Raw genomic sequence first — 72089 nt, 5'->3', positions numbered from 1 at the left:
ACATACTGGACTGGGCAAGTGCACTAAAGGCCTGGTGCGTGGGGCTGGCTTTGGAGGCACCAGACTGGTGACACGTACCTCAAGGCTAGTGCGAGGAGCAGGAACAGGGAAAACTGGACCCTGGAGATGCACTGGAGGTCTGGAGCATACGGCCTGCACAACCCTTCCTGGCTGAGTGCTCACCATAGCCTGGCCATACTGATGAGCTTTCACCGTTTGCACTGGCCTTTGAATGCTTCTGGGCAATACAGTGCGCATTTCCGCATAGCTCTGTGCTTTCTCGATCCGTCGCTCCCCGTAATAAGCACGGGGAGTTGGCTCAGGTCTACGACCTGACTTAGCCATACTACCCGTGTGCCCCCCCCCCCAAAAAAAAATGTTTTGGGGCTGCCTCTCACACTTGCCAATCCTTGCGTATAACGCCTCGTAATGGCACCGCTCCGCCTTAGCTGCCTCCAGCTCCTCCTTAGGGCGCCGGTACTCCCCCTCCTGGTGCCATGGTCCTGCCCCATCCAGGATCTCCTCCCAAGTCCATGACTCTTCATAGCTCCTCTGCTGCTCCTTCTTCCGCTGCTTGGTCCTGGTTTGGTGGGTAGTTCTGTCATAAGCTTCGTCTTCTGATGAATCATCGGACCAATACGCAGCCTGGTAAGTTTCCATACTTATACTTTGATAAACGTGAACACTAAACAAAACAAGAAAACGAACGACAGTCCTGTAAGGCTACACAGCTATACAAAGAAACAACTACCCACAAAACCCATGGAAAAACACCCCTACTAAATAGGACCCTCAATTAGAGGCAACGAGGAACAGCTGCCTCCAATTGAAGGTCAACCCAATAAACTAAACATAGAAATGGAAGAACTACAACAAACATGGAAATATATTAACATAGAACATAACCCAAAAAAACCAGAAACACACAAAACAAACACGCCCCTGCCACGTCCTGACCAACTACAATAACAAAATGACCCCTTTACTGGTCAGGACGTGACACATCGGGCCTGTTTAAATAAATGCATTACATAAACTCGTTCTGTATTTGATTGTAAACACCGGTTGATAATGTGCTGAGTAAATGAACTCTCTGAACACCTGGCCATAAAGAAGTCTGCAGGAGTTCAGTAAGTGTGTCAGTGTTCCAGTGACATCAAATTTTGGGCCAATGACTGTCATACATAATAGTGGTTCCATCATCCGTCTGTCTGTCTGTTTTACCTCGGGAGACATGGATTAATGGCCTATTGTATGTATGGCTGTGTAGAATATGATGCATAGGGTGACAGACGGGCCAGATCGTGTCTCCTCACCAGTAAAGCCTTTGGGTTGCCAGAAGGGACCTGAGCATCAGACAGACAGGGAGCTACATAAAGGCCCAGTGCCGACGAAGGCCTGGTTCAAGCCTTAGCTATAGAACCCCTGACATCTGGTTGTCTTCTAGCCAGCCGCCAACCTGCTATCCCTGTCTGGCAGCTATATGTAGCGTGTTATTGTGTCTGAATTCTACTATGCTGAAAATACATCATCACCTTATCAATAAGACTTCAGCTTCAGTCATTGATCAGTTTGGGGAGAGTTAATGTATCCAAAATCATATAAGAGTAGTACATCTGCACACTGGGCTAGTTAAAGCTTCACTCTACATCAGTTGTCTGTTTCAGACAATGAGGCTGTGATGTGGTTGAAGGACTGGAAAGACAAAGAAGTGATGAGACAAAAAAAGGATGGCTCTCTTTTTGATGTGCGTATGTACACAGCAGGTGGTGAAGAAATCTCTGACAGAACCCCTGATCTGTGCAGAATTGGGTTGCTTATTAAAGGATATTACCACCAGATGCCCACTTGGAAAAGCATTTAACTTTCCAATCATCTCCTTTCTTTTAAATTCAAACACCATCAGCCAAAAAACAAGGCAACATCTTGGCTATCAGAAAGATAATGAAGACAACAAACTCCACCAGAATATGTACTAAGAATACTCCAAACTGATGACGTTAAGATGCTAATAACTTAACCATACACGTTTCATCTTTGTTTGGGAAGAAGTGTCTGCATTCAGCATAGCTTGAAACACAGCCATAGATGGCAGCATTTTGCTTCATTTTCAGGAGCTAATGCAGTCCAAGTGGTACTGTATAATTCAGTTAAGGAAAAAAAACACCCAGATATAGGCACAATTTCAGCTAAATTGCTTCGAAGTCAACTGATTATAATTTCAAAAGACGAAGGCATTTGTATTATCCAAATGCACTTAAAAAAATGATTTACATTATTCTATTGATAATGTATTGCATTCAGACTTAGAAAATGCATATCTGGTTGGTTACTGGTCCTCGTCAGGTGCATCATCATCATACAGTGTGTGTTCTGTTTGTGATATGCTGCTGCAATGTGTTTCGTTCAGCTGGACTACGAGGATATAGAGAGCATGCTGTTTGTTCAGACTCAACGCAAGAAAAAGAGGGAGAAAGAGAGGAATGCCTTTGTTACAGCTGAGGAGAGTGGTAGCTTTGTCGTGACTTACTGTAATTATAGGGAGGGACATCCATAGACATAAATGTCTGCCTTGGTCAGTGTGGATATATACAGGGAGATCCATCTGTATGAACATGGCATTGTAATTGGGCATTACTGTAGATTGTTTGAAAATTACTAGTTGAAAAATAGTCGTTGGTGAGTTATCTGTTAAGTCTTATAGAATAGATCTTGATTATTTACCCTCAAGTGGGTAATGTATAAAAATGGTATGTTCAGGACCTACACTGGATACAATTGTAATTATTTGAATATTATCGACTTAGTGTCCACCAAAAAAGGTAATCCCCCCCCAAAAAAATTATGTAAGACGTATAAGACAGAAATGTACAAATCGTACAAATGTATTAATTTCTAAAGCATGAACTGTGGTGGTAATTTTATTTCAATGCACTTAATTAGTCCAGTTTTGAAAATGCAAATTCATAAAAGGAAAATTGATTTGGCAGCATTGGGGTTCAGTGGTGGATTTCCGGAAACCCTGATATCCGTATCCTATTTGCTGAGTTAAAGGGGATTTGTTGACAAGTTCTACTTGAACAAATTGTGTTTAGACAACAGTACATTTCCTTGGTCTTTTGCACTGACGGGGCCAAGGTCGGTTTTATATTCTACTGAAATCATAAAACGACACTCGAGATAAACAGAATGTTTACATTCCCCATGTGAGCTTGGGCTGATATGTAAATGCAGACTTATTCTTTCATTAAATTTGCATTTACCCTCTTAACCAAACACTACAGGGCTCCAATTCAAACAGCACTAATGATGGCTGGCCCTTTATGACCGATTGCCGTATCGGCAAAAAGGGGAAGACCAATTTAGCAGGGAATGAAAGGAGTAAAGCATTGTAGCTATCTGTGAGCGGCTGACAATAATTGGATCAACTTTGCTGAGAAATTGGTGTGTTTTGATGCTCTAGTGCCTGACTGGCAATCACCCGTCTTTTTGCCTATTTATCATTCCCCTTTTATCTGCCTCTGCCCAGACCTTTCCACGGCTGCCATTCCAGGCCCCGATAATCAAACAACTTTTTAATAAGACTAAATAGCATCTCCACAGCCCGTGAGCGGGCCTGGGGGGCTCACAGATCAGTGAGGGGAATGATGGGAGGAATATCAATTAACACCGTGACACACTGTTTTAAGACACTTTGTCGCCTGACACACCACATCCCTGGACAGGCTTTAACTGACATTGTCTGGTGGTTTCAGATCTGTCTATCCATCAGTGTCAGACATGCTCTTGTTCTGAGTCATTAGGCAATATGACAGTGGGTTGTAACCACTGTCAATTTCTTCTCGTTTCATGGTTGTACACAGGTTCTCTTTTTTGGACCGTGTACATTTTCGTTGTTGACTTCTAGTGCAAGTTTTCCTCTCAGTGTCCCCGTGTTCCTTTATTCTCAAGGAGGCTATTTCAACCAACACAAACTCAGTAAAAATAAGCTGATGCCTTTTCCATATCAACGTAGTTTAGACATGCAGCAGCAATTGAATTATTTATCATTTCTACAATACCATCCACAACGACATCCGACACAGAGGGCCCTATGGATGAAATCCACAAGTGGTCCCAAAAATAATAGAAGTTGTAGTGTTTTCTTATTCTGTTTTCTCTCCTTCAGCATATGAGTTTGAGACCTCATTGAGGTCTGAACACCACACAGCCGTAAGGCCACTGTCTAGTCTGGGGATTGACTGGACTCATATTGTTGGCCTGCTGCTTGGCCACACTGAGTGACAGCGATACAGTGGGGAGGTTCAAGGTCCTGTCAACTGCAAGCGGCGCCTGTTTTCACGCCTTGTCCTCAGGGTAAAATTGATGCCTTGCGGCCCTTCGCAAGCTCGGCAGCTGCTGGTGTCTGCGCGGCTATTGAGAAGTTAACAAGCTCAAAACAAGTGACAAAACGCAACAAAGGGAAGGAGGGAGGAACAGGCCGTAAGTTGCTGTGTTTAAGGAGGATCCCCCTGTTCGTCCGATACCACCAAAGGAGGGGAGAGAAAGGGGACCTTGGTTCGAGCCCTTGCTAGGTAACTGAGGGTCGGTTGTTTGGAATGCGTCTCCCACCATGTCTCTGATATCCCACCCTGCAAGTCCCCTGCCTGGAGGTCACAGCATCTTGGTTCTATGTATTTCCTTTCCTCTGAAAAAGAAAAACTCATGCCCTTGCTAGAAAACAACATCCTGACATTTTGAGTGTGCCTGTCAAATTGCTATCTAATTGTAGCAGGTCTGCAGGGGGAGCTGATATCTGCTGTTCTCCCGCTGCCTGCCACTGGCTCTGCCATTCACAAAGCCAGGGGATGCCACACACATTCTGTTTGTTCTACATGAGCAAACAGATTGTAAACTGGCTGATCATTTTTGTACTGACAATGTCATTTACGTCTGTCAGCCTTTTGTCTGCTCTGTTTGCTTTATTCAAATATGAACCGAGTGGACCTCCCCTCCACCGCTCACTTCTGCATTAAAATCACATCAATTCACTTCCATTTCGTCTTATCTGAAATTCATTGGAGGCAATCACTTGGTTGAATGCTCCGGCGTTGCCATGGAGACCAAAGGTCCCATGTGGACTTCAGAAGGATTAGGAACTTGTAAGATTTAAGTCTTGAAGTAAACAGTTTCTTTGTTATACTTCCCTTTGATTTGGAGGGGAAGAATTTGCCTTTTTTAACTTTGGTTAGGCAAAATAAATCAGTATCTGCATTTACGTTCTTCAGCGAGATCGGTAAATATTCATTCGTCCCCATGCATTGATCTAGCTATACATTCACTAATCTATTTAACAGACGCTCCTATAGTTATCTGTCTGACCCTGATCTGCATTCATATGGCACGGTGATCCCAGTTCACTGCTCTAAAATATATGTTTTATTCCAGCACGGCTCTGCTTCATTTGTCAAGCAGCAATCTTTGTGCTGAAACTATGACAGTCCAAGTGGCATGCAGTGCCTGGTGCCCTGGTGGCACCTCTTCGCCTGGGCTGGGGACAATAAATCCAGCTTCCCGAAATGAGTAGGGCCCTCCTCGGTCTCTCGCCTTGCCTCCCGGATTGTCCCGCTCCGCTCCTGAGGCATCTCTCCTTTGTTCGTTGAGGTCAGGGCACGCAGTGCTGAGTTATTCACATCAAACTGTCTGGCTGGAAGCGACTGCAGATGTTACTGTTTTTGTGTTTGGTTTTGTCTCCCCGCTCCCTCTTTTCTCTTCCCCCGCTTATTGTCGGCGCTGGCTGCCAGGGCGTTTGGCGTGTGAGTTTTTAAAAACATGGCAAGTGAAAGGGAAGCTGAGGCCTTGGCTTCTGCTCATGAATTGAAGGTTTTTCTTTCCTTTACAGCCAAAAGTACAAAGTAAACAATTTGAAGTAAATGGATTCATTTTTAGTGGTGCCAGACAGTTTGTGCGCAACGGAGAGCTGTTTCTTTTTGTCCTCTTTACCATCAATGCTAACATCTATTACCCTTCATTGTCAGCCATGACAGACATTTTTCAGAACTTAATGCATTCCAAATATAAGAACAAAATAAATCTCTTGAATAGTTTGGACATTTTAACGAACAAAAGGATTGTCTACATCAAACCCCTGAATAAAGTTCCTCAAATATCTTGTAAATATATTGACTAATTTGCATGTAATCAACACGCTTTGTACTGTGTTCTGCTATATAGGAGAGCCATCTAATTGAATTCCATCTGTTAAATGTGACAACCAACAAAACACAAATCAAGGGATATATTTAAAACCGTCTTCCCCCTCAATTCTACAAGTTATATCCAGCTGTAGGCAGAGATCAGTTAGAGAGGTGATATTGGTCACTTATCTATATCGTTTTACAGTAATAATTGTAAAGAATATACAGTATATGATGTATTTTGAAAAACAATCACCATTAAGTTTCAGCTTTTTATTATTTTAATGTTAATTAAATGCTCATCTTCAAAAAATGTCATCCTTTTTTATAGCCAAAACAGTTTTGTAATGCATCAATAGTATTTAATGCACCCACAACATTCTCTGAAATTTGAGGTGTAAACAGAAGTTCCTTCCACTGACAAGCTGTCACCTGGAGTATCTAAACAATCAATGGCTATTTGCAACTTGCTATTTACCCCTCTGTTGACACCCATGCCAGCTCGGCAAATTAAGGTCATATTGGCACATATTATGCATGACATTATACATGGCATTTTTGGAAGGACAACTAGAAACTTTCAATATACAGTAAAGGAAACTATTCACAGATTGGGCAGCTGGTAGCCAAGCGGTTAGAGTTTTGGGCCAGTAACCGAAAGGTCGCTGGTTTGAATACCCGAGACAAAAAGGTGAGCAAGCTAATTTGCTCCAGGGGCGCCATACTACTATGGCTGACCCTGTAAAACAACACATTTCCCTGCACCTATCCAGTGTGTGTGACAATAAAGCATCTTATCAGGATTCAATTTAAAACATCTGAAAATCAGAGCAGATCATTACATAGTGGATTAGTCCAAAATGTCAGGCTAAATTCATATCGTTAAAGTTTAACAAAAATATTTTTGGTGATTGATTAATCATTGATGCTACTATAGTTTTATTGTAAGGATAATTGAGTTAGGCTTTGGAAGTAAGCTTCCAATTTGGATAAAATACATGAAAGAGATCCTACAACGGAGGTCCCATTCTCCATCTTGTCTGTTTCCCAGAACTCTGAATGCATATAGTGGATTTGCATGTGCTAAAACAACTAGCTTGAGTCGCCAAATCTCATATTGGCCATGAAGAAGAAATTATTCAACCTTGAACATGACATGTTCAGGATCGTCTCTGGGAAGGTTTTGACAGAGTCCTGTCGCTGCCTGTTGAGACAATATTCTATCTATGGAAGAGGATTATTCCCAAATACCAGTCCCAGGTCTGACAAAGGAACCTGATGATAGCAAATTAGGTCTGGGCTTTTCTCTTAAAAGGAGCAAGAGCAACTTCTGAAGACTAGCAAACTTGGTGGTCTCAGGTTTTTAATAATGATATATTCACCTGTGGTTACCATACATTAGATAACAATGTAACATCAAAGTGAAAGTGATGAAGAAGGAAATGAGCATTTTACTCAATACTGTACGTATATGGCTATAGAGGTATATAACCTTCCGTTTACAACAACATACTACTAGGCCTTTTGTGTTATCTGTGAGCAGTGGTGTAAAGTTCTTAAGTAAAACTACTTTAAAGTACTACTTAAGTCGTTTTTTGGGGTATCTGTACTTCACTATTTATATTTTTGACAACTTTTACTTTTACTTCACTGCATTCCTACAGAAAATACTGTACTTTTTACTCCATACATTTTCCCTGACACCCAATAGTACTCGTTACATTTTTAATGCTTAGCAGGACTGGAAAATGGACCAATGCACGCACTTATCAAGAGAACATCCCTGGTCATCCCTACTGCCTCTGATCTGGTGGACTCACTAAGCGCAAATGCTTCATTTGTAAATTATGTGCTGGAGTGTGCTCCTGGCTATCCATAAATTTAAATAAAATAAAAAACAAGAAAATGGTGCCGGTTTGCTTAATATAAGAAATTTGAAATTATTTATACTTTTACAATTGATACTTAAGTAATATTTTACTGGGTGACTTTCACTTTTACTTGAGTCATTTTCTATTAAAGTACCTTTACTTTTACTCAACTACGACAATTGGGTACTTTTCCCACCGCGGTCTGTGAGTGACAGTGTTATTTCATATTGACCAAAATAGAATAGAGGGTGGAAAAAAAGTGTAGGTTATTCTGTGGTCAAGGACTCAGTTTTGAGTTGACAGTCTCCACCGAGCCAAGAATGAATAGGAAATCAATAGAGCTGACCTGTCCAGCACCGTGTACCTAGAAGACTGAGGTCACAGCCAGGAGAGGTCGGGATCAGCAGAGTACACAGGAAACTGAGACATTCTTACAAATCCTATAACATGATACTGTACATCAATATCCAATATTAAGAAAATGAAATATACTCAACTGATTATGGACAATTAACCAATGAATTTGCTGTACGTAAATATTAGCAGTTTTTGAGTGAAGATAGGGGTTGGAAAAGACTATTACAAGGTATACCGAGTTACTAATGTACTGTATATTCAGTGGGGACATTTATGGAACCAGAGAAAAATAAATCGCCTATGTTTTGTTTTTGCACCATTTTAATATATACTGTATATTGTATATATATTGTTATATATATTTAACTTTTTATATCTATTTTTGTATATATATTACTATAGATTAATTATAGAGATCTCACAACATGATGAGTCTCACCAGCTCTATCTCAGTCCCGTCTGCATTGCCCTGCGTGTCCCTGTGTGTCAGTGTCTCCTACACAATCAACCCCGCTATTGATCTCATTGATGCTGAAGCCACTCCATGTAGTCTGAAAGACTTGCTCACAAAGCGGTGACATTGATACGACCACACTGATGTGGGTCTTTTTTTTTGTCTGCCTGTGTGTGAGACTGGGGGTGGGGGTCATGCACTGAGCTGACCTTAACAGAACCATCACAAACTACAAGGAAGTTAGGGAGGGGGGTGCACTAGCTAGTGCTTAGGGGTCATACTGCTATTTTGGAGGTAAAAAGTGCGTCTCCTATTGGACCCAAAATGTCTGTAGTCTGTCTGACGCCTGTGATGGCTCCTTTGCATGTTTAACCCCAGGTTTGTCTTGTAATGCAAGCTGCCAGATGTAAAGCTGGGCTGATAAAATGTCTTGGGTCTGCTCTTCTACATACTGAGATGACCTAATAACATTGAACGAGAAAGAAGCGTTAATGTTGCCACGTTTTCTCGTGGGGTGATAACGAATAGAGTGATGTGCTTGTACATGCTGTCAAAACTAAAGGGTTAACGCATCTTTGTGTGCCCTGTCTGAAAGGGAAAGTCTTCTATCAGAGCGGCGTCTGTCGAGTCTTTCGTCGTGGACATGTTGCCACACGACGATCCGCCTGCGCATCTGGCCTTTATTTTGGTAGCTAAGGAGTATCTAAACATTGGTGAATCTAAAAAACGCGTTGTTGTTTTAGGCCCAGGTGGAAGGATGTCTGGTTCCACGCTTAGCATTTCCATCATACACTGATTCCTGCCTTCCCTACATTCCACGCGTAACATATCACTGTCATTAGCCAGCACTTGCTTTTATTGTTTTTGTAAAGGAGTCAATTTTGATAGGATTAGCTGTAGCTGGAAGCCTTGTTATAGTAGACTTAGTATACTAAATGCAGAGCTGTATTGTGCAGCCGGAGAGAGAGTTTGAAAGAGCTGCGGCCACCCAGGTTCTGGAGATCTAGAGGGATAACTCTACAGGCACGACGTGACCCCCCCCCCCCCCCCCCCCCCAGTGGGTAATTGATCTGGTGCTTTCTTAATGAGAGGTAGCAATATCTCAATGAATTATCTCTTTTCTCATTTCAAATGTGTTGGAGATTTGTTTTTGTATTTCTAAGGTAGTTGGTGATAGAGAGCCAGTCAGAGACAGCAAAGAACAAGAGGTGGGATGCTATTCTACCATGTTTGACCTGTGGCTTGTTCATCAGGCATCCCTTAACCAACAATGCAGTTCAAGAAATGGAGTTACTAAAGTTAAAAAATTGAATCAATCAAGCAAAAAGTACCACACAGAACGTACATAACAATAACGAGGCTATATACTGGGGGCACCGGTACCGAGTCAATGTGCAGGGGTAAAGGTTAGTTGAGATCATTTGTAAAGTGACTAAGCATAGATAATAAACAGCAAGTAGCAGCAATGTAAAAAAAAAGTCAATGACTTAGGTGACTGGACATCAACGATTTTTTTGGTTCTTCCTCTGACACTGCCTAGTCCTAGGAAGCTTGGCCCCAGTGATGTACTGGGCACGAATAGAGCATACAGAAGCTCAACCTCAGAACAGGTCCATGAAGTTAAGCCAGGTTCTTCAACAGCACAAACTCTCCAGAGAGGTTGATCAGGAAGTTAAAACATGTGGATCAGGAGGTTGAAACATGCAGACGTGTTTATTCTGGACTGTAGAAACCACAGACCATTATATCAGCTTCAAAATGCTGAAGCAGCCTTATTGCTAATTCACAGTCATCCATTGTTTACTGTAGAATTAATGCTTTTTTACTCCATTGACAATGCTTTGGTATTTCACTAGAATAGGACATAGGCTGTCTCTAATTAGACCATAATGCTGATCTGTTGTCCTGATTAGCATTGAATAGACTTTGATCACCATGTATTGTCAGATTACTGTGATACCTTTGGATTAAGACAAGGTCCCTGCTCATTGTGTTTTCATGCTGTGAGGAAAGGGGGCAGTGGGTTGGGCCGGGAGTTAAGCCTGATGGCTCCTTTGTATGCTGAAAATACCACTTTATCAGGCCAGGCTGTGAGGAGCCGTGAGGTCCAGCACTGAGCAAGGGGAGAAGGCCCCTCTTTCAGGGGAAGCAGCCTGCCGTGCTTGGGTCTCTTCTCCAAGTCCCGGCCTCTTTGTGTAGCCAGCAGCGGGGCGCGCCAGGGATGACACCTCAGTCCAGCGTGTTTGCGCAAGGAAATAATCGGTAATTTCTGAATAATAATGCCAGCCCCTGACCAAGACTAATTGAATGGCGGCATGCCACGGAGACGATGGGGAAGCTTTGCAGAGCGTCGGCCCATCAATGGCGTGTTTGGCCAGGCAGCTCTGGGCGATTGATCCACAGGCAAGGCCTGGCCTACACACTCTGGACCAAGGGGAGCTGGGAGGAGTAGCCTGATATAAAAACATAATTAGTCATGAATATGCAGCGATGATTAAATAAGGCTTTTCAATTGAGGAATGTTGGATTATCCTGCCCATGCTATTTTGACAAGATGTCTGAAATGTTGCATACACTCGTATGGTCCAACAATATATGTGACCCCCTATTGTGGTCTAAAGAATTCCACATATCAGATGGAGAGATGGGCTATTCATAACTCATCTGTGCATTTATTTTATGATGACGTGATGCTTCAATATTACTGCCAGCTTTGCAAAGAAATTACCTTCCCTGGCCAGTAAAAGGGTCAGAAATCTTTAAAAAATTTCACAGCATGATATTAGTTGTCACACTCAAAAGACTTTGAATACGTGAAACTATCTAGACCCCTCTATAAGAGGACTTAAGGACTGGAATCTCTGTCCTGGCAAAAGACAAGCCATAATTCCATATCCACATTATTCCATCTCTCTTCACCAAGGTATTTCACAACTAAGTGAATTTAGTCCGACTCTGAAAGGGGATCGGAGCTTTGAATGAAGTCATGGAAAAATTCAATCCATTTTTCCTCTCTGAATGACATCTTGCATTTAAGCACAGCTTAACCTGACAAAGGAAGTTGATGCATGTGTTTCGCCGTTGTGTTATATAATGGAAAGAAACATCTGGCTATAGAATGGGATTACGGAAGGAAGAGCAAAAGTTCAGTTAGAGAAATTAAAACTGTTCTTGTGTTCTTGGAAAATAATGATTTTGTAGCCTGCATAAGTGCATCAATGTGTGCCTTGTAAGCATTTTTAAAAGGTGCGTTCATTTTGCAGTAGCTTCAATCATTTGTTCATTCCTACAAACATATAGGCCCTAATAATAATAATCAAATATACCAACAACAAAAAAAAGTATGTTGAATTCAATACTGAAAGGAAATTCCACACCGCTCAGCACTGCATTGCTAGATTTGAGATCATTCAGACATCTTCACTTACCATTTCTATTTTGGAAGAAAAACATCTTGCTAAATGAGTTTCCAAACACAAATGTCAATAAAATAAAGATGCAGTCCGGGATCTTAAGCACTTACAAATCCGTAACATAGTGTACGAATTGGAATTCGTAACATAGTGTACGAATTGGAATTCGTAACATAGTGTACGAATTGGAATTCGTAACATAGTGTACAAATTGCAAAAAAAGCAGTTTTAACTCGTGAGCACTACTTTCATATGTACTGGCTGAAATTATACAAAACCTTTGGAGCATCACTAACAACACAACATAACACGATGTAATAATACTACAACACATGCGGACAACAAGACCACACAGACATAGAAAAACTGAATGGCTGATATCAAGGCTCCCATCTGCTGTTGGATCAATATTTTGTGCAAGCCTCACAGGCCTGTCTGTTTACCCTAGGCATCTGTGCCTGGCATACCAACCCTGCACAATGTTTGAGCATGTGACTGTGTAATAATGGCAGATAGAGGAACTAATAGCCACTGCAATATCTGTAGCTTGACCCAATGTGCCTCTCCCTAAATGATCTATAGATTAACATCAGACACATCAGTCAGAGGTTAACCTTTTCTGTTAGCACCACAGACTTTGCTGTGGATTATCAGGCAATTTCAAGGGTGATGGGAGCGTATGCCGGAAAGAGCTATCAGCTATCTTGGTTAAGATTTTAATGCAATTTGTGGTAGCCTGAGAGAAGAAAACATTACATTGGTGGCCACATAGAGGCATTTTATTTGTCTGTATCATTCCTTTATCATACACATATTATTATATATTCTCTGTCAGTGGTAAAATGTGAAAATGGGGGAAACGCCTGGGCTATCCCTGCTGTTTCCAGTGCTTGCATTTCCCAACCAGCCCAGCTCCAGCCACTGCCCTCCTCTGATCTCTCCCCTCCATGGCTGTATCTCACATGGTCTGTCAGTCTCTCCCCAGCCTGGACCCACCCAGGTCCAGCCACTGCAGCCAGGTCCCCTGACTCCCTGGTCTGGCCTATATGTACACTTGGTCGGGCTATGTAAACTTTGACATGTGGATGTCAATCTCTCCCATATTTACCATGGGCTTTATCAGGCCATGATTAGTTTTCAGAGCAAATTTGGAGCAAAAAGACCACACAGCCTGCAGTATGTAAGCCAACAGAGTGTGCCACTGTTGGGCCCTGGATATTTACATGGATCCTGGTTGTTTTATTAAGGCTCTCTCTCTTTGTAGGTGATGTCAGAGGAGGGCTGCTTGGCTGGTGTCAGCCAGGGGTTTATCAACAACCAACCAGGGAGCAGTGTGCCGTTCACACACAGTATCTGGACCCAGCCAATATTTGTTAGCTAGTTGTACCGCTCCTATAATTGTACTGTAGATACTTAAAGCGTGGTGGATGTCAACATTGTAACTTTACTGTTTGTGAAACCCTGCCATGATATCATCAGTAAGTTTGTCCAGACCCACTCACACAAAGTCAAGGGGAGAGACGTGAGTTACTTCATACGAATGTCAGAAAAAAATCTGCTTATTTTCATTCACTGCATAGAGGACACAGTGAATCATCTGAAATGCTCCCAGTGAACTTGATGGGATTATATCTGTGGATATTGGTCAATGACAAACCAAACCAGCGCCCTAAGTGTTTGCCTTAAACACATGGCCCCAGTAAACGTGTACTCAAGCCAGAGTAAATTTGATTGTGGTGAATGGAGGGGGTACTCAGTTGCTCCTGTCAACACTGGGTAAAGAAGAGAAACATTTGCTATGACACGGAGAAACCAAAGACGGAGATGGCATGCAAATGCTGCCAGACGCAACTGAGCGGTTGTCCTTTACAGAGCCATTCTGGACACTAGGGACCTGCAGTGTCTCAGGTATGACAGCTACATTGACCTCCGATAAAGGTGAGAACATTATTATCATATTATTATAAATGCATTTAGTTGTCAAGGGGTGTACTAGAGGCGAAGTCAGGTGCAGGAGAGCAGAGTAATGATAGCTGGCAGACTTTTATTTTCGTTCCAAAACGAAAGCACTACATAAATCAAATGCGCTCAAAACACGGAACATAACAAAAGTAAGGCGCATAACAAAACACCACAATAACATGAAACAATGACACACAGATACATGATGGGAAACAGAGGGTTAAATACAAGTAGATTGATTGGGGAAATTAAAACCAGGTGTGTATGAAACAAGACAAGACCAATGGACATATGAAAAATGGAGCGGCAATGGCTAGAAAGCCGGTGACGTCGATCGCCGAACATCGCCCGAACAAGGAGAGGAGCCGACTTCGGCGGAAGTCATGACATTAGTACTGTTTGGTGATACAGCGGTATAAGGCTCTGACTCACTGCAAGTTCATTCTGAAGGATATACGTTGAATTACAGGGACGGAAATTGTCGTGTTTTTGTAAAAGGTGTTCTGCATCCTCTTAGTTACCTGAGAGAGGTTGATCTTCACTTCCTGTATTTCGTTTATATTACCGACCATCCCTATGGACAAAAATAATCCACAGCAGACTGCCTAATCCATACACAACCTGTCTACAATGGTCAGAGATTTTATGAAAAGTTATTCATGTTGAATTTTTACTCCCTCACTCCCCATGTTATGATCCAGCCTGGTCCAATCCTTCTCTGTGCTGCCTGATGTCATGGTTACTGGGTAACGGAGAGAACACTGCAGGGGTCTCGGTTTAATAAACGTGGTCGGATCGGGGATCGTGGAGAGAATCCTGTATTGACCACTCAGGGAAAGATTAAATGCTGCTGACATTTCAGAGGAGGAATTTGCAATTTCCACAAATATGAGGCTGTCGGCAGCCCAGCATGACAGCACATAAAATCAATCCAAATAACCTGAATCCCTAATACCTTGATCCCTGTTAGTGGAGGGATGCATTACAACTAAGACACTGGGAGTGGGAGACACAACCCCCAGGCTGATCCCTGATTCTTATCGACTGTCTCCAGGCCAAACACAGACGCAATAACAATTAGGTGGGCCAGTGTGCCAATTCTCTCCTTCCACACACACACACACACAAACACACACACTCTCTCACATACACCATCTTATATTCTTCCGGCGGAGACTGATGTGAGACACCAATATCATGTTGCTGGGTTTTAGATGTTACAGAATGCTCATTTCTTTACTTCAACATGTAAGAGACCTTGATAGATGAATGTATACGTTATCTGATTGAAAACATTGTAAGTCTGGCGTACATTTGACACATCTCAGCAAACTCACAGTCATCAACTGCAACGGAAAAATACTTTGCAAGTTCTCACACGTATGCATTTCTATACTGCCCTACAAGCTATAAGACTTGCAAATACACATATTATTATTCATGAATCATCTCAAACTGGAGTGGATATTATTACGGACACATGGAGCACACCTGTTGTGAGTGACTCATCAGGCTTACTCCAGCCTTAGCCAAAAGGAGACGCTGAAAATAAAATTATACTTGTCTGTTACAAAAGCCCAATTTGAATTTACACATTGGCTAGTAAGAAGGGAGTTCGTGACGTTAAACTTTAGGGTGTTTTTATCCTCCATAACCAACCCACAGCAGTAGAGCAGGTGAAGCAGGACAGGTGGGTCCTTTTACTACTTATATAGAGCATGCTCTGAAACAAAGGGATACTTCTTCTATAAGGGAGAGCATCTGGAAAGGTGGTTTCCAAAACATATTCAACTGAAACCCTGTCCTACTCATGACATCACGCGCAAACAAAGTACAGCATACTGTATTGTACCTTTCCCTTTATCAAAACGTTTATAAATTAATATATTGTTTGCATATTTTTTCCATATGCACCTTGTCTCTCAGCAGACATTTTGGAGGTCTAGTCCAATAGGTAATTTGACAAAGTAATTTATGCTTGGGGCTACAGTAGTAGTAGTAGTATTACAAATATATGTATATATTATATAATTCATGGATTATGTTTTAAATGCTCATAAAAGTGTGGTAGCTGTGTACATTTTCTTGTTTGAAAAATATATTGTTCAAAACAAGCTGTTCAGTTCTTTACTGGACCCCAGGAAGAGTAGGTGATTAATGGAGATCCATAATAAATACAAATACTACTCTGTCCCTCCGCAGCGCATAGGCCATGCGAACATTGCTTGAAATAGCTGGGCTGGCTATTTGCTACGAGGGGGAACTGCCGCAATGAAATCCCAGGATTCCACAGCATAGATTATAACAGCACAAAGTAACTGCACTGTCCTGGGGTGCTCAAATGTGCACTAGATCAGAACTTTTGGGTCTGCTCTAGTCTCCCTCCCAATGAGTCTCTCGCGCCAGACGGCTTACTTCCGCATGTGAGACTAAATCTGCTCTATCAGGTACAGATGGCACTAAAGCAAAACACAAATGATAATTATCTTGTAAATAAATATTCATACAGTACATGTCTTTGGAGCCTGAGACCTGATAAACCGACATCTACATCCAACAACAGTCGAAGGACAGGGATATACTAGCTACAACCTTCTCATCGCAGATCTGGTAGGGGAAAAAAGCATGACGCTGGTCAATTGTATTGTTTCCCCCCCGCGGTGTACATCTGGTTCTACTGTAGGTGACAGGGCGACATGTTGTGTGGACTTAAACAGCATACAACTGGGTGTATTACAAAGCACGGTCAGATTAATTAGCCCGCTACAGTTATTTTGAGAAACATTGGGAAATAGTTTGGTCGATTTTGGGGGGAAAATTAACCAGTTAACCAATTAACCTTTGATAAGCAGCTAGCTAGCTATAACTAGCTGGTAGATTGCTAGCTAGTTAGCTAGGTCCCATGCCAATTTCAAGTCTTTCTAAACTGAAGATCACTGATGTCATGATTCGACCTTGTTTTCTTCCAGTTTCCAGTTGTCTTGAAAGCACCCTAAATCCAGAGAATGCCAGCCTTTAATGACAGAGTTTCATGACAAAATGTGCCCACAATACGGATCGCCGTGCCACCTTCCTATTCAAGTGGACTCCCGAGTGGCGCAGCGGTCTAAGGCACTGTATCTCAGTGCTAGAGGCATCACTACAGACCCTGGTTCATTTCCAGGCTGTATCACAACTGGCCGTGATTGGGGGTCCCATAGGGCGGCGCACAATTGGCCTAGTGTTGTCAGTTTACCGAACAGTGCAGCTGTTTGGCTGTCATTGAATTTGTTCTTAACTGACTTGCCTAGTAAAATAAAGGTTAAATAAAATAAAAAATAAAAAAGTGAGCACAGCATAACAGTGAGTCCAAAAATGTATTGTATGCTGCTGCATAAATTATTTCAAATGCCAGGGAGATATGTATACCGTAGATAAGAAAGTAATACTAAGTGTATGTTGTGTAGTTATCTGTTAGCAGCCCATGTACCTCACCCTAGTAATTTGGTCCCTTTCCTCCTCATAACTTAGCCTACTGTTCTGACTTGGTGGTGCAAATATAGCCTATAGCATGTTTTAGAGAAATTCCATCATCAAGTATTGTCAGAGTTTTCATTGTCTGCTTACAGTGCTATCAGAAAGTATTCAGACCCCTTCACTTTTTCCACATTTTGTTACGTTAGAGCCTTATTCTAAATTATATTTTTTCCTCATCAGCCTACACACAAAATACCCCATAATGAAAAAGCAAAAACAGATTTTTAGAAATGTTTGCACATTTTTACAGTATATAAAAAACACAGAAATACCTTATTTACATAAGCATTCAGACCCTTTGCTATTTAACATGAAATTGAGCTCAGGTGCATCCTGTTTCCATTGATCATCCTTGAGATGTTTCTACAACTTGACTGGAGTTCCCCTGTGGTAAATTCAATTGATTGGACATGATTTGGAAATGCACACACATGGCTATATAAGGTCCCACAGGTAACAGTGCATGTCAAAGCAAAAACAAAGCTATGAGGTCGAAGAAATTGTCCGTAGAGATCCTAGACAGGATTATGTTGATGCCCAGATCTGGGGAAGGGTACCAAAACATTTCTACAAAATTGTAGGTACCCAAGAACACAGTGGCCTCCATCATTCTTAAATGGAACAAGTTTGAAACCATCAAGACTCTTTCTAGAGCTGGCCGCCCGACCAAACTGAGCAATCGGTGGAGAAGGGCCTTGATCAGGGAGGTGACCAAGAACCGGAGTGGTCAAACTGACAGAGCTCCAGAGCTCCTCTGTGGAGATGGGAGAAACTTCCAGAAAGACAACCATCTCTGCAGCACTCCACCAATCAGGCCTTTATGGTAGACTGGCCAGACGGAAGTAAAAAGGCACATGACAGCCTGCTTAGAGTTTGCCAAAATGTACCTAAAGTACTCCCAGACCATGAGAAACAAGATTCTCTGGTCTGATGAAACCAAGATTCAACTCTTTGGCCTGAATGCCAAGCGTCACGTCTGGAGGAAAGCAGGCACCGCTCATCACCTGGCAAACACCAGTGAATACGGTGAAGCATGGTGGTGGCAGCATCATGCTGTGGGGATGTTTTTCAGTGGCAGGGATTGGAAGACTAGTCAGGATCAGCGGAAAGAGGAACGGAACAAAGTACAGAGAGATCCTTGATGAAAACTTTCTCCAGAGTGCTCAGGACCTCAGACTGGGGTGAAGGTTCACCTTCCAACAAGACAACGACCCTAAGCACACAGCCAAGACAACGCAGGAGTGCCTTCGGGACAAGTCTATGAATGTCCTTGAGTGGCCCAGCCCAGACTTGAACCCGATTGAACATCTCTGGAGAGACCTGAAAATAGCTGTGCACCGACGCTCTCCATCCAACCTGACAGAGCTTGATAGAATCTGCAGAGAAGAATGGGAGAAACCCCCCAAATACAGGTGTGCCAAACTTGTAGCGTCATACCCAAGAAGACTCGAGGCTGTAATCGCTGCCTCGAGTAAAGGGCAGAGTAAAGGGTCGGAATACTTATGTAAATGTGATATTCATATAATTTTTTTATACATTTGCAAACGTTTCTAAAAACCTGTTTTTGCTTTCTCATTATGGGGCGTTGTGTAGATCAGTGGTTCCCAAACTTTTTATAGTCTTGTACCCCTTCAAACATTCAACCTCCAGCTCCAACCTGACAGTAAATCTCAGTAAGACAAAAAGAATGGTTTTCCCAAAAAAATCCAGTTGCCAGGACCACAAAGACAAATTCCATCTAGACACTGTAGAGCGGTAGTTCCCAAACTTTCAATAGCCCCGTACCCCTTCAAACATTCAACCTCCAGCTGCGTACCCCCTCTAGCACCAGGTTCAGAGCACTCTCAAATGTTGTTTTTTACCATCATTGTAAGCCTGCCACACACACAATACGATACATTTATTAAACATAAGAATGAGTGTACGTTTTTGTCACAACCCGGCTCGTGGGAAGTGACAAAGAGCTCTTATAGGACCAGTGCACAAATAATAATATAATCAATCATTTTGCTCTTTATTTAGCCATCTTAAATATAAAACCATATTTGTTCATCAAAAAATGGTGAATAACTCACCACAGGTTAATGAGAAGCTGCCCACTGCACTGAGGCTAGGAAACATTGTCACCACCGATTAAATCCATGATAATCGAGAATTTCAATAAGCATTTCTCTACGGCTGGCCATGCTTTCCTCCTGGCTACCCCAACCCCGGCCAACAGCTCCGCACCCCCGCTCAGCTACTTGCCCAAGCCTCCCCAGCTTCTCCTTCACCCAAATCCAGATAGCAGATGTTCTGAAAGAGCTGCAAAACCTGGACCCGTACAAATCAGCTGGGCAAGACAATCTGGACCCTCTCTTTCTAAAATTATCCGCTGCCATTGTTGCAACCCCTATTACTAGTCTGATCAACCTCGCTTTCGTATCGTCAGAGATTCCTAAAGATTGGAAAGCTGCCGCGTGCATCCCCCTCTTCAAAGGGGGTGACACTCTAGACCCAAACAGTTACAGACCTATATCCATCATGAACCTGCCTTTCTAAAGTCTTCGAAAGCCAAGTTAACAAACCGATCACTGATCATTTCGAATCCCACAGTACCTTCCCCGCTGTGCAATCCGTTTTCCGAGCTGGTCACGGGTGCACCTCAGCCACGCTCAAGGTACTAAACGATATCATAACCGCCATCGATAAAAGACAGTACTGTGCAGCCGTCTTCATCGACCTGGCCAAGGCCTTCGACTCTGTCAATCCCCGTATTCTCATCGGCAGACTCAACAGCCTTGGTTTCTCAAATGACTGCCTCGCCTGGTTCACCAACTACTTCTCAGACAGAGATCAGTGTGTCAAATCAGAGGGCCTCTTGTCCGGACCTTTGGCAGTCTCTATGGGGGTACCACAGGGTTCAATTCTCGGGCCGACTCTTTTCTCTGTATATATCAACAATGTCGCTCTTGCTGCGGGTGATTCCTTGATCCGCCTCTACGCAGATGACAACATTCTGTATACATCTGGCCCTCCTTTGGACACAGTGTTAACAAACCTCCAAACGAGCTTCAATGCCATATAACACGCCTTCCGTGGCCTCCAACTGCTCTTAAATGCTAGTAAAACTAAATGCATGCTCTTCAACCGATCGCTGCCCACACCCGCCCACCCGACTAGCATCACTACTCTGGACGGTTCTGACTTAGAATATGTGGACAACTACAAATACTTAGGTGTCTGGCTAGACTGTAAACTCTCCTTCCAGACTCTTCCAGCATGTCCAATCAAAAATTACATCTAGAATCGGCTTCCTATTTCGCAACAAAGCCTCCTTCACTCACGCTACCAAACATACCCTCGTAAAACTGACTCTCCTACTGATCCTCGACTTCGGCGACGTCATTTACAAAATAGCCTCCAACTCTCTACTCAGCAAACTGGATGCAGTCTATCACAGTGCCATCCGTTTTGTCACCAAAGCCCCATATACCACCCACCACTGCGACCTGTATGCTCTCATCGGCTGGCCCTCGCTACATATTCATCACCAAACCCACTGGCTCCAGGTCATCTATAAGTCTTTGCTAGGTAAAGCTCCACCTTATCTCAGCTCACTGGTCACCATAGCAACATAGCATGCACTCCAGCAGGTATATTTCACTGGTCATCCCCAAAGCCACCACCTCCTTTGGTCGCCTTTCCTTCCAGTTCTCTGCTGCCAATGACTGGAACGAATTACAAAAATCGCTGAAGTTGGAGACTTATTTCTCCCTCACTAACTTTAAGCATCAGCTATCTGATCAGCTTACCGATCAGTGCAGCTGTACACAGCCCATCTGTAAATAGCCTATTCAACTACCTACCTCATTGCTATATTGTTTTTATTAACTTTTTTGGCTCTTTTGCACACCAGTATTTGCGCACTTGCACATCGTCATCTGCACATCTATCACTCCAGTGTTAATTTGCTAAATTGTAATTACTTCGCTACTATGTCCTTTTTATTGCCTTACCTCCTTACTCCATTTGCACACACTGTATCTAGATTTTTTTTGTGTTATTGACTGTACTTTTGTTAATCCCACGTGTAACTCTGTGTTGTTTTTTGTCGCACTGCATTGCTTTATCTTGGCCAGGCCGCAGTTGTAAATGAGAACTTGTTCTCAACTGACCTACCTGGTTAAATAAAGGTGAAATAAAATAAATACAAATAAATGGTCTGATGAAATAAAAATAGAACTTTGAGTGTATGTAAACTTCTGGCCCACTGGGAATGTGATAAAATAAATAAAAGCTAAAATAAATCATTGTCTCTAATATTATTCTGACATTTCACATTCTTCAAATAAAGTGGTGATCCTAACTGACCTAAGACATGGAATTTTTACTAGGATTAAGCATCAGGAATTGTGAAAAACTGAGTTTAAATGTATTTGGCTAAGGTTTATGTAAACTTCCGACTTCAACTGTATATATATGTATGTATGTGAATCACATTTTTATTTGGCGTACCCCCGACGGCATTGCGCCTACCCCCGTTTGGAACTACCTGGTGTAGATTGATGAGAGGGAAAACTATTTAATCCATTTCAGAGTAATGCTGTAACGTAACAAAATGTGGAAAAAGTCAAGGGGTCTGAATACTTTCCGAATGCACTGTATATGCCCCTTTTATTTATCCTACGGTTCTGACTTGATGTGCAGGGAATACTGTAAGAACGTCCCATGTTATGAATTCTGTTGCTGTACATTTCAAAAATGCTGAACAAATAATTCAATTGACTCGCTCATTAATGTCTTAATCAAAATTACAAATTGCCTCTTATCCACTCATCTTTCCCTTATGCCATAGTTTGTACATCTCAATTGTCAGTAGATACCACATTTGCCAGGTGTAGAGGTGTTATGGTTTCCCTCCATGGTGCTGAAAAGAAAGCTCTGCCGTTGGTACAGCATTATGTAGGCCCTAACAGTTTGTAGGCACTGTTTGTCACCGTTATAGTGTAATTAATGTATTGTTTAGTTTTGTGTTGTGTAGTGGCTTTGCTGTCATGCATCTAAAAAAAATATGTTGAATTTGCCCTACATAGATTTACATGCTAAAATCGCCACTGCCCTGTTAGGTAATGTGTTTTCACTTATTGCATCTGTATGCTTGTCGCGTTCTCCCAGGTGCAGTCGTTCGTTCATGAGCTGGCTGCTCATTCTAAATAGTATCATCTAATCTGTTCAAAACAGTGGCAGCATATGCAACAGATCGCTTTATGCAGTATATCTTCTCAAAGAAACAACCAGTAGTTCGAAAACTTAGCATCATATTCCTGTCATGCTGCTTTGTTGACAACTCCAACCACCCCGCGCCCCAGGTATTCAGCCAATCAGCACCTGCTGCCTCTGCTTCCTGTCTACGTCCCTGGCTATGGCCCCTTCCTCCTTGTCAGCCCAGCAGCAGGTGGTGAGACACTGACCCTGTTTAGCGTGACCGCTGGGTGAGGCAAAACTTTGAGGCGAAACTTTGACGTATACGCACACGCATACACACATGTGGAAACACACCATGCTCATACATTTACGCAAATACGCACACACATTTACGCAAACACTCTCACACACACTGACACACATGCATTCACTTTACTCTCTGTCCTTTACGAGCCCAGGCAGAAGACATCTATATGGGTCCGTTAATACAGGACTAGTAAAGGCCCAGTGTACTACTTTTGTTAAAATGTTTTAACTTAATGTATTGCTATTTCGGTGTTTACCAGCATTTATAACTTGTCTGATAGTTATCTGTAAAAAAAACTGTATATCTGATAATACTTGTGGAATATAAAAACGATTGATAATTGTTTTCCAGTTTCTTGAAATACTTTGCAAATGCAACTTATTTCTATATGAAAACTGAAATGGTCTATTCATTCCTTTTACATTTTAGTAGATATTCTTATCCAGTGCATACATTTCCATAAATCGAACCCACAACTGAGCCACATCATCAAACCATCACAAACCACTTGATGTCTCTATGTACTCAATTACTGTATTGGTCATTGTTTTTCTTCATGGTGATGGAAAGTCTACAGGTACAAAGCCCAGCCTATGTACAATACAGTAATGCACATTTACATTAAGTGGTTTTTAAGGATGGTAAATGAATACTTCACAAAAAGTGGTTGCTTTCATTGTTATTTGATCAAGAAAAAGATTTTGTTTGATGGGGATGTTTTGTGTCTTTGCCCATAACTTTGCACCTTTTACATTACATTTACATTAAGTCATTTAGCAGACGCTCTTAACCAGAGCGACTTACAAATTGGTGCATTCACCTTATGATATCCAGTGGAACAACCACTTTACAATAGTGCATCTGAATCTTTTAAGGGGGGGGGGGGGGGGTTAGAAGGATTACTTTATCCTATCCTAGGTATTCCTTAAAGAGGTGGGGTTTCAGGTGTCTCCGGAAGGTGGTGATTGACTCCGCTGTCCTGGCGTCGTGAGGGAGCATGTTCCACCATTGGGGTGCCAGAGCAGCGAACAGTTTTGACTGGGCTGAGCGGGAACTGTGCTTCCTCAGAGGTAGGGGGGCCAGCAGGCCAGAGGTGGATGAACGCAGTGCCCTTGTTTGGGTGTAGGGCCTGATCAGAGCCTGAAGGTATGGAGGTGCCGTTCCCTTCACAGCTCCGTAGGCAATCACCATGGTCTTGTAGCGGATGTGAGCTTCAACTGGAAGCCAGTGGAGAGAGCGGAGGAGCGGGGTGACGTGAGAGAACTTGGGAAGGTTGAACACCAGACGGGCTGCGGCGTTCTGGATGAGTTGTAGGGGTTTAATGGCACAGGCAGGGAGCCCAGCCAACAGCGAGTTGCAGTAATCCAGACGGGAGATGACAAGTGCCTGGATTAGGACCTGCGCCGCTTCCTGTGTGAGGCAGGGTCGTACTCTGCGAATGTTGTAGAGCATGAACCTACAGGATCGGGTCACCGCCTTGATGTTAGTGGAGAACGACAGGGTGTTGTCCAGGATCACGCCAAGGTTCTTAGCACTCTGGGAGGAGGGGACAAGGGAGTTGTCAACCGTGATGGCGAGATCATGGAACGGGCAGTCCTTCCCCGGGAGGAAGAGCAGCTCCGTCTTGCCGGGGTTCAGCTTGAGCTGGTGATCCGTCATCCACACTGATATGTCTGACAGACATGCAGAGATGCGATTCGCCGCCTGGTTATCAGAAGGGGGAAAGGAGAAGATTAATTGTGTGTCGTCTGCATAGCAATGATAGGAGAGACCATGTGAGGATATGACAGAGCCAAGTGACTTGGTGTATAGCGAGAATAGGATAGGGCCTAGAACAGAGCCCTGGGGGACACCAGTGGTGAGAGCGCATGGTGCGGAGACAGATTCTCGCCACGCCACCTGGTAGGAGCGACCTGTCAGGTAGGACGCAATCCAAGCGTGGGCCGCGCCGGAGATGCCCAACTCGGAGAGGGTGGAGAGGAGGATCTGATGGTTCACAGTATCAAAGGCAGCAGAAAGGTCTAGAAGGATGAGAGCAGAGGAGAGAGAGTTAGCTTTAGCAGTGCGGAGAGCCTCCGTGACACAGAGAAGAGCAGTCTCAGTTGAATGCCCAGTCTTGAAACCTGACTGATTAGGATCAAGAAGGTTATTCTGAGAGAGATAGCAGGAGAGCTGGCCAAGGACGGCACGTTCAAGAGTTATTTACTTTTGATGTAAATGTTTGAGGACAGGGTTTTGTTCTTTCTGGATCCCATTAGAATGGTGATCACAGAGAAAGGGACAGTGCAACAACTCTTACAATTCCAACTATTGAACCCAGCAAGATAATGTTCTTTATTTGCCAAAGCTGAGATGCTGAAAACGATTGTTTACTCCTACTACAGACGTCTATATGGGTCTGCTAATACAGGACTAGTAAAGGCCCAGTGCACTACTTTTCTGATTATTTTTGAGGGGGTGCTTCACACCCTCAGCACCCTACTTTGTCACTTGGTCCATGTCCCTTGTCCCTTGGTCCTTGGTCCTTGCTCTAAGTGTGGTGGGTCCGCATATTTCTGTGAGTTGTTTCTTTTGCCCCATTCCCTAAGAAGAGAGCTTACTGATGGATGTGAGAATCTGATGCCTGGTGGTAAAGCTCTCCTGTCAGGAGGTATTATAGGACCATGTTGTGACGGAGGACAGTTGGAATGCCACAGCGTTGATATCTTAATCTGCTTCTTTCAGGAGGTGACTCCTGTTGAAGTGGTCAGGCGGGGACACGGGTGACCCATGACGCTGGCTGGCAGGTACGTCTGGAGGAGAGGACAGGCCCGGACACCTCTCGCCTGCCCCACCCTGACCTCTTACCCCTGCAGGAGGAGTGTGTTTGCGGTGTGTACAGGTTTTAAAAGCCGACGTTAAAGCAGCCATCATTACACTGAGAGGTTGAGCTGTGGCGAGGTAATGTGTGTGCTGAGTTACTCTGTCTGTTTGTAAGGCCCTCACCAGGAGTGCGACTGCTGTTGACATTCCCTATTTAATATTTTTCATCAAGATCCCAAGCCCTGTTACAAGAGCCCTTTTGTTTCCTGATTTGTTTGTACACTCTTTGTGTGTATGTGTGTATATGTGTGTGTGTGTGTGTTAGACAGAGAGAGACGGCGAGAAGTAGGGTATACAAGTGTGTAAGTTTACACACGTCTGTTTGTTTACTTTTTTCTCAAACTTTTCAAGTAGAAGGTCGTTTTTCTGCTCTCCCAACCATTGTCCATCCTGGGGTCTGTGGGGGTCTGGGGGGGGTATGGGGGTGTGAGGACTGGAGTGGTCATCATCCAGCTGCAACTCCCCCCTCACTGGCATCTTTTGTGCAGGGGACCCTGACGCAGCCTTGAATGCAGGTCACCGCAGGTTACTGACAAAGCTCTGTGAAAAGGGAGTTTTGTGTGCGTGTCTGAAAGGAGCGATGCGCACCGTTAAAAATAGCCTGCCAGCCTGTCAATGCAGCGCCATTAAAAACAGCTGGGCCGGGCTTCTGCCTCCATTCAGCCACGTGAAAGTTGATTCTCTCATTGTGCCTCTATCTTGTCCCAACTCCTCCTTTACTGCCTGCTTTGTTACCCGCTTTGTTGTAGCGCCGTCGCACCGGCAAAGTCAGCCTCATAAAAGGAGTTCATTTTGGATTCACTGCCCTCCGATGAACACTGGGAACTTTCTTGTTTTGTGTCTTGATCCATACATCTATGATCACTCATTGGCCTGCCAGTCTGTCTTTAAAGATTCTTTGTGTAGAATTTCCTCCTACACCTTTCTTTGTACACATTTTGCTAGTTGACCCATGTAGGTTATCAGCCTAATCACTCACTACTGTTTGAGTCTTTGGTTACCTATTACACCTTTCCAAATGCCAGGTAAACCTTCTCTTATTTAATAGTAGAAATGATAAAAGACATTCATATTTTATCCATTAAAAGACAATGTGCTCTCAATTCACTTAAGAGGAGTGGTGTCAAAATGCAACAAATGAATCAACTCTTATTTGGTGGTGGGATGATTTTGAAAAACAGAGTGTTTGTTTTGATGGTGCTGTCAGCAGTGACACATCAGATCCTTCAAGGGATTGACTCAGAACCTCTGAGCGTACAGGTATAGGTAAACACATGGATCCCACCCATGGAGCAGCTATCCTTCAGTGTGTTCGATGAATCAGCGCTAGGCAGCCAGTCCATAGGGGCTAATGGATGGGGAGGGCAGCCTCGTCTCCATGGCATAGCCCGCTCTGTCAGATGAGGCGCTTTCAGGAAGCAATCGTTTACCCTGCTTGTCATTTTCCGCTGCCTCCCATTGTTCTCTCTCTCACTCCACTTCTTTCACGCTCTCTCTTTGTCTCTCTCTCTTTCTCTCTCTCTTGCTCTCTCTCCAGGGCCCTCTTACTTTATCTGGTTGCCTTGGTCGATGAGAGAGACCATCTGAAAGTCTCCAAAGTGCTTTACTTATCTTATCTCTATTGTCATCTCTTTATCGTTTAAATCCTGACTCTCCAACCTAGATCGGGTCTCTTGTTCAATCGCTCAGTGCTGCTGAGACTCCTGGGTCCACCATCTCATGAAAACTGCTACTGCATTTTCCTCTACACTTTTGGACATTTTGACCAGATTCATTAAGAGTTAAGACTTCTTCTTCTTAAGACTTCTCTCCCATTATTTATAAGGTGAAAAACACAAAATAATTGGCTATACAATTGGTTTCTTTATAATCAGTTTTCCTTTTTAATCAGTTTTCACATTTTTCATTGTTGTCGGGATGAGATGATGTGACTGTTTTTTAATTCAACCTTTAGCAATTGGGAACACTTTCCCCCCAAAAAAGGTGATGATATGCCAGATTATAAAGCATGACTGAAAAATGCCTGATTCAATGTTGTTCCTAAAACAAATCTACTGTGAACCTTTCTCCTCTCTGAGCCTTTTTCTTCCCCTGCTCCTGAATCCTTCTCTGCCCCTCCCATGCAGTCCTTTTGTTTATGTCTCTGGGTGCTTTAGTCCAGTCTTCTCCTGCCTCTCTGCTGCTGATGGAAGGGATTGGCCATGTTCATTTATACGACAGGTGAGCCAGCCCAGCTGCTACCTGTATGAGCCTACCTTACAACAGCTGTCGTACAGACACACACACAGAGACGCACATGCATACACACACAAATTTAAAAAGTAGAAACATTCTCTACTCCTCACCGAATCATAAAGAAGCACATTGCATCTAGATATTATAAAACAAACAACTGAATGCCTTGTAGGCCAGTGAACTTCTGCTGATGAATCTTCCTGTTCATTATTATGACTCTTATATCTCTTTTTAATGACTTGGCTAGACTGGTTGATGCATCTCTGTCATTTTCCATGCACCATTGTGACAGTCATAACATTCAGCCCTGAGATTTACCTTATGATGTGACTCAATTGCAGGAGACCAATAGATCAGTATTTACTCAAGTAATTGAACGACGGCGAAGCATCTAGCTGTACACCTGTCATTTGCTTTGAGTTCAGACGTGACGATCGCTACAGAGAGGTCTCCTGCCTGCCCTCTCTCGCCCCGACCTCTCTCCATTACCCTAGCAGACAGCCTTTGTCTAAGCACCATGTGGAAAATGAATACTCACTAATGGGTTGAGCAGCATGACACTGTGAAGGAAGAAAGGGGGCAGCTGACAGACAAGGCGATTGGGGGGGGGGAGGGTGCAGGTGGAGGGGGGGTCAGTAGACTGCATCTATTGCTCCTACCTGTCCACACCTACCTGGCCGGAGGTACACCTGTCACTGAGAATAAATCAGATATTTCCCCTCCTGGAACAGGAGGGGAAAGGTGCTACACAGTACACCGAATGTTACCTTCTGTTCCATGTTCGTTATGATGTTATACGGCAGTGGCATCTGTCCTAACCAAGAAGGTTATAACTCTGAGTTGCACAGTCAATTAAGGGAAGTTGATGTCCAAGACTGAGCATGTATCCTTTAAGACAGATTTTCTGAAGTCTGTGTGGGTCAAAGGGCATTCGTCCTTTTTACCTTATAACCTAATCGCTTTATACCTTACGACCTAATCATTTATTTGATTGCTCTTCTTGTTTCGGAAGAATCTACAGATGTCTGATGTGCAGAGATAGTGCCGGGCCACTTACTTGACGGTGGCTGTGCTCGGAGTCGGCCCTGCAGTGACCCATGACAAGTGTGGCTGATGTGTGCGTTGCCACCTCCAATGTGCCGCTATTAAGATTTTACCACTGCTCATAAATTTGCTCACTTTGATGTAGCGCATGTCTTTTCAGTCAGCCGATCTAAAGAGACTAAATAAAACACCTGGTTTTATATCTATACATTTTACAGAGTTCTTTGATATCTTCAGCAAGATTAATTAAATCCCTTCAATTATGAACTTCTTACGGTAACTGTCCAGTGTTTCCAGAGTTCTATGAACTATGACCTATAATTAATTACAATATTAGTGAAATAGTTTTCCTTCCAAAAAATTGTATGTTAATAAGCAGCTTTTCTGTGTTGGAATGGTGTGGGCGTACCCCAACAACAGAATGGTGTGAGTGTATACCGGTCATAAAAAATATTCATGTGAGTAGAATGCTGATTGGCCAGCTCATCTTTCTCTAGATCACTGATGGCCAGCTCATCCTCCACAGAAGCATAGCATCATACTCTATGAGGAAATAGCGAGCATTTTCGAAATGGTCTGTTTGAGATACAAGTTTGATGTGGGGTTTTTGAAGTGCTTTTTCTCCAATTGATAATTTGGCTACGAATACACAAGTATAGGACGGTTCAACAACATTATTTGTGTATGAGTTAACAGAATATGAACTTTTAAAATTTAGATTTTCACTGAACAGTTTTTAAAGTGGAACTGACAGCGTTTTAGCAATATGAAATCTTATTCAAATCTGTTCATACACTCTTAGAATAGAAGGTGCTATCTAGAACCTAAAACGTTCTTCGGCTGTCCCCATAGGAGAACCCTTTGAAGAACCCTTTTTGGTTCCAGGTAGAACCCTTTTGGGTTCCATGTAGAACTCTTTCCACAGAGAGTTCTACATGGAAACCAAAATGATTCTACCTGGAGCCAAAAGGGTTCTACCTGGAAACAAAAAGGGTTCTCCTGTGGAGACAGCCAAAGAACCTAGGAGTGTATACACCCCAGGAAGAATATGACACATTCGATATAGTCATTTTCACATTTTCATTTAATTCATATAATGTTTGGGAATTACATATACTTAGGCATTTGTGAAAGTTCTATAGCAATATAGAGTGGGAAAACGGATGTGAATTTGGACAATTAATAGACACTGCAGTAAATAAAACCTAATAAAAACATCTGTCTTGTCCAGGACGTTGTCTCCGCAGACCGGTGTACCATAGCCAGTCAGAGCTACAGTAGGCCTATATGGAATTAAGCCATTTGCCACACAGACCTGCCATCATTCACTTTGAACTGGACTGTGTGTTTACGTATATGCAGTAGCAACAGCGCAACTTTAAATCATTTGATTGCATTCACCAAAAGCCACATAAATCACCTGAATGGATTTCTGCAAATATGTAAATACCATGGGAGTCATCTTACATTTGGGAACGTCACAGCCCTATTGATCAAACAACCATGAACAGGTACAGTAGGCTCTCTCTCCCTCGGGTTGCCTATGCATATCAACAACAACAAGATCAATAACTAATGCTAGCCGGAGAGAGATGAGCTAAAATCTAACGAAGGAACACTAGATAAACCCTCTCAAACTTTCTCAGCTTTTAGTTGGCTATAAATTATTTTCTGATAAACGATGGGGAAGAGTAGCTTGCTCGTCCTTCTGCAGCTTGTCTGCCAATGCATTCTTGTCCCAACCCATCTTTTGAGAACTGAATGGGAACTTGCCTGCCTGCCAAATACATTTGCTTGACAACTAAGATATATGCTAACTGTGGATAGCAGTCGTTCAGGTTCAGCATAGCTAGCTAGCGAAGCGATTCACATTCTTGCTAGCTAACCAAATGACACCTGCATCTCTAGCTGTAGCCACTGAAAAATGATATGAGGGGAAAAAGTCGGTCACTACCCCACTCCTCCAATGACATCCTCCCAGCAGCTAGCTAGCTAGTTTGCTAACATTAGGCTCCTTGTTTTTAGCTTGCTAAATAAATAGGTAGCTACATAAATAGATATGCTAGCCCATGGGTATCAAACTCAATCAGCGCACGGGCCGTATTGAACATTTGGTGCACTCAAAATGTCTTGTGGTTGAGTAGCCAGATTAGGCTACTGCTCAAATGTTGCTGTAATAGGCCTACATGTTTTACCTTTGCGTGGTGTTTTGCTGCAGGTTTAGTTTTTTGGTTATTCATTGTCAAGCTTTAAAAAGCAAAGCCAGACTGCAACATTTTAGTAGCCTAGCTAGGACTGTGGCATGTGTCTGTACACTTTCCCTCCACTGCACGCTACAAACGGGAAAAACTAAAGCAGTGCAATTGAAGTTGAATTCCCCAAAGCAAGCACATCAGGCTGTATTTTCATGAAGTAGATTACTTTTTACTTATTTATATTCGCTTCTTTGTCCTATTCAGTCCAAGGGCCTTGTGTTTGATATGTTCACTAGCCTATTAGCCACATTATGACTGACTTGTGATCATTGCCCTTGCTAGTTGGATTCAGTGGAGGCTGCTGAGGGGAGGACGTATCATAATAATGGCTGGAACGGAATAAATGGATTGGCATCAAACACGTGAAAACCATGTGGTTGAAGTATTTGATACCATTCCACTAATTCTGCTCCAGCCACTACCATGAACCTGTCCTCCCCAATTAAGGTAACACCAACCTCCTGTGGTTTGATTGTATTGACATTCCTAGCCTTAGTTACAGTCGTCTGTTTTTGTTCAAAATATTGAGTCATTGAAACTGAAACTGAATGGGTGGAGATAACAAACAATGTTCCAGGCCAGCTGGGATTTATAACCTGATAGAAATATTTTTTGGGCTTCCAACAAATGTAATGGTGAATTATATTAATCATGCATTGAACTGCATCCATCTATTCTCTGAAAAATCCCATGGAATTCTGAGTCAAATATAACATATTTTTAAAACCTTTTTATGAAGTTGGTTTTGTAGCATAAACTGGGAATGTGATATTTTTGACTGATATTATGATTGTCTGTTGGTTTAATGTCTGCAAAGTAGTTTAAATGGTGTCAGTTCCATTTTACATATTGCATTACTGTGTATTTCCATGCATTTGCGGGAAAGTTATTTATTTCAGTGTATAGCAAACAAAAAGCATATTTCCTTGTAACTACAACAACATTTTAAATACAAGTGAACACTATCCATCCCTTGATCACCTTTTCTAGATAAGAGTCAAGTACATTGACGGTTTCAAGTACATTGGCGGTAAGCTTTCCTTTCAAAGAGCAACTCACCATTAATGAATGACATTTTCCACAGAATGGAATATTCCTTTGTTGTATGTGTAGGCCTGACAAAAGACTAGGGGTTAATGCAGTGCATTGCAGCTTAGGACACACTTTGCTCTTTTCAAATTTTAGCATTGGGCCTGTGACATCAAAAGGGCCTTTGAGCGTGTCACTATGTTCAGTGAGCTTTCATCTTTTTACCTCATTACAACTTTCACAGTGGCACAATGACTTGGCAACAAAGCTGTTGTCTGAAATCCTCTCGAGATGTTAGGCCCCCACGCTTTAACTCAGCCCTCAACGCTTTGACTCAACTCCTGCATTTGAATTACAGTAAGATCCCTGAAAGTGAGGATTCGTAACTCCTCAGATCAGACTCCACGATCACATCACAGTAAATCCCCACAGGGATCTTCTGCATAACATGAGTTGAGCTGATCAATGGGTCTACTTCGTTAGTTTCTATTGAGGCTTAGACACCATGTCCACAAAGAAAGCTTACAAGAAGTGAAACATACTGTTATTCTTTAAACAGTCTTCTTACCCCCAAAAATTGAAATGTTTGCAAATTGAATGTACCAGGTAGCTAGAATAAACAATTGCAAAGAATTTCAGACACGAAAAGGTAGACAATATTATATTTCTTCAAAATAGTACTTAAATTATATATAGTGTTTTTTATATAGTGTTTTTATTCTTAGAATATAAAATGACATTTGGGCTTTTTTTTCATTTCCAATATTCTATATCAAGACCCCAATATTTCTTCAATCAGATTCAGAAGGAAAACAAACACAGCTTTGAGTGAGCCCCTAGAGTGTGTGTACACACACACACACACACACACATACACACACTGAGAATTGGGCTCAAAAAGTCAGCTGGACAGTAGAGTTCCAGAGGTACTGCTGACCTAGTTTTGATCTCTGTCTGTCTGTCTCTCTTTATCCCTCTTGTTCTCTCTCTGCTTCTCTCTCTGTCCTGCTTTCTCCCCCCCCCCCCCCCCCCCTCTCTATTGTTCTCTCTACTCATCTCTCTCAATTACATTTCAATTTAAGGGCTTTATTGGCATGGAAACATATGTTAACATTGCCAAAGCAAGTGAAGTAGATAATAAACAAGTGAAGTAGAAATAGACAATAGAATGTAACAGTAAACATTACACTCACAAAAGTTCCAAAATAATAAAGACATTTCAAATGTCATATTATGTGCAAATAGTTAAAGTACAAAAGGGAAGATAAATAAACATAAATATGAGTTGTATTTACAATGGTGTTTGTTCTTCACTGGTTGCCCTTTTCTTGTGGCAACAGGTCACAAATTGTGCTGCTGTGATGGCACACTGTGGTATTTTACCCAGTAGACATGGGGGTTTATCGAAATTGGGTTTGTTTTCAAATTCTTTGTGGGTCTGTATAATCTGAGGGAAATATCTGTCTCTAATATGGTCATACATTTGGCAGGAGGTTAGGAAGTGTAGCTCAGTTTCCACCTCATTTTCTGGGGAGTGTGCACATAGCCTGTCTTCTCTTGAGAGCCAGGTCTGCCTACGGCGGCCTTTCTCAATAGCAAGGCTATGCTCACTGAGTCTGTACATAGTCAAAGCTTTCCTTAAGTTTGGGTCAGTCACATTGGTCAGGTATTCTGCCACTGTGTACTCCGTTCAGGGCCAAATAACATTCTAGTTTGCTCAGTTTTTTTCTTGATTCTTTCCAATGTGTCAAGTAATTATCTTTTTGTTTTCTCATGATTTGGTTGGGTCTAATTGTGTTGCTGACCAGCTTGCTTAGGGGACTCTTCTACAGGTTCATCTCTCTGTAGGTGATGACTTTGTTATGGAAGGTTTGGGAATCGCTTCCTTTTAGGTGGTTGTAGAATTTAACGTCTCTTTTCTGTATTTTGATAATTAGTAGGTATCGGCCTAATTATACTCTGCATGCATTATTTGGTGTTTTATGTTGTGCACCGAGGATATTTTTGCAGAATTCTGCATGCTGAGTCTCAATTTGGTGTTTGTCCCATTTGGTGAGCGGTTCCCAGACCTCACAACCATAAAGGGCAATGGGTTCAATAACTGATTAATGTATTTTTAGCCAGATCCTAATTGGTATGTCGAATTTTATGTTCCTTTTGATGACATAGAAGGGCCTTCTTGCCTTGTCTCTCAGACCGTTCACAGCTTTGTGGAAGTTACCTGTGGCGTGTAAGGAACGACGCAGGAGATGAGAAGCAGGTACAGGGAGTGAAGGTTTAATAGCTGACGGACATGAAACGGAACAGGAACAGCGTCTGGACAGGAACACATAACAACAATTAATGGGGACACAGGGAACACCACAGAGGAACAGACAGATATACAGGGGGTAATCAACAACGTGAAGGAGTCCAGGTGAGTCCAATGAGCGCTGCTGCGCGTAATGATAGTGACAGGTGCGTGTAAAGAAGGGTAGCCTGGTGCCCTCGAGCGCCAGGGAGGGTATGTTTAGGCCGAGATATGTATAGTTTTTTTGTGTGCTCTACGGCAGGTATTCCCCAGGGGTACGCGCAATGCCATCAGGGGTACGCCAAATAAAAATGTGATTCACTTTTTACATTTTTTTATATATTTATTTCTTAACATTTTGAAACAGTCCATTTATATTTTCCAACGGGGCTATACATTTGGGTGAGGTTTTTTTCTTGCCTGAGTAGCCTCGTTTCACTGCCAAAAATACAATTCAACCATCTAGTGTTCAGCGAAATAACAACACAATGTCAAATACAGGTAGCCTAGTCAAATAATTAACATCCAATCACATTAACCGTTACTGTCTCGCGGGAATGCCACTAACGGTCCGTATGTAGCCAAACGTAGCTGCTGCTCATGTTGGCATCTGTACAGATGGCGCAAAAGCCATGACAGGGAGACATAGTGGAGTGGTAACGCGCGTGCAAGCAGTTGCTCCCGATGCCACTTGGGTACACTGCAGCATCCACTGAGAGGCTCTTGCTGCCAAGGGAATGCCTGACAGCTTGAAATACATTTTGGACACTACAGTGAAAATGGTTAACTTTGTTAAAGCAAGGCCCCTGAACTCTCGTATATTTTCTGCACTTTGCAATGATATGGGCAGCGGCCATGTAAAGCTTATACAACATACAGAAGTGTGCTGGTTATCAAGAGGCAAAGTATTGACACGTTTTTTTGAATTGAGAGATGAGCTTAAAGTTTTCTTTACTGACCATCATTTTCACTTGTCTGACTGTTTGCATGATGACGAGTTTCTCACACGACTGGCCGATCTGGGTGATGTTTTTTCTCACCTGAATGATCTGAATCTAGGATTTCAGGGACTCTCTGCAACTATATTCAATGTGCGGGACAAAATTGAGGCTATGATTAAAAAGTTGGAGCTCTTCTCTGTCTGCATTAACAAGGACAACACACAGGTCTTTCCATCATTGTATTATTTTTTGTGAGCAAATGAACTCAAGCTTACGGTCAATGTCAAATGTGATATAGCAAAGCACCTTAGGGAGTTGGATTCGCTATTCCGCAGGTACTTTCCCGAAACGGATGACACAAACAACTGGATTCGTTATCCCTTTCATGCCCTGCCTCCAGTCCACTTACCGATATCTGAACAAGAGAGCTTCATCGAAATTGCAACAAGCGGTTCTGTGAAAATGTAATCAGAAGCCATTGCCAGAGTTCTGGAATGGGCTGCGCTCAGAGTATCCTGTCTTGACAAATCATGCTGTTAAGACACTGATGCCTTTTGCAACCACATACCTATGTGAGAGTGGATTCTCGGCCCTCGCTAGCATGAAAACTAAATACAGGCACAGACTGTGTGTGGAAAATTATTTAAGACTGAGACTCTCTCCAATACAACCCAACATTGCAGAGTTATGTGCATCCTTTCAGGCACACTCTTCTCATTAACCTGTGGTGAGTTATTCACCATTTTTGATGAACAAATAAGGTTTTATATGTAAGATGGTCAAATAAAGAGCATCATTATTGATTATTATTATATTATTATTTGTGCCCTGGTCCTGTAAGTGCTCTTTGTCACTTCCCACGAGCCAGGTTGTGACAAAAACTCACACTCATTCTTATGTTTAATAAATGTATCGTATAGTGTGTGTGTGGCAGGCTTACAATGATGTCAAAAACAACATTTGAGAGTGCTCTGAACCTGGTGCTAGAGGGGTTATGCAGCTGGAGGTTCAATGTTTGAAGGGGTACGGGACTATAAAAAGTTTGGGAACCACCGCTTTAGGGCAACAGTGTCTAGATGGAATTTGTCTTTGTGGTCCAGGCAACTGGATTGTTTTTGGAACAACATTATTTTTGTCTTACTGAGATTTACTATCAGGGCCCAGGTCTGACAGAATCTGTGCAGAAGATCTAGGTGCTGTTGTAGGCCCTCTTTGGTTGGGGACAGAATCACCAGATTATCAGAAAACAGTAGACATTTGACTTCAGATTCTAGTAGGGTGAGGCTGGTGCTGCACACTGTTCTAGTGCCCTCGCCAATTCGTTGATATATATGTTGAAGAGGGTGGGGCTTAAGCTGCATCCCTGTCTCACCCCACAGCTCTGTGGAAAGAAATTAGTTTTTTGACCGCACACTTGTTGTTTGTGTACATGGATTTTATATTGTCGTATGTTTTTCCCCCAACACCACTTTTCATCAATTTGCATAGCAGACCCTCATGCCAAATGGAGTCGAAAGCCTTTTTGAAATCAACAAAGCATGAGAAGACTTTGCCTTAGTTTTGGTTTGTTTGTTTGTCAATTAGGGTGTGCAGTGTGAATATGTGTTTTTTATCATACGGTAATTTGGTGAAAAGCCAATTTGGCATTTGCTCAGTACATTGTTTTCACTGAGGAAATATACGAGTCTGATGTTAAGGATAATGCTTAGGATTTTCCCAAGGTTGCTGTTGATTCATATCCCATGATAGTTATTGGGGTCAAATTTATCTCCACTTTTGTGGTTCCAAATATTGGGGAAGATGCCAGAGCTAATGATGATGTTAAAAAGTTTAAGTATAGCAAATTGGAATTTGTGGTATGCATATTTTATCATTTCATTGAGGATACAATCAACACCACTGGCCTTTTGGGGTTGGAGGGTTTGTATTTTGTCCTGTAGTTCATTCAATGTAGTTGGAGAATCCAGTGGGTTCTGGTAGTCTTTAATAGTTGATTCTAAGATTTGTATTTGATCATGTATATGTTTTTGCTGTTTGTTCTTTGTTATAGAGCCAAAAAGACTGGAGAAGTGGTTTACCCATACATCTCCATTTTGAATAGATAACTCTTCATGTTGTTACATTTTACATTTTAGTCATTTAGCAGACGCTCTTATCCAGAGCGACTTACAGTAGTGAATGCATACATTTCATACAATTTCATACATTTTTTTTTTTTTTTTTTCCTGTGCTGTTTGTTTAGTGTTTTCCAATTTTCCCAGAAGTGGTTAGAGTCTATGGATTACATTGAGCTGATTTCTGACGTGCTGTTCCTTCTTTTATCCGTAGTGTATTTCTGTATTATTTTTGTGATTCACCATAGTGAAGGCATAGGCTTAGGTTTTCTGGGTCTCTATGTTTTTGGTTCGATAGGTTTCTTGATTTCTTTCTTAAGTTTTTGCATTCTTCATCAAACCATTTGTCATTGTTGTTAATTTTCTTCGGGTTTTCTGTTTGACATTTTTAGATTTGATAGGGAAGCTAAGAGGTAAAATATACTGTTTAGGTTTTCTACTGCCAAGTTTACACCTTCACTATTACAATGAAACGTTTTGTCCAGGAAGTTGTCTAAAAAGGATTGAATTTGTTGTTGCCTAATAGTTTTTTGGTAGGTTTCCACACTACTTTCCTTCCATCTATAGCATTTCTTAATATTATTCAGTTCCTTTGGCTGATTCCTCATGATAGAGTAGTGCTCTGTTCAAGTAGACTGTGATTTTGCTGTGATCTGATAGGGGTGTCAGTGGGCTGACTGTGAACGCTCTGAGTGACACTGGGTTGATGTCAGTGATAAAGTAGTCTACAGTACTACTGCCAAGAGATGAGCTATAGGTGTTCCTACCTTAGGAGTCCCCTCGAAGCCTACCATTGACTATGTACATACCCAGCGGGTAGGGAAAGGAGGGAATGCTGTCTCATCCAGGTAGGTGTTTGTCCCCCTGTGTGCTGAGGGTGTCAGGTTCTTGTCCAGTTCTGGCATTTAGGTCGTCACAGACTAGTACATGTCCCTGGGCCTGGAAATGATTGATTTCCCCCTACAGGTTGGAGAAGCTGTCTTCATTAAAGTATGGGGATTCTAGTGGGGGATATAGGTAGCACACTGGAGGACATTTTTCTCTGTGAAGATAATTTCCTTTTGAAGTTCTAGACAAATGTAAAATGTTCCTGTTTTGATTAATTTAATAGAGTGAGTTAGGTCTGCTCTATACCAAATTAGCATACCCCCTGAGTCCATTCCCTGTTTCTACCCCCTCCCCCCTTGTTCTCTCTCTGCTTCTCTCTCTCTGTCTCTCTCTCCCGCTCGTTCTCTCTCAGCTTCTCTCTCTATGTCTTTTTCTCCCTCTTGTTCTGTCTCAGCTTCTCTCTCTCTGTCTCGCTCTGCCTTTACAACTTAATTTCCTCTCCTGTTGATTTGGAGTGTTTGTTTTAAAACACTTTTATCATGTCTGCTTTACAGGCTCACTGTAATTGCTGGGTATGAAACGAAAGACCTGTAAAACACACAAATAAATATTTGACTGATACAAAAGGTGTCCGTCTGACCCAGGTCATGTAGAAAATAACAAATCTAATGAATTGCCCTTATTGTGTAGACTTTCCGTGCTGCCTGTTTTCCAATCATAGACCTACCAATCAGAGCTAGGCTTTTGTTAACGTTATCGTGCTGTTCATTTATCTCGCTGCCGGAAAGCCGTGTTCAGTTAACGCCATCATATCATCTGATTGTGTTATCAAAGTTGTGCTACAGAACGCTCTCAGTCGTTTTACAAAGGGACAGACGTTGTTGAGGAGAAAATGGTTAAGTGCCTGGACCTAGACCGTGTTTATAAAACCTTGAAAACAACTCCAGAAAAATCGAAATAAAATCAGGACAACAAAATAGTCTACTTTGTTGACAGAAAATAGGCTTTTGTGTCTTTATGATCTATTCGTCATCCACCTGTCATGAAACATTAATGAAACAATCAAATCAACCACTTCATTTCCTGACAATCAGTTTGTCATCCTGCATATTTCTGAATATCTCTCATCGCCTCCACTAGGCTTCTCAAGAACAAGTGTTCAACCCACATTTGGTTTGTTTTAGAAAGTGAGAACTGGAACACAATTCATTTGTTTGCTTTCCCCTATGCTTGAGACCACAGCGACTCCAATCCTCGCGTTTTATTTGTTTGTTTGTGTGAAAGGTTGTGGAACACTGGGGGGACATTGGACTTGGTCTCTGGTGAGGCTCTCCAGCCACTGCAGTCAGTGACTAAGCTAAGCTAGTCAGGGAGTAAGTAAAGTGGGTGGGCTCTCATTTAGCTAGGCAGTGCTGCTCTTGTTTGTGGTTGTCCCTGACAGCGTCGGCGACTCCAGTCCAAAGCACCTGTGTTTGCTCACTAGCTTCCCCCAATCTGCTCAAAACATGCTGCGAGCATGTCACATGGCTGCCTGATAGGCTTTTAGAACAGTTAATCATTAATGGTGCCTCTCTCTCCCTATTCACGCGTCCTGACACAAGCTTTGATATTTCATAGATCCAGACAGGTCAGACGCAGACGTAGCCAGGTAGACAAGCACTCAGAGAGGAAACTGCCTTTGTGGTTCTGTGTCTGTGGATCTGAGGTGATGCAGGGAGAAGATTGTAGGCAGCACCGCATTGATCCCATTGGTCCCATTCCACCTCCATCTGTGGAGGATAAACACAAAATAACACAAGTTAATCCCCAACAAAACACCTTTGCCATAGGATACATCTCTCAGAAAAACTGGTGCGACACTCTTTTCCTCAAATATACAACAGCACAAGACTTCAACTATCAAAGCATTATCATTGAGCTTTCAATATGTCATATAGTGTCAGAAACGTACTGAAACAGTGTGGTGATAAGAATGAGAGCTTGACATTTACAAAGAAAATGTTATTATGATGGAATCTAATCAGGACCACCTCCATTTTTGCCCAACATGGTGCCTGATAAATAAAATATGACCATGAACAAAACAAGTCATTCAAGGTTTGCTCCTGTTTTACCATCACATAGTTAATTAAAGGACCCTATTCTTGGTTTGTTCTCTAGTTCATGATGTGAATGAGAAATCCAGGGCTCATTTCATGCCTGTCTAAGTGGGCTTTATGGCAGAAAGGGGAAACATGAACTAGCTTTCAGAAAAGCCGGGACACATTTATCTTAGAAGAGAATTAAGTCTACACAGCCTCATTCTTATAACCCACTAAAAGGGCCAGTGACAGCTCTTATCTCCCATTTGCCTGAACTTGCCGATGGTTTTCTAAAGAGAGTTTGTCTCGGTCCACCCACCCCAACCCCCAAAGCCAATAATACTGTATGAGAGTTGGAGAGGGTTGTGGAAGCTCGAGTGTAAGGCTAAAAATATAGTGAAACGTAAGTGAACCAAGTGGACACCCTATGTAGGGTACTTTGCCAGCTATGAGTCAATCATTAATGTGGCACATTCAGATATCTGCTCTCTCCTAGTGAATAGAAGTGAGAGATAAATGGAGGTTTGCATTTTAGGGAACAGGGTGAAGCTGGAACTGAAACGATTTTGCACACAGCAGTTGAAGAGTTTTGTGATAGGTTTTCATGCCAGAATCTCACTTAGGAAATGTGTCACGTTATTTGTTCCATCAACAATTAGATCAAGGTGATTCATTCCGGTATGAGTCAGTGCTTGTATTGATAATGGTTTTATTAAACACTGTTATGAACCACTGATGTTGTTGCCTTGACTTAAAAGCTTTTACAACATCCCCTCTCATCTCAGATGGTGTTTCCCAGTTTCTCCTTTGCCTCAACTCACTTAATCTCCATCTAGATTTTTTTTTAAATAAAAAGTAGAATATAAGTGGATTGAAATTCCTCTTACACGAATACGACAACATGTAAAGGCGTTTGGCAAACAGAAATAATAATCTATTTATTAACTCCAGTGACTTGGAAATAATTGGTTCCTTTCAGATCCTCTTATCCATATTTGTTGTCTTATATTGGTAGCCATTTTCTTTTCTTTTTCATACACTTGTACCATGTTCTTTGTTTATACCACGCATGTATGAACGTCACAGAGCCTTAATCCTCCCAGTGTATGTGTGTTGTCGTCCATGGACAGTTTATTTGCTAACCCTGGCCTGCCATGATAAGGACCATTGGTGTCCCCCCTCTATAACTCAGCACCTCGCCTGACCACAATCAGACAATCTTTTCTGAATCATCTAAATACGTTAACATTGGGGGGGGGGTTTCAGAAAAAAAGTGAAATAAAGGTCAAAACTAAGATGACCCTAATCCCATGCTGCTGCACCCACCAGGAAATATATTGGGTTGATCCGAGTCAACGAGTGGCTTAACGACTGTATGGTTCAAACAAAGGTTCCTGTTTCAGAAGGGCAGGTAGGAGATGGATGGCTTGGTAAACATAGCTGACATACCTGGCCGCTGCCATGGGGCGGTCACAGCACAGCCCACGACAGAAGGGACATTATGTGTGGTGGCAGATCCATCTGCTTCTCCTGTCCTAACCTCTCCTCTTCTCGTTATGGCCTCCTCTCCTTCCTATTCCTCTTCTCTCTGAAGGAACCTCTCTGACGGCACAGCCATGGAGCCCTCCCAAGCAGAGCCCTGTTAGACAGAGAGAGAGAGGCTCAAGAAACCCCTTTCCCTTCATTATTTGATGTGGTTATAGTTCTTCTGCGATCCGTCCTCTGAGACCCAGCACCTCAAGTCAACTCAAACAAGCTGAATGTGCCGATAAGCATGGGATGGCAGCAATCATTCCCAAAGACTCAGAGCAAAACATTTTATTCAGTCACATTTAAGAACCTGTATTGGGAGAAAACTCAAAACCTATATACATTTGAGACTTATTTTAATAAAGCTGTATACCATGTTGTAATTTTTTTGTACATAATAGGACATCACCCATATATATACCTGTACATATAAAAAATGTATTGTCAAAAGCCTGGTTATGTGAGTTGCTCGTTTTCCTGTGAGAGAGTGGACTTTGCGGTGTCGGTCACAGAGACGAGGCTAAAATAGCTCAGTGTGAGTAGTGGTAAGCAGGTATAGATAGGAGAATGGGGAACACCCAGGAATGTTTAGCTAACTCGCCTGCAACATTCAAGCGCGTGTGTCAAAGGTGTTTGCGGGGTGTTGACACCTCCACATAGAGAGGTAGTAAGGTGAATGACATCACCAGTGGGCTGCTTGTGATGAGTACTCCGTGTGTTTCACGGACCCAACGAAAAAAGGCACAACACTCAGAAATATCCCAAAACTAGTAAGTACCATACATTAAGCATAGAACAAATGAGAATATTGAGCATGATCTAAAATAAAACAGCAGTCATAAAATATAACATTTCCCATGTATATAATATATGGTAATTTGTCTGTATAAATGAATTGAAAATAAGATCTTTGTAACCGGTGAACGCTAACAGCTGTCATCCTTTTGATAAATTGAGGGATGAATGTATATTGTAGCCACATGTTATATAAGAGAACACTGTCAACTAGGTAAAAATGTGCATTTGCATAGGTTCTTTGAATTATGCTCTTCTGTCAATTAATCAACCAACACCGCCACGGTCCGGTACGATTTTATCTTGATATCTTGAAGTGATATTATGACCCTCCATGCTGAATAAGAGAAAGTGCTTAAATCATTTTCTCTGTTTTTACACACCTCAAAGGAATATTACATGTTTTTTTTGACATAGCAATTGTACTCTACTCTCTTTTTGTTCATTTCCTATTTATATAATTCAAGAAAAGCAATACAACGATACAATTATAGTCAAATTTCATGTCATTCAAATAGTTGTTTTACTTTAAACCTAGCTACAGACAAATTGTTGACAAATGGGTCATTATATTAAGTGTACTTATTCTCAATCTCCTATGAAAACAATGTAACTATCGCACAAAAACGGTAGAAATAAATCATTGCATTTGTAGAATACTACAAAATGCTTTCCTTCTTGTTTCTTCTTCTTAAATTTCTAGATCTCTGGCAAAAATAAATACTATCTAGTCCAACAGATGTGTAATATTATCCACATAGTGAGGGCATTTAATTATGTATCTATCTGCCTCTACGTTAAATAATACACGAGGTCAACTTGTACTTCTCCTAAAAGTGTTCATTTCGATACATAACTGTACATTTTCATTCTAAGTTTGCAAAATGCTTCATAAAAACAAGCAAACCTTGCCTTATATTGTACACAGTCTTTCAGTTGATCAAAGTCAACATATTGCTATGTGTTATATAGTTAAGTTATCAATGTATCATTCTGAAATTTCATTCAACATTATGTTCTAATGGTTATCAAATTGTGAGTGACATTGCCATTTTATGCCGTTTCAAATCATGCAATTGTTGATTAAATCAGCTGTTAAATCAATCCACCACGAGCCACAACTTAAGATAAAAATGAAAATAATGCGCTTGAAAATATGTACTTACTTAAAGAAAAAAAAACGATCTTACATTATATATGATTTCATTGAAATTTCTACCCGCTAAGATCCCTGCATACATTTCCAATACAATAAAACATGCATTATAAAATACAGTTAATGCAAAGTGCATCGAGTCATGTTCTCTGCTCTGGGTTGTCAAAGGAGCAGCCAATGACACTTCATTCTGTGTCTGACCACCCACTAGGAGCTGCAGGGCCTGATATTTGATGGCTGTGACTGCAGCCTCTTGGCTTCAGACAAGCATACAGGTGACTAAAGACCGTCATGAACACAGTACATTTCAGATGACCTTAAGCATCATAACATCAACACTGAGTGAGTCATCCGAGTGCTCTCTGACATAAGACAATAGCCCGGTGAGCCCGAGGTCGTCGGCGCCTGGGGTAATTGGTGGAGTGTTGTAAATTTCTTGTATGACTCATTGTGCATTGTACGGAGCCCATAACTCATGTTCTCAGAACTCATAAATTACACGGCCACGGACAACCTTAAGCAGTGTTGAAATGCCTTGAACTTAGCTTTATTTCAGGGTCAGTGGAGCGTGGAGCTAAGAGGGCTGCCAGGGCCGGCACCACCCACCACACAGGTGGCTGCCTCTCCGCTCACACAGCCCAGTAGCACACCTATTTATCCTCCCATACCTGAGCTCTGACATGCTCCCTAAAAGTTCAGACGCTCACCAAACTGCGAAGCTGCTCACTCTCAACCAAAACAAGCACTTATTGTTTCTTAATGATTATGCTCTCTTTGCTAACACCCAAGCTACATTTAATCTGTATGTTATATTTGATGTACAATAACAACTTATTTAAACATTTGAAATGTGATTGACATAAAATTGCTCGGTCTTTGGACATTCAACTCCAACGCCATGCTGTCCCTCTGAATGAATCCATGAGCAAAGCGCTTAACAGAAAATGACAAGCCAATGAGAAGAATGACCTACAAAATGGCAACAACATGAGAAAGTTAACTGTGACAATGATTCAACTGCAACGTGTTCCATTAGATACACTGTTCTACAGGGCATCAGAGTCACCACCATCTACTCAGCCTCTGGCCCTGACCACCCAGGGGGCCTCTGACATTAGTGGGGGATGGGTGGGTATTTGAGTGTGTGCGTGGTGTGTGTATGCCATCAGACATTTTTTCAAGAAACTGTTATCATTGTTAGCTACATTTCTTCAGCGGACTACAAGGGGGAACTGTAGTAATTCCTGTTCCTGTCAAATAGACATTACAAACGTTGAGTCGGAATAGACGTTCCACTAGAAACGGAACAATGTAAATGCGAACACAAACTAACAAACTGAAAAGACCACAACATGGCTCCTGCTGTCAGTCAGAGAAACTACTAGCTTTGTTTACTCTCTCGGGTTGGTATTAGGTCATTTAATGTCTCATCTCATCTCATCTCTTTCTCAAGGGCTGTCTTGCAGTACTCAGCAGTGGGCTCCAAAATGCTGAAATACAATGTTGAAATGTCTATTTCACTTTCGCGGCTCCTCCCATTGTGTAAGTTGTGCGTTTGAGCTGAATCTCCTTCATGGTGAGCCCTGCTCCGTATGAACTATCCACATGCAGAATAATGTAGACCTACAGTTGAAGTCGGAAGTTTACATACACTGAGGTTGGAGTCATTAAAACTCGTTTTTCAACCACTCCACAAATTTCTTGTTAACAAACTATAGTTTTGGCAAGTCGGTTAGGACATCTACTTTGTGCATGACACAAGTAATTTTTCCAACAATTGTTTACAGACAGATTATTTCACTTATAATTCACTGTATCACAATCCCAGTGGGTCAGAAGTTTACATACACTAAGTTGACTGTGCCTTTAAACAGCATGGAAAATTCCAGAAAATGATATCATGGCTTTAGAAGCTTCTGATAGGCTAATTTACATCATTTGAGTCAATTGGAGGTGTACCTGTGGATGTATTTCAAGGCCTACCTTCAAACTCAGTGCCTCTTTGCTTGACATCATGGGAAAATCAAAAGAAATCAGCCAAGACCTCAGAAAAATAATTGTAGACCTCCACAAGTCTGGTTCATCCTTGGGAGCAATTTCCAAACGCCTGAAGGTACCACGTTCATCTGTACAAACAATAGTACACAAGTATAAACACCATGGGACCACGCAGCCGTCATACCACTCAGGAAGGAAAAGCATTCTGTCTCCTAGAGATGAATGTACTTTGGTGCGAAAAGTGCAAATCAATCCCGGAACAACAGCAAAGGACCTTGTGAAGATCCTGGAGGGAACAGGTACAAAAGTATCTATATCCACAGTAAAACGAGTCCTATATCGACATAACCTTAAAGGCCGCTCAACAAGGAAGAAGCCACTGCTCCAAAACTGCCATAAAAAAGCCAGACTAAGCTTTACAACTGCACATGGGGACAAAGATCGTACTTTTTGGAGAAATGTCCTCTAGTCTGATGAAACAAAAATATAACTATTTGGCCATAATGACCATCATTATGTTTGGAGGAAAAAGGGGGATGCTTGCAAGCCGAAGAACACCATCCCAACCGTGAAACACAGGGGTGGCAGCATCATGTTGTGGGGGTGCTTTGCTGCAGGAGGGACTGGTGCACTTCACAAAATAGATGGCATCATGAGGGAGGAAAATTATGTGGATATATTGAAGCAACATCTCAAGACATCAGTCAGGAAGCTAAAGCTTGGTCACAAATGGGTCTTCCAAATGGACAATGACCCCAAGCATACATACAAAGTTGTGGCAAAATGGCTTAAGGACAACAAAGTCAAGGTATTGGAGTGGCCATCACAAAGCCCTGACCTCAATCCTATAGAAAATGTATGGGCAGAACTGAACAAGTGTGTGTGAGCAAGGAGGCCTACAAACCTGACTCAGTTACACCAGCTCTGTCAGGAGGAATGGGTCAAAACCCAACTTATTGTGGGAAGCTTGTGGAAGGCTTCCCGGAACGTTTGACCCAAGTTAAACAATTTAAAGGCAATGCTGCCAAATACTAATTGAGTGTATGTAAACTTCTGACCCACTGGGAATGTGATGAAATAAATTAAAGCTGAAATAAATCATTCTCTCTAATATTATTCTGACATTTCACATTCTTAAAATAAAGTGGTGATCCTAACTGACCTAAAACAGGGAATTTTTATTAGGATTAAATGTCAGGACTTGTAAAAACTGAGTTTAAATGTATTTGGCTAAGGTGTATGTAAACTTCCGACTTCAACTGTATGTAAATGGGTATCTTTATCGTATCCTGTGCTTGACTTGTGCTGCCTCCTTTTCTGTAGAGAAGAGGGATCAGGCGTTATCCCCCACCCTAACCCCCGCCCGCTGTTTATCGAAGAGAGAGGGATTCAAGACTTAAACGACAGCACATGCTAAGGTGAACCTTAGCCACCGAGACACACAGGCGATAACCCATTCAATCAAACAACAACATCATGGCAGGCAGTATGTAGGCAGATAAATGACGATACAGTACGGTGTTCAATGGGAATTAAAAGTATAGGGCAGCTGGGCTCTTATCTGGCCAGAGCGATGAAACCCGGCAACAAAGGGAGGCCTAAGACTAAGAGGCTTGATGCATGGGAAAGCCATCGGCCAGCCATTGTGGCTGCCCTTCTGCTGAGCAAATAGTCCAAACTGTTCATTCCCCATCTCCCATTCTCTCTGAGGTACATTGTTTGTGTCCTTGCATTTCATTCTGACTGGGGAAGATTGCTCTCAGGGCCAGTGAGCAAACAGTCCAGAAAAGAGCCGGCTATCTCCTGACGTTCCCAGGAGAACTAGCATTTTTATTTCAGCTCCAAGCTGTCAAAGGATTGGAGAGTTTGTGTCAGGATCCTGAATTAATTGCTTTAAGCTGTGTGCGTGGGGGGGGACTGCATTTTATCACCAAATGTTCAGTAAAATGTTTCCTAGCAATTATGCACCCCTGCCCTGCAACGTAGGCTTTCAGTCACCAAACATTTGGTGTTGGATACATACAGGATGGATTTCTGAAACTCAAATGATGCATTTAGCTGTAATGGCAGCACAATGGTATGAATAGTGACAGGCCAGCGTCTGTCAAGGATTTGTTGGTATGGGAGTGAATTGAAAAGTTTGTTCTTTTTTCTATAATAATGATAGGTACACGAGCCAGGCTTGGCAGAGAATTGACCAAGCTTCCTCCATAAAGTATATCTGGTCAGACATTTGGTGGAACGGGATATAGAGTCTGGAACCTCTGACAGAACAGCTAACGTGAACTTAGAACCATCTGTCACTCACAAAATCATCCCAAATCACCGCTTACTTAGCAGCTATATATTAGACATTTTGGATATGTGACACTGCCATATCTGTTAGCTAACTACGCGCAGCTTCTAATGCCAGAGACACCAAACCAGACAACTGTTCCTATTTTGCCCTACCAATTTGTCTATCATTAGAAATATCTTGAATTATGGTACAAATGTCATACAACGCCACACTGATTATGGCAACAAAATTGTACGATCGTTGATTTTATAGTTCAAGTCTAATCATGAAAACTAAAACATACTCTTATTCAAACCTGGTATGCATTTGCATCTTAAACGCATTAGCAATATTTGACTGTACCACATGATACTATAGCATTTGTATGGATTAGTTGTTTAGAAACTATTATCAATCAGCTCACTGCCTCAAAGAGTTCATCATTTAAGTAATGCTTTGCTTTGCATGTTAACCCCACCTGAAATTTGCATCAATATAGTAACGCAACAGTCTCTGGAATAATGACCTCAAACAAGTCCAAACACACAGCTGCAGTAACTGTAACCAATATTTTCCAGAACAATATCAAAGGTGTGTTGCAACAACACACTGAAGAAACCAGAAATAACATTGCATCCATACATTTTTTTTCTCTCTCTTTTGGTATAATCTGTTCAATGCCACTATTGCACATGGGAAAATAAAGGTATCTGATCATGACACATACATCTGGATGGATTACTTCTTCATCTGACAGGATATTAAATCCCACTCCAAACTATGTCACTGTCAGCAGACAATGGGTTAAATAGTATGTATCAGGGGAATACTCTGTAAGAGGGAAAGTACAGCTCGTCTTTTAATGGTAATCTGCTCAACTGCTCTATAGACACCAACCAGCTTTCCAGGACCCTTCAGCTGAGCATCAGCCTGTACGTGATCAACGACACAGCCATTTATATGGGATTAAATTGGGGATTAATTTAATTCAAGTCAGGGTATGTGAATTCATTAAAAGGCTGACAGTGGCGTATACATGGAGGGAATTTAATTTGAATCCTCAGAGGACACCTCTATTGGGGCGTGGGGGGGTCATGTTAAAGTGGAGGTTTTAAAGACACAAATACGCTTAGGTTTCCGAATGACACTCATCTTTACACACGTTGACATGTTATTGCTGTTGATTCGTTGTTATTAAATTGAGTCGAAATGTTATTAGATGAGGGCTTCCCTGGGAAATAGAGCGAGGAGTGGGTTATTGAAAAGTGGCGAAATAGCCTATGCGTGTTAAACGATGCACAGATCAGGAACAGTCCTCTGTACTGGTATACCCATGAAGAAGAACAAACACAGGACCTAACACACATTTAGCTTCCACTTCTATGGTATTCAAATGAGTACATTATTTGAATGTCAGTGATTCTCATGAATGTTGAAATCGCATATCTTTTAGCCTCACTGACAAGCTGAGGCGGTGTAGAGATATTACATTCAACTTGGAAGCAGATTACAGAATTCATCCCTGCAGAACACTCTTTCCTCGCATTCAATAAATTGGACAAGTCCTATTGTAAGATAGCCTATCACACCAAACGTGTCTGCATAGGGAACATATACAGAAGAAAATATTACGTAGTTTGTTATTCAGAGTAGAGTGTTGGGGCCACACGCATGGCCGTAACTACATATGAGGACACCAAGGTCCGGACCTCGGTAATTATTTATAATTTGTAGAAGAAAGAAAAAAAAAATATATATATATATGGTCCTACATCTAAATTATGGTCCTACATCTAAATATGGCTCCAAGCGTTGATCAAAGCTCAGAACGCGTATATTATTGATCTGACTGCGTTATATTAGCGCCAGCCTCTTTGCAAACAAGCGGAATCATTAACAGTGGTTTGTTCGTTATATTCGCGTGCGTCCCCCGATTTGCCTCCCGGATTTCCTCTTTTGCAGCACATTCACCACTTTCTCGAACGGCTAACTACGCCAAAGGCCTGAGACGTAAAACGAACTACCCCAGCTTGGAGTCCACTCAAGTAGGCAACTAGAGACACTACAGTCAGTGTGTTTGCGAGATACCGGAAGAAAAAAAAAGATTTTAAAACTCCTGTCGTGTCTACAGACATCCCCAAAACAAACAAAAACCGACTCTCGGGGAATGAGTGCACATCTGGAAATAGTCGCTTATAGATAGATATATGTCAGTCAGTCAAGTGGCTAGCTGCCGTCAGAGACTTCTATTGCAGTAAAGTTGAAGGGCTCTGGCTCGTTTACTTAGCCAGCTAGGATGAAGTAAGAAGCTAACATTAAACGGAGCCTACATCAGCAGGAGCAAAAAATACGCTTCTAGGTTCTCATAATAACTTTGCTTTACAGATCGGCTACTGAGACAGACAGTGATTTGGCGCTCAGTGGTGAGGCTGATGGAGGAGGCAATGCATGCAGGAGAAAGCAGGGGAGACAGAGAGATAGTAAGCACGCAGAGAGAGATTAGTACAGTGGATCCCAAACGTGGGGTTGGGCCCCTTAGAAAACCTGTACTAATCTTATCAAATAAGTTAGGAACTTTAAAAAAAAAATAGCTATGTTTCAATATCAACATCTCCGAATGGCCTATCTTGCCTATAGGACTAGGCCTACATTAAAAGACAAACAATACAGTTCTAAAAATGCCATACATTTTCGTTTCGGCACTGATATTAAGTTAGAATAATTTCCCCCTTTCAGGGGTATAACATTACAATTGTATAGCTAATAGGCTATGTGTTTGTAGATGGACTGAGGTGAATGAACCTACAGCAGCCAAGGTGATAAAGGCTGGGGTCATTTTTGCTTGTTTTTTTCTGTTCTCCATAGCATTTTGAAGTTTTTTTTAATTATATAGAAATGCAGCAAATGAGCTTCAACTTCTAGAAAATGTATCTTCCGGACCGCACTGAAACTCAAACCCTGGTTACGGCCCTGGCCACACGGGCTTGTTTGCCTTTGCTGGAAGCTGAGATTGGTTTGGGGTTTAAATGAATCGCTGGCGCACTGCGTTTTTAGGTTTCATTAACTTTTAATGAGTTGTGTGTCCTTGGCTGTGACTGACCTGTAGGGCTCAGGCCTCAGTTCCCTGGGGGAGAGAAGTCGGGTGAGGAGAGAGGTTGGCAGACATGCCAGGGACATGTCTGTGTGTGAATGTCTGCACTGGGTGGAAACAGAGGAAGAAGGCAATAAAAGATGGTCTGAGACCATGGCAGAGAAACATTCAGAGATATCCATCAGTACTGCCAGAGTCTGAATGTAAAACCCCACGGTGTTCAGGCCTCGGGGGGAATAAAGCAACCATGTCGGATCAATCACAGCTGAGCAGGAATCTCTTTAACACAGCTGAATGACATATTGTTCTATGCTGGCTTTGCCAACAGGGTTCACTCTCAAACACTCGCATCAAACCCATTGGGAAATGTGACTGCAGAATACTCTACGTTACAGAAAAAGGCTATAGAATCACTTAAATAACACAACACACATTTCTCCATTTTGATCCCGGTAATACTTCGATTCATATTTTGGACTTCTCTAATCTTGATTTAATACAGTGTCTTGCTGCATGGTTGAACACACATGTATTATCTTGCCATGGGTTTCCTGAGCTTCATATATCTCCTTGAGAAGCTTATCTTCCTTCCTAGAATGCCTGAGCCTCTCTTCACTGTTCTCTTCTCTAGAGACAAAAGCCTTGCCTGTTATCCCCATTAAATGTTCTTCTGCTTTTAGTACTGAGCATTAACTGAAATGTCGGTTATTTTTCAGTTTTTTAACAACTAATTGACAGACGTTTGAATTCCATTTTGTTCTTTTTTTGTGAGCTCAATGCGCACATTGCACAGTTTCTCTAGATTTAAATCAGATCCAGCCTGAACTATGCTATGTAGTAGGGAGTTGTAGTTTCCAACAGGCTAATATTATACATTGTTTAGCACAAAAACGTGGTAATTAACTACAATGACCATAATCCATTGCGTATCGACTTGTCGGGTATGTCTTTCTTTTAAGCCTGCTACGGAAGAGACAGAAGAATGCGCGATTGTGAGGGGATTTTGAGCAGGTGTTGCTTTGCCAGGTATCTCTACCTGAAAATACACGATCTAAGTGATTGATAGTTGATATTCAGCAGTCATAAAAGTATGTCTTATTTACTTTGAAGAACTAAAAAAATCGTGATTTTGTCAGACAGCAGAGGAAGCAGCTCTATAGAGATGAGATGACTTGGAATGAAATAATAAAGTCATCAAATAAAACAAAAAAGTAATATACACTACAACTGAAATATTGTTTTAAAGTAAAGTAACGTGAATAAATTATGGTTAATAAGTGATAAGCAATAATGGGCAGTCACTACCATCAATGGACGTTTATTAATTATTTTATTCTGTGTTGTTCCTGCATTAAACCCAAATAATCGAAACCACAATCAAAAACGGTGATTGTATTTTTATAATGAATCAAAGCCGAACCAACCTAAAAAAAAAGCCCTAATCGCTCTGCAATATCTGCTTTATTCAAGCAGAATCAACACCACTTGTACGTTTGTGTTCTTATTTATCCTTTCATCCTATTTATCCACAACTATGTCCATTGTTTTTGCTGATTACTTTGTATCCATATCACTGCATATATTTTCAGATTACTCTTCGATGCAGATGTAGGATCTTAATCTGAGCCAGTTTGTTCACAGCAGGAAAATAGTGCTGCAGCAACAGGAAATGTGAGTTATTGTTTGGATTATAATTAATGGACAATTTTGTAGGGGTTGATACATTTAAAGTTAAGGCAAATCATGTCGGAAATGTTTAAGTGGAATTTACAAACTTTAGAAGCCATTTTATACCTTGAATACACTACGAGTTTGCATTTCCTGCTATATGTATTGGCTATACAGGAGATGTCCTACAACAACAGGGTGGTCAAATTAAGATACTACATCTATAAATCTAGGATTATTTCTACAGTGCATACTGTAGATGGACAAGCACCAACAATCCTTCCACTCTAAGTGATACAAAAGCAGTGGGGTACTGAGAGGCACCCCATCCTGACCAGAATAGGTTGTCTTTAGGTCAGTGCTTGTCCCACCAGCTGCTGCCTCGGTACTGTCAATGGGCATTGTTGACTGGTTTCTCTGTGACGCCAGTACGGCCCTGTGGTGTGGATGTGTGGACCACACGGCCATGCGGCCTGGCTCAGGCTGAGAGGAATCACTGGTCTGTAATGTCACACTGCCGTGTTAGAGAGGTACAGACACATCACAGTCACCGGCTGCATTCTCACCATGTCCCCCTCTCCCATCTCACACTCCTCCTTTTCTCATACTGACCCTCTGACCTTTGATTTCTACCTGCTCTGGTGGGTCAAACCTGAAATGATGGCTGGAATTTAGCATCTGAGAAAAGCAAGCCAGATGTTATGAATGGTGTTACCTGTACATCAAATTGGAGTTGTTTCCTCCAATATGTACTTCAACTAGGAGTTGTTTCCTCTGAACTGTACTTCAAATAGGAGTTGATTCCTCAAAGTTGTACTTCAAATAGGAGTTGTTTCCTCCAAGCTGTACTTCAAATAGGAGTTGTTTCCTCCAAGCTGTACTTCAAATAGGAGTTGTTTCCTCCAAACTGTACTTCAAATGGGAGTTGTTTCCTCCAAACTGTCTCTGTATATTTCTTCTGATATGTCTGTTCATAACTCAGACATTCTCAAATGAATGGGAAAGAGATGTCAATTTAAGAGGTGTGTACAGCAGAATTCTGTATCTATAGGAGTGACAGCTGGGTTCAGAAGAACAGCGTGTACAATAAGCGAGGTATCGGAGAGAAGTGTAGGTATGGCCAGGGCGCAACTTTCACCCCGCCCCCACACACACACGTTCTGAAATTGCATTTTTGTCCCCCCACCCAGTTGTATCATTGGAATGTGATACATAACGAGGAACCGGTGTGCTTTTGGAACATGCGGACGCCTCCGAGAGGTCAGGTAGGCTGTTTGGAGTGTTTATCCGACCGATAACAAAAAAAATATATAATATTATTTCCCCCCCACTTCTAAAATAAAGGTTGCGCACCTGTGTATGGTAGAGAGGTGTGTGGCACATGACATGACTCTGCTAATTCCTGGTGGTTATCAGTGAGGATGGGATACTTCCTAGTGTCGTCTCCATTGAAACAGTATCAGCGGCTAAATACAGACTCCTCTCTGGAGCAACACACAGGGAGTAGAGTGGGCATCTGTTCTCTTTTCATCCCGTTACATTACGCCCTTCTGTGCTACATTGGGATGTGTACAATTGCCTACTCTCAATGCTTCTGAGAACCCTCTTCATATCCCTCTCCATAGCGTTTTGTTTCCATTAGAACAGCCAATGGTTCATTCAAGGTGGAGCTTTGGAGGAACTAACATTTAGGACCCACTCAGTTAGGGTACAAACAGACAATGAGGAGGTTTACTGTAAAGTGAACAGAGAAGGCTTCTGCCACAGAGTCAGGCAGACACAGTTTCCCATATTGGGTTGACCTCAGGGTGTTTCACACACCATTCAGGCAACCATATTTATTATCACCATTTGACTCAAATCAGTCTAATTTCTCATACTACTTCCGATATGAATTGCTAAATACATTGAAAATATTGGTCAAAATCTTGTCCAAATACTAACTGCAATTCATCAAACATCAAAGTGTATAGAAGCCCATGAACCTGTAAGGGAAACCTGGAAATATGTTCATGTTTTTAAAAGGTGTATAAGGTATCCTTTCTAATTTTCTACTTCGGATAATTATCATACCAAATTCGAAATATTGTAAGAAAAAGTGCAAATTGTATTTGCTATGGAATGAATGACTGGGGTTACCTATGAACTGAATACTCTTAGCTTTTTCACTTTTCACTTCGTCTTCTTTGGTCTTTTATTGCAGGGTGCATACCAATATTTGGTGCATTACCGCTTTTTAACTTTTGATATTTTCACATATATGAAAACGAAAATGTATATATATATTTTTTTGACCTGTAGTTTTCCCCCCCATCTATTGAAAGTGTCAAATTATTCTAGTCGAAATGCTTATCGTTGAAAATCAGTAAATCAATTGGTGTTGTTATCTGTAGTTCTCAAAGGATCCATTATCAACCTTTCTCAATATTGAATTTTTATTTTTCGTTTGCACCTCTTGGTCTCAAAGTCTGTTAGTTAGTCTATGGTCATTCGATCATCAATTTAAAAGCAGTACCCTAATTATTAATAGTCTACATGAATAATAATAATAATAATTATTATTATTAATAATAATAATAATTATTATTATTATTATAAAAAAGTAATAATAATTGTGATAAAAAATTATGACAATAATAATAATGATCATAATAATGTATTCCCAGAGGGAATCTATGTTGCTGATTTTTTTCTAGAAATCTATTTAGCAAAAATAATTATATCCCTTGCCTAAATAAATGTATATACGTACTGGATCATAAATGTTTGCACTTATTTGAATAGCATAAACTCGCGCTCCCGCATTGAGAATTATTCATGCAAAGTGTCAGCTAATTAAATGGCCACTAAAACTAGTGTTAATTGAAGCAAGATGGGTGGACGCGATGGGCGTAAATCATGACGAGGACCTGACTGCTGAGAAACCATGGGTGGCTTTGAGTTTTCACTTTGTTGTCTTTAATATACTGTAGGATAGCAGTTTCCCTTACAAAAATATGGGATTAGGAGTATTTCGCGTGAAAGAGGAGTTAAATTGGGGCAGTGTGGACGATCCCACCCCTGCAATAGGCTAAAACCGAATTACAGCTTGTTAGACCGGTGTCCCGCTATCACCCGGGAGACCGTTCTACTTGGGTGTTCCAGGCCCTGGTTGGTGGTGGCTGCATGTGAGCTTAGGCTACTAGTGCTTTCAACGGGAATATAGGGCCAGAGTTGGTAACCCGTCACACATGATATTATTATGGGCCTATATGTCTATGGGACCATGTGCATTTACTGCTATGAATAAACTTGGTTAATTCAAATGATGCAATCCATGGTCCCATCATGAAGAGCAATACCCCGGGCCAACGATATCTGTTATCAAAATGAAAACCTATTTCAAACCAGTTTTCAACATTTTGCTTTGATGCTTATAGACCTTATATCGATGTGTCCCAGTGTTTTGAGAATTTTGTTCCAAAGCTCATGCAATAGAAATGCAAACAGAAGGACAGATAAGGCATCCGCGAGTTCAGCCTCAGAGTCTAGAAGGGGGCATGAATGAACAAAACCTGGCGTCCTCACAGCAAGAGGAATTTCATCCAAATTTGACCACAACTTGTTCCAATAAATCCAAACTAGGTTTCAGTCTTGAGAAATGCCATTGGTTCCTTGTGTGACTCAAACTAATCTAGAAATATGCAAATAGGGCGACCGGTAAGAAATGTAATTAAAATGGGTTAGCAAAGTAAAGGGATCAACAAGTTGGACCATCGCTCATCTTGTTGCTATAACAACAGTGAAGGGGTTGCCTATGATGGTGTGCCCAGGCCCTTTGCAGAGGCATCTCTGTGCTGAAATGTGAAACCCCTTTGTGTGTGTGTGTGTGTGTGTGTGTGTGTGTGTGTGTGTGTGTGTGTGTGTGTGTGTGTGTGTGTGTGTGTGTGTGTGTGTGTGTGTGTGTGTGTGTCGGTGTGTGTGCGTGCGTGCGTGTGCGTGCGTGTGTTGATACGCGCGTGCATCTGCCTGACCAGCCAGCGAGGACTCATGCATATATTTCTATTGCCGATTTCTTTTAACTTGAGCGAAAACAAAAAAACCGTTTCGGATCCGGGCCTTTATAAATGGTTATCCACAATAATGAAGGTCCTGGTCCATCATGTCATGTAGCCTACCTATCTCAGGTAACTAATAAATTGGATGATGTAGGCCTAAGAGGCTGATGTCAGTGGCGTAAACTCTCGTGCACTTTTGGTAAGAAGGTTCTCCAGTGCCGATTAAGGCCGGTTACCTTTGAACTAGGGTTCCTAAAGGCCATTCCCATTTCACTCCATCCTGGAGGAGGCTTGACTGAGGTTACCACCTCCATCAAAGGACCGGAGTAGAAGAGCGTCGGCATATGCTATTTTAATAATGGGTAATGGGTATTTTCGAGGGCTCTTGCTCCTTGTGAGAGCGAGATTGGAGGGGAATTAATTATTGAAAACGGTCCCCAGTGTTTTGGACGCATCATACGGTTTCATCTCAACATTACAACTTTTACTAGGCTACTACTATTTTCTGAGCACAATGGTGTATTTTTTATACAGTAGCCTAAGCCTATTACGCAGGCTTCTTCTTCTTCTTATTATTATTGTTATTATTATCATATTATTATTATTATTGTTATTATTATTCTTTTATTAGCCATATGTTATCATTAGAAGTCCGCAACCAATTGTAAATAGGTATCATGAATGAGATATGGAAGATAATGAGGATAATTGATGATAGCTAATTCATTAAAAATAAATGTTCTTGACATGTGGAATTCCAATATTGATTAGTGTTTGAATTATTTTCAATCAGTGTGTGTAAAATGATCTTTAAATCATCCCCAAAAGAAAGCCAATAGAAAATACTTTGATGTAAACTCAATGGGTTTCTGAAAACCTGACGCACACAGCAAAACACTCAAAAACGGATAGCAATGAAACATAAAAAAATGACAGGCTATAAACCACTCGGACGCTAACATGTGAATGTTGGGGCCGCAGGGTTTCATAGTAGGCTATAAAACAGAGTTCCATGCGCAATGGAGCAAGTGCTCCTCTCGTGACATCAATGATATATATCAGCTGCAATAGCTCTCTGACACGCAATTGAAAGACACTGAATGAAGAGGCAACAACCTCTATCGCAGAACTTGCAAATCACATCAGCCTTTTTGAAGCTTTGAACCAACCATTGTCATGAAACCCAATAGGGCCTGCTCGAGGACCTTTCTAACCAGGATTTGAGCCAGTGCTCAGTTCTCATCTAGCATACCCCCGGCCCCAAGCGAATAACTACCATCACACAACGATTGAATTGAAACAAAGTTAGGAAATATACAATCAAATGTCCATACCTGTGAAATACGGTGGATGCTTACTGGCAAGCTAGGAGCCCAATGTGGAACCTCGCCTTCAGCCTTCTGCAAAGGGCTGGAGACATCACGGCATTTATTTGAGCTCAAACTCTGTCACTGTTGACTTTAGCACAAAGCAAAGATTTCACTGCCCCGCTAGTTAAAAAAAAAGAAGATTATTTTACCGAGATATCGATCAGTGTGCTAAAAAAATAATCAGTTACGCATTATGTCTAAAATGAAGAGAACGAAATTGAATGTCTGTGTACATTTACTGAGCGGTGACGTCCTCTTCAAAGTTTACACTCCTGCAATTTGGTTGTGCATGTACTTCCTATATTGTGGGCATAGCCTCCACTCCATTGTTTACTGCCTTTGTTTATTCGCAGATCACGGGTGTTTAAAGTACGATTTGTGAGAGGGACTGGAGAATAAACGCATGCACCCTTTACGTGTTCAGAAGGTGAAGCAGTGTCCTATCTGGCAAAGGAACAAACTCCTTGCCCTTGGAGCTTGGAGCTTGGGGCTTGGTATCCCCCGGTCAGTGGAGGAAAATAATGGGTGTCTTGCCGTTTTGGGAATGTAAGGATTTTGATTCATTTCGGCTATAACTATATCTTATCTTTAGGCTCATTGAGAAGGCATCTCTCAGTAGTTTAAAAGTACCCCTAGACAATGGCTTAGTGGTACAGAACAAAGCAGGCGGAACATCACATTCAGTAGACTGTTCTCAATCAGCCCCCTTCCCCACAACTATTCTCTGACCCCACGGGACACTTTTATGTGATAATGAAACACATTTCATCCAAAGATCTCAACTTGAGTGTGTCTTCCATCAGGGGGGACTTACTGTGTGTGTGTGTGTGTGTGTGTGTGTGTGTGCGCGCGCGTGCGCGCGCGCGTGCGTGTGCGATTTACTGATGAATACGTTTCATAATGCATTTTAAGGTTGTAACGTGACTAAAGACATGCCTAAAGCAAAAGCCGTGTGCCGAGGTCATTTCTTGTATAGGCCTAGTAATTATTAATGTAATAACTATATAGAGCCCTTATCGCATGAAGAACATTTTAACATTGCTGTTGTTGTTTCTGCCATCTGACATTGAGCCGCCCCTAACTGTTGTTGATATCACGTTTGAAGAGATCGTTAGCATAATGTTATGATAGAAAACACATGCCTGTGTTGAGCTGAGCTGGATATTGTTGTTTGGTGCATGTCCTCACTTCTTTGTCATAGCTTGACTGCTTGTGACCATTTCCAACGCCTATCCTTGTCTCTGCCCTCCATCCACCCCTATTTCACCACTGTCACTTGGAATCAAAGTTTGTAACATATCCTACAGCTAGTTAATATACGTTTCCTAATATATATTATATATATATTATGTTGTTTGCTAAATATCTAGGAGCCATGTGGATAAATAGGCCCATTTTTCTGGTTTCTTTCGCGTTAACAATTGTCAGATAACAATTGTGTGAATATGGATTGTATCATAATTTGCGTAATGATCATGTGGGGGGAATGTGGATGGGATCATTCATTCTGTTTGACCTGACGAAGATCGTTGTCAGTGATTGGGAGCATATTCAGTGTGCGGGCCTTCCTGTTATTTTTCAAGTAGGCTATAGCACCATAATTATTATTTATATGAATATCATTAACATTTTAAATATGACAAAATGATAGATGGAATTAAATGAAACATCTTTGGCCAAAGTGAGAATAGCCCACTTGTCACCCGTGGGAGGCACAAAGAAACACTTATAAGATAGTTGTAAGACTTTTTTTTATCTCAGGGAAAATGAAGGTGCAGTTTAATAACTGCAATCCAAAATTGGAAAGAAATCGTAAATGTTCGATATTGTGCATAAACCTAGTGCTTGCCTCTCTTTTTATACTCTTATATTGACATTTTGGCCCTGTTTTTTTGTCATTGTCAACATTTTGCCAATTATCAATATAGTTTGCTCTTCATGTTTTCGAAAATGGTTTGGTCATTGAGAGGATGAAAACTTTATTTTCCCTCCATCCTCACTACACAACTAGATTATCAGTATCGTTATGAGCACACAGGTCACCAAATAAAATGCGCCTTTTTCCTGGTGTTTAAAGATGTACCTCCTGCTAAATATTCTTTTTTTGGACACAACGGAACACTTTTATAAGAGTGAAGACCTGATGTTGATATTTTCAATAGGAAAAAATATTGTAATCTTAAAATATTAGGTATATCTGAAGCTGCTACTGCTGCATATTACTAGGTCTACTACTACTACTACTACTTCTACTACTACTACTACTACAACTACTACTACTACTAATACCAATGCTACTAATACTACTAATACTACTAATGCTAGTAATAATAATACTACTACTAGTACGACTACAACAACTACTACTACTACTACTACTACTACTACTACTACTACTACTACTACTAATACCAATGCTACTAATACTACTAATACTACTACTACTACTACTAAAAATAATAATAATAATAATAATAATAACAGGCCTATCATTTTATTGATGCGTAATAGGCCTAAACCAACTGTGTAAATAACAAAATTCCGTTCAGAAAAAAATCCAAATAACACTTTAATATAGATTCTGTTCTTGTCGTCAACTACAAGAACACACATTTACAAGCCATAAATAAGAATTACACAAATGATTGAAGAACTTCAGTCTCCCACGATGCATTTACATTCATTTAAGAATCCCGGTAGGGATGCATTTTACACTAGGCTTATTGTCGTTTGGTCCATTCTTAACGCCGCATTTTGAACAGATTTAGTCACATTATTATTAACATCCCTTTACAAAATAATTACTAAACCAAGTTGACAACTAAATCAGTGGGAAACGTCAAAAATATCTTGAATAGTCCTACATGCACAAACTATCATTTTACAAATGTACAAATTACTGGAAAGGGTCCGTTTTCTGTTTGGGGTCAGAGTTTATGAGGAGTTCATAATAGACCTGGAGTAGACGCCTTGATAGTAAGATGAGTCAGCGGGTATTGACGAGGAATCTAAGCCCACTTTTCCCATTGAACCCATGGATAGCGCCCCGGTCATGGGGGAACCGTAGCCGGAATAGTGCATCACCTGCTCGTAAGTCTTTAGGTCCATTTTGTGATGCTGTTGTTCGGAGGACATGAGGTTATTGATGGAGAAGGGGTGGTTGAACGAGTAGTGATGCTCGGGTTTCAGGTGCGCTTCGTGTGCGAGGACCGAGTGGTGCTGGGACATGAGGTGCCCATGCACCTGGGAGTGGGACACCGGTGAGGCGGCGTGCTCCGGACTCAGAGCCTGGATCGACTTCATGTCTGACAGAGACCTTTTGTGATCGTTGGGGGAGGAGTTGGAATGGGGGGACTCGTTGCCGTTGCAACTCTCCGAGCTGCTGTTCGAGCCGCCCTCCGATGTCTTCCTGCCTGTCTCCTTGCACATCTTCTTTTGGCCGTCACACTTAAACCGCTTCTGCCTCCTCAGATAGCAGCCGTTCTCGAACATGTTCCCCGAATCCGGGTGGAGGGTCCAAAACGAGCCCTTACCGGGCTTATCCGGAGATCTAGGCACTTTGAGGAAACAATCATTGAACGATAGAGAATGGCGAATTGAGTTCTGCCAGCGTTGCTGGTTCTGTCGGTAAAACGGGAAAAGATCCATGATCCACTGATAGACCTCGGCCAGCGTCAGCATCTTGCTGGGGGACTGTTGGATAGCCATAGTGATGAGGGAAATGTAAGAGTACGGGGGCTTGGCGTGAGTGTAGCTCCTCCGGTATGTCTTGGGATCCCTAGATCTGTTGATGCTGGACTGTCCATACATGGGGCTCATGGCGTTCATGTTGGCGTAGGACGTAAGGGAGTTCATGGACGGAGGCTGCGCGGTCATGGGGCTCATGCTGGGACTGAGCGTGGCGCTCATGGCTGTCATGCTAGCGCCCATGCCGTTCATGGCTCCGGTGCCCGGTGACATTCCGGTCATGGAGGGGCTCATGGCCGTGTTGACATAGGACATGTTCATGGGGTTGGCTGTCATGTTGGCCGTGGTGCTCATGCCCGACATGCTCATGTAGGTGTTCATTGAGTTCATGCCCAGGCCTGTGTTCATGTTGCCAACCGAGGTGTAACACTGGAAAGCAAGACAGAAAACATGGATTGTTAGACTGTTTGAGATTTTCGGGAAGTGTTGATAGTGTTCATGTGTAGTGGACCTAATAAAGCTACGATAATAACATAATATCAATAATATCAGCAAAAATAACAACAACCAACAACACTATGATAATCCGTATTATTAAAATGGTCAACATAAATGATCTAAATTGATGTTAAAGCAAGCAATCCTGGTGCATTTCCATCTTCTGAAATCCAATGCTAAATTTGGTAAAGCAAATTGCTTGACAGAAATATAATTTCACTCGATGATGTGGCCAATAGCTTAAATGTCTAGCCTACATCAAGCAAGTAAAAACGAAGCATTGTCACCATATCTTACGTCAGGTAATCCGCTTAAATACAAAGAGAAAATTGATTAAACTGTTCTAGTGTGTAATATGTGTGGACAATATTATAGAACCTGAAACACAAATATTTGAATTCATCGTTCACCAATCAAAACGGTTAAACAAATGTTTGCTCATTGGGTAAAATGACACAACTATGTATGATTTTGTAAAGATAAATGTAGACATATGGAATTACAATCTGAGTAAAAAGTTTTCCCTACATGTCAAGCACAACTTCGTTAGGATAGTGCCGTGCGTAGAGATGGGGCAGGATTTGGAGGCGCCTCAAGTCAATATTTGATCACAAAGTTAATATTATCTCTGGGCTAATATTGAGTTGTATAAAATGGGATCGGCTGTAGACGAAAAAAAATATTTAAGGTACCCACCTCGGGCTCTCCGTAGTAGGTGCTCCAGTCTGTGTGTTCGTGTCCTTCCATTTTAACTGCTCCAAGCATCATGGAAGTTCCGAATAGTTGTCAAACCGTTTCTCCGCAGAAGAAATGGCAAAACGCGCTCTAACAAACGGTGATTTGGGACCACGGGGTATTCGGGTCGTTGGTAGGATCCTTAGTCAAGGACTGGCGCATGTGTGTCTTTCAGCCAGCCGTGCCCACGGGCGCTGAAAAGCGTCTGATGATGACCGGAGTTCAAATGACGTTCCGAGCTGGCTGTAAACGCTATGATATAGCTCTGTGCGCCAGGCGAGCCTCCAATCCCTACTTCTTCACTTGCCCTATTTGAATAATCTCCTCACACCTAGGCGTGAGACTCCTCGACTTGCCCCCCTATTGTACACCTGCGCTGAATAAAAAGAAGTCTCATAAAAATATTCATTATAATCTTATTGAATATCAGAAGAGGGGGGGTTAATTGCAGCTTTGGCGCTGCTTTTTTATCACGCGGTATTTCTCTTGTGATGTTCTTTTCAGACGTTGCTTGAAAAAGGAATTTAAATGCATCTTAATTGTTTTTCTTCCCCACCACCAAGGACCTATATTTAGTTGAGTATTTGACGAGGTAATGTACTATTTCATTAGTCTACTCGATCTTATCGAAGTCTACTCCATCTTAAGCCACCAAATTTCATATAGCTTTTGTAAAGTGATAGAGAAATTATTTAGTTTAAGTTTGATCCATTAGTCTGAATCATTCGTAGCCTAAGCAATTCAGGTTTCACAACCAGTTTTATGGTAAAAACTTATATTATTGTCCCCTTAAGAATAATACTGATATTTTCAACCTCAATTGCAAGCAATAACAACATATGGCCCTAATATGTAGCCTATATCAAAACATATTACCACGTTTTTGCATTTTACAATTTAAAGGTAATATTCACTTGGTAGCTTCTATTGCTATTGAATGTGTGGACTAAAATAGGCCAGAGAAAGTGTCGTCCGTGAACGCGCGTGTGTGTCAAGGTGTGGACTATTGATTTCCCAGGACACAAGCGCTGCTGTTAGCTAGATACCTTAAACAAAGTCAAGTTTATTCAATGTGTTTGAGCACTGACGATGTAACGGATTGCCTCGATGTCGGCTGATAGGCTTTAGGAAAAAAAGTAAGAATGATTTAGGCTAGAATAAAATCAATCCAGCCATTTTGGTGTAGCCTAGGGAATAGGGAATGAAACTATTTGAAATGATAAAATAAAAATAAAGTACAACAAATATGAAAAATAAACATTTAAAATCATGGCAGATAAATGAGAAATAGGCCTAATCAGTAATAACATTTTTCATGTTTTTTTCACTACAGATTTGATAAAACATAATAATAACGACCATGTCTTAAGGTTTCTTTATTATTTTGAATTATTTATGTTTTTGTGATATTTTATTAGTGTTGTGCGCGAGAACAATTAGAGGAAGATTTACGTTTCAGCGCCCTCTCTTGGTTATATTTGTCCAACAATAATTGTTAGTGGTGCATTAGACTACTTACAGAAAACAACACCCTCTAAAATCTCTATAGCCTCTCGTTACTTTAATTAATCAACTAGCCTATAGAATAACATCCTATCTTATTTACCGGATCAAAGTGACGACACAGAATGGTGCCAGCCACGTGCCGTTGGTTGAACATCTATTTGACTGCATAACTATCGGTAAAACCCATTAGTAAAGGAGAGTAAACCATTCCGTGTTGACGAGGGGACAACAGACCGTCTGCTTAACTTGGAAATGAGATCATGACCACCCCTTGGTGTGTTTAAGGACCACATAGCCTACACATTCAACACAATTACTTCCATTTATTGAGAGGCATAATATAAGCCGAAATCTTCATGGTATAGACATTGAAAAGTATTGTTCTGATAAAAAATGAAATTATTATTTTTTGCATTACAATGTTTTAAAAAGCTGAGCATGGCAATATTCAAACTGACGTTTTTGGATCATTTCAGGTGTTATCTAGAACCTGGAAGGGTTCTTATTAGGTTGCAGATCCTCATAGGAGAACCCTTTGAAAACCCCTTTTTGGGTCAAGGTAGAACCCTTTCCACAGAGGGTTCTACACAGAACCCAAAAGTCTATTTTTATTTTACCTTTATTTAACTAGGCAGGTTACTTAAGAACACATTCTTATTTACAATGACGGTTTAGGAACAGTGGCTTAACTGCCTTGTTCAGGGGGAGAACGACAGATTTTTACCTTGTCAGCTCGGGGATTTAATCTAGCAGTCTTTCTGTTACTGGCCAACACTCTAACCACCAGGCTACCTGCCTGGAACCCAAAAAGGTTTTACCTGGAACCAAAAAAGGTTTCGTATGGGGACAGCCAAAGAACCCTTTTTGAAACCTTTTTTATAAGAGTGTTGAGTTCTGAATACATTGTGTCCATGACAACTATAGGTCATTGACCTCTTTCCCAACTGTACATAAATATGGCAAAATGTGACTGGCCATACTGTCACAAAGTAATGTTCAAGGACAGTCATAAAAAAACATGCTATAGATGACAATATGACCAATGTTCTTGTAAAATATTTAGCTAATTCTGGAGTTAATTGTTAACCAGTGAATCCCCTCCACATGTCCTCTCATGTGGTCACACATTTGTTCATTATTATAAAAACAAAAAATATAATATAACATTATTATGTCCATATTGATTAATTGATTGATTGGAAAAAAGATGCACTGAATACAACACAGGGGATAACACGGATAACACGTTACAGCAAAATTCACTTGTTTCCAACCTGGTCCCTGATGGAAAACACACAATACAGACTAAACACAAGGAAACAACAGTAATCAGTACAAAACAGCATCATACAACATATAACAAATACATCAATCAATAATAAAATAGTCAACCTATCCTAATCTCATCATTTGTTTAAAAACATTAGACATCAATATTTTTAAATCATTATTTAATATATATATATATATATATATATATATATATATATATATATATATATATATATAACAGCTAAAATGACCTCTGGGCCAGACCTCTGGGCCAGACCACTGCCTGCAACAATGGATGTAGACCATTTCAACAAACGTGCATATGCATCAATCCTTTGTCATGTGTGAGATGGAGATGAGTGCAATAATCATTTGTCCAATGGGTGACAGAAAAGGATATCCCACTTTTTTTTCACCTCTTCCAGAAGGGGTTAGGCTATAGTACTTCAGTGCTGGCATTGCAGTGCAATATCCCGCTAGCTGGTTCTCACCTTTCTGCCACCATACAAGAGGAATGCTGGTTGTACAATATGTTACATGGCCAGTCTCACTAGGGACTCTACAAACTACATGGTATTGGATCTTTATGGTTCAGGGTCTGTAAAAACTGGATGGTACTGGAAGGCCAGCTTCACATCAGGGCATATTATGCTTTGATTTTATGGAGATTTTGGCTTCTATTCTCAGCCAATTTGATATTCATACCAGGTACTGGAAGCTAAGGGGATATGGCAGCTCTTGGGGGTTAGGCTACATGTATTTCTTGTCTGCCCCCATGAATGAAACATTGAATATTAATTTAAGTCTCTCACCGACAGGTGCACATCTCCAGCGTTCAAAGGCCGCTTTCAAACACCGTGGCCCTAAAGGACCGGAGTTGAACACTCCAGTCCTTACCACACTAGAGATTCCCTTGTGGACGAATGGAAAGGTGACAGTCTGATACCTGGCAGTGCTACTACAACACACCTTTAATTACATAATCATATCACAAAGCCTAGTTCTCTGGATCCCCTTCGCCTCAGGGTAATCCTAAGAGGTATGTGGGAAGAGAGCTGGGCTGGAAACTGGGTGCGCATCTCTCTGCTCTGTGAGAAAGGTAGGACCATCTAACATTCCTTCAAACATCCCAGAAGTTGTTGGCAGAAATGTGTTGCGTCAAGCTTCACTTTCAGAGTAGGATTTCTTGCCACTGTGCTGCTTCAGTTTTCAGCGAGCTTTAAAGATTCACTTTAGTTTCCCCCTTTTCGAGTTTTTGTTGCCTTACCTCATACAAAACACTGGGGCCAATAAGTTAAGCTTGTGATTCATAAAAATACAATTAATAAAGAGAGCCTCTTTCTTCAGAAAGCGATGGAAAAATGTTTGCTACCAAGTGCCTGTGGTGACAGTAAACATTCCAGAGCAGGCCTGGAGTTTGGACTTCCCATTATCTGCCACAGCTGTGACAACGCTTGTTGGCTGCAGGTTTGCGGCTTGCTACAGTGTGTTTACCTGGAAATGAATGTGAAAAGCGACTAGACTGGGAAGGCACACAACCCGGCTAAATAAATAGGCAGGACAGCCATAGTGATGTGATGCAGAGGGAGGGGGCAGCAGTTATTACACCGACTCACCCCACTGGGTCCTGGGGCAAACACTGGCACAAATGGCCTAAGGATTTCCTCAAATACGCACCTTTGGATATAGAGAGGTTATGCGCTCGGGAATGCCAAGCAATAGCCTACGTTTCGTGTGTGCTGTATCCAGGGCCTGGCAATTTCATTTGTGATACTTTTCTCTTGTCATGTAAAAAGGAGGCCTAAGCTGAGTGATGATCTGCATCGATCCAACTAGGTGTTTGTCTACCCAGTGGACCACAGGAGGAGATATCATGGGACCCAACATCTTGAGAGTGGCTAACATCAGATGGCATCTCAAAAATGTTAAGAGAAAAGGACTTACAGTAATACAAGGACATAATACAACAAGAACTACACAGAGTGTACAAAACATTAGGAACACCTTCCTAATATTGAGTTGCACCCCCCTTTGCCCTCAGAACAGCCTCAATTCATCAGGGCATGGACTCTACAAGGTGTCGAAAGCACACACACAATCCAAGTCTGATTTGTCTCAAGGCTTAACAATCCTTCTTTAACCTGTCTCCTCCCCTTCATCTCCACTGATTTGAAGTGGATTTAACAGGTGACATCAATAAGGGATCATAGCTTTCACCTAGATTCACCTGGTCAGTTTATGTCTTGGAAAGAGCAGGTGTTCCTAATGTTTTGTACACTCAGTGTATAATGTGTGGAGCATTATTTGTGAAGTTAGTTACTGAACAATTCTTATCTTTGTCTATGAGCCTCTATTTTTGCTAACATATTGTACAGTAGCTTGGACACAACACATTTGCATATTGCTCCAGATCTGATTATGTTACGTTAAACCACCTGAACTGATGTGTATTGGGCAAAATATTTAATATTGCCTAATTATCCATTGTCATTCGTTAGAAGTGAACTGCAATGTCAATACATATTTAATCACAGACAGAAGGCAATTAAACATGAGGGAAAGTAGTGCTATGCTAATTAACTTGGTGTGATCCCATGGGAAGAACTGTGTCTGATATCACTCCAACCAGCCCTGATAATCAGTCAGCTAATGTCCTTCACACTCACCTGCCGTGGCCTAAGAAAACAGGCACCAATCAGGAGGGCCGATTGGAAATGAATCCAACAGTTAATGGTCCATCTAATGGTAAACATTATCAAGGGATTTCTCAAAAAGCCGCTAACACCTGGTTGGATTCATAAATAGGGAATAGTTGGAGATCCTATGATTCACCACATGCAGACATTTTGATAGTCTGAAACATTAAAGCTTCTTGTAATCATCACAACGACTTGAGATCTTGAAATCCATTGAGCTGAAGCTGAGAAACAGCAGGGCCTTTAGAAAATATTCAGTTCTACATCTGATGGCATTTGAGCATTTCCTTTTCCACCAGTCCCATATCTGCATCTGTCCTCTCTCTATTCCAGGCTGATGGAAAACGTCAGGTTTGGGGTTATCTCTGACACAGCTACGGCTGACCTGAGCCTGCCACCAGAGACGCAGAGCTTTTCATTTTGCTCTCCACTAGATCCCACTGCCTCAGAGGCAGAAATACATTTCTACAGCCAGACCGGACTACCTCTGTTTATAAGTAACGTGCGTGAGTTAACGCAATAAGGTGAAATGAAAAGATGGTGCATCTGTTGAGAGCTGACATACAGTACCAGTCAAAAGATTGGATACACCTTTATTTTTACTCTACATTGTAGAATAATAGTGAAGACATCAATACTATAAAATAACACATATGGAATCATGTAGTAACCAAAAAGTGTTCAACAAATCAAAATATATTTTAGACTTTAGATTCTTCAAAGTAGCACTCCAGCACTCTCCTTGGTCAAACAGCCTTTACATAGCCTGGAGGTGTGTTTTGGGTCATTGGGAGTACCATAGGGCAGTGCACAATTGGCCCAGCATTGTCCGGGTTTGGCTGAGGGTAGGCCGTCATTGTAAATAAGAATTTGTTCTTAACTGACTTGCCTAGTTAAATAAAAATTTAAATAAGTGCAAACCAGATGGGATGGTGGTAGCAATGCTGGTTAAGTGTGCCTTGAATTCTAAATAAAATCACAGACAGTGTCACCAGCAAAGCACCTCCGCACCTCCTCTTCCATGCTTCACGGTGGGAAGACACATGCGTCTCACAGAGACACGGTAGTTAGAACCAAAAATCTCAAATTTGTACTAATTAGACCAAAGGACAGATTTCCACCGGTCTAATGTCCATTGCTTGTGTTTCTTGGCCCAAACAAGACTCTTCTTCTTATTGGTGTCCTTTAGTTGTGGTTTCTTTGCCATAATTCAACCATGAAGGCCTGATTAACACAGTCTCCTCTGAACAGTTGATATTGAGATGCGTCTGTTACTTGAACTCTGTGAAGCATTTATTTGGGCTGCAATTTCTGAGGCTGGTAACTCTAATGAACTTATCCTTTGCAGCAGAGGTAACTCTGGGTCTTCCTTTCCTGTGGTGGTCCTCACGAGAGCCAGTTTCATCATAGTTTTTGCGAACGCACTTGAAGAAACTTTCAAAGTTCTTGACATTTTCCAGATTGACTGACCTTCATGTCTTAAAGTAATGATGGGCTGTCATTTCTCTTTGCTTATTTGAGCTGTTCTTGCCATAATATGAACTTGGTATTTTACCAAATAGGGCTATCTTCTGTATACCACCCCCAACTGATTGCCTCAAACGCATTAAGAAGGAAAGAAATTCCACAAATGAACTTTTAACCTGACACACCTGTTAATTGAAATGCATTCCAACTGACTACCTCATGAAGCTGGTTGAGAGAATGCTAAGAGAATGCCAAGAGTGTGCAAAGCTGTCATCAAGGCAAAGGGTGAAGAATCTCAACTATAAAATATACAGTATTTTGATTTGTTTAACACTTTTTTGGTTACTACATCATTCCATATGTGTTATTTCATAGTTTTGATGTCTTCACTATTATTCTACAATGTAGAACATAGTTAAAATAAAGAAAAAACCTGGAATGTGTAGGTGTGTTAACTTTTGACTGGTACTGTATGTTCAGGAGTAGTCCAGCATCCTTCCTGTATTTTCCGGTAGCAATCCATATGTAGATGTGTATATGGGTCTTTTGTAGTGTTTACTGAGGAACATAGTGGGTGCCGGCAATGTAATGAAGAGGGCTCAAAGAGATCTCCCTACGTGTCACTCCAGGAGCTCGGCGATAAAGCCTCCCTGCCAGAACAACAACACAAGTGTCCAATCTGTGTTTGCTTACCCATGAAGACCCTTGGCAGAGTCTTGGGGAGCCCGTAAATGTGGCCTTTTACAGGCCCTGACAGCTAACAGGCCATTGGCAAAGGAGGCCCAATGACACGGCCACTCAACAGATTAGCACCTCATCAGCCTCCTGCAGCTTGGAACAAATATGGCCCTGCCTCACATAAAACACAATGGGTCCGCCACTGCTAAACAGCCGCTCAGCAGGGGAGCACCCCACAAAACTTCCTGCTCTGCCCTTTCTCCAGGCCGCAGCTGTACCAGGGGCCCTTCCCTTCCCCACCCCAACACCAATTGGCAAGATGTGTATATTTCAGGTGAGCAAATATTGCCACTTGCCTGAGAGTTCAATGGCCATCCCTTTCAGGGGTTGCGTATTGTGCCTGCTTGCAGGAGGGTATATGTGTGGCCCCTCACAGCAGCCCTGCAAGGTCATGGGAAACCTTCAGCCACAGCTGGGCTCAGCAAATCTAACACTCCAATATACTTCATCTGCATTTACTACCATTGAGGAAATCCTTCCTTCCTGACTTTATTTTTCCTTTCCTGCAGTCATCTCAAAATCATAATGGACATAAAACTGGTGTCATCCTCCACAGTCATGGTACTGTAGTATATCAAGAACTAAACCTGGACGTGCGCTCTTTTGCGTTCTTTTGCATTCTTCTGACTCCAATGGTCAGATATT

General features: G+C 41.6%; 1 protein-coding gene and 1 long non-coding RNA gene across 2 annotated transcripts; both read right to left on the bottom strand.

Moving 5' to 3' along the window:
• Positions 1–34929: 34929 nt before the first annotated feature.
• Positions 34930–58951, bottom strand: LOC106610798 (uncharacterized). Its single transcript, XR_001329984.3, has 3 exons — positions 58810–58951; positions 42372–42561; positions 34930–40610 (listed from the first exon to the last, which is right to left on the bottom strand). It is a non-coding gene; the product is annotated as an uncharacterized LOC106610798 (long non-coding RNA).
• Positions 58952–61401: 2450 nt separating this feature from the next.
• LOC106610797 (hepatocyte nuclear factor 3-beta) lies at positions 61402–64047 on the bottom strand. Its single transcript, XM_014210385.3, has 2 exons — positions 63727–64047; positions 61402–62961 (listed from the first exon to the last, which is right to left on the bottom strand). Exons 1-2 carry the CDS (start codon positions 63796–63798, stop codon positions 61780–61782), a joined length of 1254 nt encoding a protein of 417 aa, XP_014065860.1. The 5' UTR covers positions 63799–64047; the 3' UTR covers positions 61402–61779.
• Between the last annotated feature and the right edge of the window lie 8042 nt (positions 64048–72089).

Source organism: Salmo salar, chromosome 09 (assembly GCF_965601325.2).
Source record: "Salmo salar chromosome 09, fSalSal1, whole genome shotgun sequence".
NCBI classification, from domain to species: Eukaryota; Metazoa; Chordata; class Actinopteri; order Salmoniformes; family Salmonidae; genus Salmo; species Salmo salar.
This window is presented reverse-complemented; position numbering and strand designations above follow the sequence as displayed.

Excerpts from the sequence above, each read along its gene's own strand:
- LOC106610797 (XM_014210385.3), bottom strand. The coding sequence starts at position 63,798 with ATGATGCTTGGAGCAGTTAAAATGGAAGGACACGAACACACAGACTGG. Across the intron at positions 62,962-63,726 it reads CCTACTACGGAGAGCCCGAG|TGTTACACCTCGGTTGGCAA; the intron begins GTGGGTACCTTA and ends CTTGCTTTCCAG.